Source organism: Ovis aries, chromosome 14, assembly GCF_016772045.2.
Source record: "Ovis aries strain OAR_USU_Benz2616 breed Rambouillet chromosome 14, ARS-UI_Ramb_v3.0, whole genome shotgun sequence".
In the NCBI taxonomy this organism is placed as follows: Eukaryota; Metazoa; Chordata; class Mammalia; order Artiodactyla; family Bovidae; genus Ovis; species Ovis aries.
In genome coordinates, this window is record NC_056067.1 from 24,273,263 (window position 1) to 24,331,088 (window position 57,826).

At 45.8% G+C, this 57,826-nt stretch overlaps 1 protein-coding gene across 2 annotated transcripts; it reads left to right on the plus strand.

Moving 5' to 3' along the window:
• Positions 1 to 9,291: 9,291 nt before the first annotated feature.
• LOC114112057 (liver carboxylesterase-like) lies at positions 9,292 to 36,317 on the plus strand. 2 transcript variants are annotated; one of them, XM_042231656.1, is made up of 14 exons: positions 9,292 to 9,363; positions 11,603 to 11,807; positions 15,382 to 15,526; positions 17,838 to 17,971; positions 19,060 to 19,213; positions 20,915 to 21,019; positions 23,022 to 23,126; positions 25,463 to 25,501; positions 28,047 to 28,187; positions 30,000 to 30,080; positions 30,357 to 30,504; positions 34,534 to 34,665; positions 35,648 to 35,720; positions 35,984 to 36,317. In XM_042231656.1, exons 1-14 carry the CDS (start codon positions 9,312 to 9,314, stop codon positions 36,165 to 36,167), a joined length of 1,698 nt encoding a protein of 565 aa, XP_042087590.1. In that variant the 5' UTR covers positions 9,292 to 9,311; the 3' UTR covers positions 36,168 to 36,317. The 2 variants fall into 2 exon arrangements, with proteins under 2 accessions (XP_042087590.1, XP_042087591.1); XM_042231657.1 differs by lacking the exon at positions 11,603 to 11,807.
• The last annotated feature ends 21,509 nt before the right edge of the window (positions 36,318 to 57,826 follow it).

The following is a 57,826-nucleotide window of genomic DNA, read 5'->3' on the forward strand; positions in this document are numbered from 1 at the left end:
GCTGGTTGCTCAGCTCTCTCTAATGTCAGTATTGGTCTGGCCTGGAGAAAAGCAGGCTTGTAAATGACATTGTGAAAGCATATGAGCATAAGGGAGGTACTGCCGCCTCTTACTGTGCTGGCCTGGCTACAAGTCATAAATGAAACTATAAAGTCTCTCTTTCTCTCTCTGTATGTTTGTATGTCTAAATATGTGTGCTGTAGATGTGTGTGTATTTTCTACCTTGAGCTGGTGTTTCTAAAATTGACTTGTAAAACGGGCTTTATTTAATTACTTTAAGAAAAATTAAGTGCTTATATAGGTCAAACTCTCAGAAATATAGTAGAATCTAGCCCAAATGTTTTTCAAGTTCATATGATCTAAAATAATCTTTAGTAAATCAAAGCTAGTTTAAGTTTGTTGGGTACGTTAGCAAACATCTTGTGCCACGTTGAAACTTTTACTATAAAAATTATGTTTCTAAAAAATATATTAAATGTAGTTTTACATTTTAAAATAAGTTGAATGAGTTTTCCTATCAAAAGTGTGTGCTCAGTTGTCCAGTTGTGTCCGAGTCTGTGCGACCCCATGGACTGTAGTCTGCCAGGCTCCTCTGTCCATTGGATTCTCAGACAGGAATACTGGAGTGGGCTGCCGTTTCCTTCTCCAGGGCATCTTCCTAACCCAGGGATCGAACCCACGGCTCCTACTGCCTCTCCTACATTTCAGGTGGATTCTTTACCCCTGAGCCACTGGGGACCTTTCCCAATATCAAAAGTAAGCTGGTACAAATTAAAAGTTGGTTTTTTCACTGTTAAAGGGGAAAAGTTTTATTGAACTATTGGTCTGATAGCAAAAGGTTTTTCTTTACCTTTTAAAATGATCTGCCTAGACAACAAACATCTGGAGACTTGTTAAAACAGTCACTTGTATTGTATGTTGTCTTTGATTATGTAAGTAAAACTAGTCCTCTCAGTAGTAAATGAGGAGAGTTTTGCTCAGAATATATAACCTCCCATATTTGCTTGAGAAGTCTTTGTCACTTTGGTTTAGTAGATAACTGAGTATTGTTTCACAGTGACCTGTGATTCTATTTGACTCTTTTTAAACCTTTTGTTATTTTTCACAAACATCCCCCAAATCAGATTCTCAGTGAAATCTTTTGACCTAAACTAACTTTGGGATCTTTTGAAGGGTTCCTGGAACACCTTCAAAAACTTATTCTCTCTCATATGAAAATGTATCAATTAGATTTATTTGATATATTAAGTTACATGGGAAGCATTGTCAGAAAAGAAGGAACACTAAGCTTTTTTATGTTGTATTTATGTCAGTATGTATTATGTGTTCTAAAAATTGCATGAAACTCCTAAAAATCTGAAATGCTTTAGTAATTCCAGTTATTATCTTAAAATGTTGTGCGTTTCCCAGAAATAACAAGATTCCCATATCAATCACATTGTAATGAAATCTAATGAGATCTTTAACCACGGTTATTTTAAGTCTCTTGTAGTTTACAGATAGTTCTTGTTTTACCTGGATGCTTTTGCAAAAGTATTCCAACAAAATGTTTCATCTTCAGAAAAATTCATAAATGAGATTCTCACAAGTGCTCTAGAATACCGATTCTAATAACTTTCGATCATACCACCAAACTGGGTAAGAATTTTCAGAACTCTAAGGAAAAATTAAATTCGTAAAATTGCTAACAAAACATCAACAAGAATTAATTATGTAGGACTAAATGAATTGATAAAGATCATTATAATTTTTGATGACTTTTTGTTTGAAATGTTGCTGGTTCGCTTATGTTTTGTTCTTCCAGATTTAAGGAAACCTGTTTTCTTTCTCTTGAAGTGATTGACAAGTTAATCAATTATACCTTTGCGAACAAAGATGAAATATTTACTTTTTCTCCCTACCGAACCCCTTCAAAATTCAGAAACTAGAGTATTCTCTTCATGGCAATATAGTTTATTTGAGTAAGTTCAATAAGAATCTGTTCTCCTTAGAACACAATAATATTGGACATGTTACCAAAGCTTTGACTAGTATTTGTCATACTCAGTTTCTCAGTCATGTCCAACTCTTTGCGACCCCATGGACTGTAGCCCACCAGGCTCCTCTGGCCATGAAATTTTCCAAGCAAGAAAACTGGAGTGGGTTGCTGTTTCCTTCTCCAGGGGAACTTCTTGACCCAGCCATTGAACCTGAGAATGTCATATTTAAAAGAGTTGTATAAAGGCTCAGATATGACCAGACGACTTTAAGGAGCTATTGAAAAAGTCGACCTGTTACCTTGCTTACAGGTTTCCCAGCAACCTTACCAGGTGAGTAAGGAAAATAACTTCCTGGAAGTCTCAGGAACCTCAAAAAGAAAGGAATTTACCCAAACAATAGATCCTGCAGGCTTCCCAGGAGACACAGTTATAAAGAATCTGCCTGCAATGCAGGAGATGCAGGCTTGATCCCTGGGTCAGGAAGATCCCCTAAGGAGGAAATGGCAATGAACATCAACAACATAGCTGATTCACTTTGCTGTACAGCTAGAGCTAACACATTGCAAAAATCAACTATATGGCAACAGAAATTTATTTTTAAAAAAACTTAATACTTTAAACATGAAACCTTTCTTTTTCTTCTCTTTCCTCCCTCTACTCTGGCAATGGCCTGGAAAGATGATGCCATCATCCGTATTTCCAAGACCATTGCTAAAGGGAGTATGTTTTCAGACTGCTGGATCTATCATTAAAAAAAAGTCTTGTCTGTCCATGATGCCAGGGTCACCCTGACCCATTTCTTTGTCTCTGTTAACAACCCCAAACTTGGGAAACCTTGTGTCTGGGCTGTCTGCAAAAAAAACTACATGTGGAAAGGGCAAAACTGCCTGGGTGGTCTGCAGACCCTTTCACTAGCCTCCAGGGCTGTCGCCTTCCCAGTCTTGAGCCAAAGACTCAAATGGGAATTACCAGGAGGCGTTCAGTGTTCAAGGCTTCCTTCCTTTGAAGGAATGTGTAAATGTAGGTGGTTAGGAGTAAATGTAAATGAGGCTATGATCAGAAACCTCTCTTTTACTGTTGAAAGTATTACAGAATCTGCTGCTAAAGAAATAGCTGCCCAGGAAAACTCCTTAGACTCTCTAGCCAAAGTTGTGTTTGGTAACAGGATAGCCCTTGATCTTATTTATTTATTTATTACTGAAGGGTACTTGCTTTGTAGAATTTTGTCGTTTACTGTCAAACCTCAACATGAATCAGCCATAGGTATACATCTATCCCCTCCCTTTTGAACTTCCTTCCCATCTCCCGCTCCATCCCACCCCTCTAGGTTGATACAGAACCCCTGTTTGAGTTTCCTGAGCCATAGGGCAAATTCCCCATTTTTTAAAATAGCGATCTATTTTACATATGGTAAAGTAAGTTTCCATGTTACTCTTACTCTCTCACCCTCTCACCCTCTCCCCGTGTCCATAAATCTATTCTCTATGTCTGTTTCTCCATTGCTACTCTATAAATATTCTTCAGTACCATTTTTCTAGATTCCGTATATATGCGTTAGAATATGATATTTATCTTTCTCTTTCTGACTTACCTCACTCTGTATAATAGGTTCTAGGTTCATCCACCTCATTAGAACTGACTCAAATGCATTCCTTTTTATGACTGAGTAATATTCCATTGTGTATATGTACCACAATTCTTTATCCATTCATCTGTTGATGGACATCTAGGTTGCTTCCATGTTCTAGCTATTGTAAATAGTGCTGCAGTGAACAATGGGATACATGTGTCTTTTTCCCCTGATGATCTGTTAACTGAGCAAGGAGATATCTGTGCTTTGACCAATACCACCTGCTGCACTTGGATTAGCATTTCTGGGGAAGTAACTTAGTTACACATGATCAATTACGTAAGACCACTGAGCAAGCCACTTGGCTTAAAAAGCTGACTCCTTCAGTGATTCTTGCTTGGACAGATTTGACTTTGGTTTAGGTCTTGGGAACCATGGCTCTACTGTGTGTTGTGTGGGTGTGCGTGCGCACACATGCACACACTCGGTCACTTACTTATGTCTGATTCTTTGTGACTCCATAGACTGTAGCCTGCTGGGCTCCTCTGTCCATGGGATTTCCCAGGTAAGAATACTAGAGTGGGTTGCCATTTCCTCCTCCAGGAGATTTTCCCCATCCAGGATCGGATCTGCTTCTCTGCATCTCCTGCACTGAGTGCACTCCAAACACTGAGAGTTATTGTGCTTCTTGCAATCATAATCATTTCCATGAGTGCACTGTATTCTCTCAAAAGCTTTAAATACATGTTTCCAGCTGCTAACGACCAAGCAATGATCTCCCTAAGACAGGAATGTTGGAAAAGAAGGAAAGAGAATAACCAGATAAGTATCATAAACTTGAAGCCATGACTTATGACTGTCATGGGGATTAAACAAAAAAAAAAAAATATGTTGAGCCCTGGACACCACACAAAGGACCCACAGAAGCTGTGACCTGTAGCCAAGAGTGGTGCTTAGATCTTGCCTAGATGCCTTAGATCTTGATCACATCTCTCAGTTAAACTAAGTGTTTGATCAAAAGAGGGGAATTGTTAAAAACAAAACCAAAACAGGCCTCAAATGCAATCACTTGTGCTAAGCCCTCATCAGCAGATGAAGATTTAGCACCTTACCTAATTGGAGTTTCAACCTTCCCCAGGAATGTAATCTTAACCAGTCAGTCTGGAATTTTCTGGCCAGCACCAGTGAGGTAATATGCCTCATAGACCCTTTTGTCCCCTCGAAGAAAGTGACACTGCCCAACGTCATCATTTTTCACTTGTTTATGGTTTCCTTGCCCATCCCTCTCTACCTTTCAGAACTTTCCTGCTTGCTAGATGGATTTCTGCTTTGTGTGTGAATCATTTGAAAAAGCAATTATATCTTCAAATTTATGAAGTGGAGCTTTGTTTTTTAACATAGGATCCTATACTTGATGGGATTTTTAAAATAACTACTTTCTTGAAATATAATTCAAGTACCATAAAATTCACATTTTTAAAGTGCACAATTTAGTGGGATTGTATATTCACAAAGTTGTTTAACCATCACCACTATCCAATCCCAGAAAATTGTCAGCACTCCTAAGAGAGACCTCATACCCATTAGGAGTCATTCCTTATTCCCCTGGTCCCCAGCCTGTACAAACCTCTAATGTACTTTGTTTCTGTGGATTTGCTTATTATGAACATCTCATAAATAAAATCATACAACATCTGGCCTCCTGTAGCTGGCTTTCTGCATTAGCATGATGTTTTTAAGGTTCATCCACATTGTAGCAAGTATCCATACTGTGTTCCTTTTTATGCCCAGATAATATTCCACTGTGTGGATAGGTTATATTATAGATCATAATCATTCTTGTCCATTCATCAGTTGATGGACATTTTGGTTGTTTCCACTTTCAACTCTTTTGACTAAAGCTGCTCAGTTCAGCTCAGTTGCTAAGTCATGTGAGACTCTTTGAGACCCCATGAATCGCAGCACGCCAGGCCTCCCTGTCCATCACCAACTCCTGGTGTTTACTCAGACCCATGTCCATCAAGTCAGTGATGCCATCCAGCCATCTCATCCTCTGTCGTCCCCTTCTCCTCTTGCTCCCAGTCCCTCCCAGCATCAGGATCTTTTCCAATGAGTCAGCTCTTCCCCTCAGGTGGCCAAAGTATTGGAGTTTCAGCCTCAGCATCAGTCCTTCCGATGAACACCCAGGACTGGTCGCCTTCAGAATGGACTGGTTGGATCTCCTTGCAGTCCAAGGGACTCTCCAGAGTCTTCTCCAACACCACAGCTCAAAAGCATCAATTCTTTGGCGCTCAGCTTTCTTCACAGTCCAACTCTCACATCCATACATGACCACAGGAAAAACCACAGCCTTGACTAGACGGACCTTTGTTGGCAAAGTAATGTCTCTGCTTTTGAATATGCTATCTAGGTTGGTCATAACGGTCCTTCCAAGGAGCAAGCGTCTTTTAATTTCATGGTTGCAATCACCATCTGCAGTGATTTTGGAGCCCAGAAAAATAAAGTCTGACACTATTTCCACTGTTTCTCAATCTATTTCCCATGAAGTGATGGGACCGGATGCCATGATCTTAGTTACTCTCCTCTTTCACTTCATCAAGAGGCTTTTTGGTTCCTCTTCACTTTCTGCATAAGGGTGGTGTCATCTGCATATCTGAGGTGATTGATATTTCTCCCGGCAATCATGATTCCAGCTTGTGCTTCTTCCAGTCCAGCGTTTCTCATGATGTGCTCTGCATATAAGTTAAATAAGCAGGGTGACAATATACAACCTTGACATACTCCTTTTCCTATTTGGAACCAGTCTGTTGTTCCATGTCCAGTTCTAACTGTTGCTTCCTGACCTGCATATAGGTTTCTCAAGAGGCAGGTCAGGTGGTCTGTATTCCCATCTCTTGAAGAATTTTCCACAGTTTATTGTGATCCACACAGTCAAAGGCTTTGGCATAGTCAATAAGGCAGAAATAGATGTTTTTCTGGAACTCTCTTGCTTTTTCCACGATCCACCGGATGTTGGCAATTTGATCTCTGGTTCTTCTGCCTTTTCTAAACTCAGCTTGAACATCTGGAAGTTCATGGTTCACGTATTGCTGAAGCCTGGCTTGGAGAATTTTGAGCCTTACTTTACTAGCGTGTGAGATGAGTGCAACTGTGCTCAAACACAAAAATGCTGCTATTCGTGTGCAAGTTTTTGTATAAACATATTATCAATTATCTTGGGTTATCTTGGGTACAAGCCTAGGAGTGAAATTGCTGTGAAATATGGTGACTCTAGGTTTAATTTTTATTTCTTTATTTTAATTTATTTATCTTGGGCTGCACTGGGTCTTCGTTGCTGTGCGAGGACTTTCTTTAGGTGCAGCAAATGGGGCTGCTCTTCGTTGCAGTGCACAGGCTTCTCAGTGCAGTGGCTTCTCCTGTTGCGGATCACGTGCTGGAGGGTGTGCAGGTTTCAGCAGCTGCAGCACACGAGCTCGGGAGTTGTGGTATGCGGGCTTAGTTGCTCCACGGCACATAGGCTCCTCCCAGACCAAGGATCAAGCCTGTGTCCCCTGCATTGGCAGGCTGATTCTTAACCACCAAACCACCAGGGAGTCCCTAAGTTTAATTTTTAATAAACTGCCAAGCTGTGTCCCAAAGCAACCCTAACTATTTTATAACGTATATTTTCCCCTTAACAATGGATCATGACTGTATTCTGTTGCCCATATGTAGAAGTGTGCATCACTAGTTTGAGTGAATGGATAGTATTGTTTTCGCCAGCTAAATATCAACCTCAGAGCATATTTGCAGAATTCTCTTTAGTTGGACATTTAATGATTCTATGAAACAGATTTTGAGCATCTTCTTTGCAACCCCATCAGGGAGATGACACTCTCCCAGGTATATCCAGAGCACTTTTTATATATAGCATATATCCCTATATATGGTGTTTTCACATTGCATGGCAAGCCACCCATAGCTTCCCCCATCTGTTTTATCTATGACATGGTGAACTCCTCTGGGCACTCGACCATGTCTTAAATGTAACTTTGTATCCATCCTTCCCAGCATAGAGCCAAGTATTTGATAGATGCTTGCAGAATGAATGAATAAAGGAAATAATGAATAGATGGAAAGATGGATGGTTAGCGTCAGGGACTATGAAGAGACAGTGTTCCTTTACCATAAGAACATTCTGTCCAAAGATCCCTGCCTGGAGACGTAGTGAGACCCAGACCCTGGAGGTGTGCAAAAGGAGGCTGAGTTAATTGTCAGGAACACTGTAAAGTTAATCCAGGTATCAAAAGGGAAACAGGATGAAATTTAAGATGCTTCCAAAGTGGAAAGCATGGAATTCTATGAAACAGAAACCTGGGGAAGCTAAGAGATTTGCCCTATGTTCTCCAACTGGACAGCTGCAGGGCTAGGAGTCACTCTGAAAGTTTTTGAGTTGTTCTGAGGACCACAGACCAAAGCGTCAGTTCAGTCAGTTCAGTCGCTCAGGCGTGTCTGACTCTCTGTGACCCCATGGACTGCAGCATGCCAAGCTTCCCTGTCCATCACCAACTCCCAGAGCTTATTCAAACTCCATCAGGTCGGTGATGCCATCCAACAATCTCATCCTCTGTCATCCCCTTCTCCTGCCCTCAATCTTTCCCAGCATCAGGGTCTTTTCCAATGAGTCAGTTCTTCTCATGAAGTGGCCAAAGTATTAGAGTTTCAGCTTCAGCATCAGTCCTTCCAATGAACGCCCAGGACTGATTTCCTTTAGGATTGATTGACTGGATCTCCTTGCAGTCCAACTGTCTCTCAAGAGTCTTCTCCAACACCACAGTTCAAAAGCATCAGTTCTTTGGCGCCCAGCTCTCTTTATAGCCCAATTCTCACATCCATACTTGACCACTGGAAAAACCATAGCTTTGACTAGACGGACCTTTGTTGGCAAAGTAATACCTCTGCTTTTTAATATTCTGTCTAGGTTGGTCATAGCTTTTCTTCCAAGGAGCAAGCATCTTTTAATTTCATGGCTGCAGTGATTTTGGAGCCCAAGAAAATAAAGTCTCTCACTGTTTCCATTGTTTCCCCATCTATTTGCCATGAAATGATGGGACCAGATGCCATGATCTTCGTTTTCTGAATGTTGAGCTTTAAGCCAACTTTTTCACTCTCCTCTTTCACTTCATCAAGAGGCTTTTTAGTTCCTCTTCACTTTCTGCCATAAGGATGGTGTCATCTGCATATCTGAGGTCATTGATGTTTCTCCCAGCAATCTTGATTCTAGCTTGTGCTTCATCCTGCCCAGCATTTCTCATGATGTTCTCTGCATAGAAGTTAAATAAGCAGTGACAATATACAGCCTTGAGGTACTCCTTTCCCCATTTGGAACCAGTCTTTTGTTCCACCAAAGTGTGCCCTTGTCTACAGACCTCTGCTTGCTTATGCCTGCTATGGGTAGCTCACCATGCACGAAGCTTAGAATCCAGCAAGGGAGAAACACTTGTGAAACTAGGGGTTGAACAAGTCAGTGGTCATCTGTAATCAGGAAGTTTAAGGCAAGCTGTTTTGACAAAAGTTATTCTAGGAGGGCGGGGCCTGGACCGGCTTGGCCGCGGAACCTTCAGCCCTTAATCTTAGGGAGCAGGGAGAGCTTTTCTGTTGTCTCCTCTTCAGACTCTCGGGCCGTGGGGGCGGGGCTGGGTGGGGGAGCTGGAGGGGGCGGGAACTGGGCGGACTTATAAGGCACAGAGACCCGAGGACGCAGAGCTTGCTGTCCTGCCACGATGACGCTCGTCGCTCTGGTCCTAACCTCCCTCGCCATTTCCACGGCTTGGGGTGAGTCGTCCTGAAATGCAAATAGCAGGCGGTCTTTGAGAATCTTTGTGGGGGACTAGGTGGAGGAGAGGCGTGGCCGGGTCCCGCTGCAGCAGCGCGCGCTGTCAGGACTCTGATAGATAGATAGATAGTGAAGTCGCTCAGCTGTGTCTGACTCTTTGCGACCCCATGAACAGTAGCCAACCAGGCTCCTCTGTCCATGGGGTTCTCCAGGCAAGAGCACTGGAATGGGTGGCCATTTCCTTCTCCAATGCATAAAAGTGAAAAGTGAAAGTGAAGTCGCTGAGTCGTGTCCAGACTCCATGGACTGCAGCCTAGCAGGCTCCTCTGTCCATGGAATTTTCCAGGCAAGAGTACTGGAGTGGATTGCCATTGCCTTCTCCAGAAGTGGGTTAACGGAGTATTAATGTGCACTCTGGAGTCAGTGTGTGGGTTCCCATCCAAGGCAGCATTCAGTAGCTGTGTATTCTTAGACAAGGGATGCTTCTTTTCTGTGTCTCAGTTTTGCACGTCTAAAATGGGGGTGAGAACTGTATCTCCATCATTGTGCTGTTGTAAGTGTGAAATGGATTGTTTCTAAAGAGTGTCTGGAATTGGAAAAAAGTGAAAACACAGTGATTCATAAGTAAAAGAGTTGTTATAACTTACAGTGTATTAGTAGACACTCTGAGATGTGGAAAGCCCATGGGTCAGGAGCCAACTGCCATCTAAGAGATGCTTTTCCCAGGGTCCCAGAGGAGGGGGCGTGGCATCACCCGGTGGGCTCAAAGGTGAAGTACCAGGTGTGTCAGGGGCAGAGGAAGAAGGGAGGAATCTGGGCAAGAACTTTATCTTGGTTGGTGGGGTGGCCTGGATACGGTGAGGGAACTAGCCAAACCCTGCCCCGCTCTAGGGCTTGGGGAGTGCCCACAACTGTTAGGAACTCTGCCCTGGTGTGATTAGGGCAGGCTGACAGTGGCCATTGTGCGGGCCTGATAAAGAAGATGGTTGGGGTTCAGCCTCTGGCAGGTGGAAGAGAAATTCCTGTCCCCAGGGATTGGCTAACTCTGGGAGGAGCAGTTCCCCCAGAATCAGCAGGGCTCCAGGTGTCAAAGCACCAGAATACACAGCATAGAAGACATGGTTAATACGAGGGTGCAGCAAGGGACCTCGGAATGCATCTGTACCATTTTATAGATGGAAAAACTGAGGCTCAGAGAGGGAAAGGTATGTATCCAAGGTCAGCTGGAAAATCATGCTCTGAATTCTATCCCTGTCTCCTGAGACCAGAGCCAGTGGTCTGACCGTCCAGTCTACACTGGGTTTAGTCCTCTTCCTGGTGCTGTGACACTGTGAGAGGCCTGGAACCGAGGGGAAGAGCCGAGTAAGAAGCACTCTAGAAGCTGACTATCCCCTTTCTGCAGGTTTATCTGGGGAGAGTCAGTCCATTTCCATCTTTAAAAAATCCATACTGGCGCCCTCCATTTCTTCAGTTACCTCTTTTGTAAAATGGACATATTAACGTTTCCCTAGCGAGGCTTTTGTCATTGGAATGTCCACGTGGCACAACGTACCCAATACACATCCTCACATGTACCTCAAGGGGTAACCGCTGCTGCCACCACTGTTGCCTATGCCTCACAGCGCGTCATCCACTTTTTCACCTTTGCCAGTTGGGCATCTGTCCACTTCACGTCTCTTGAGGCTATCATCAGATGTGTTTATAAGACCAGATCTGGGTTATTCTTCTCTGTTCTGGCCACATGCTTTGGGGGAGAGGTTGTCATTTTATCTGTATCTAAAGGGGAACAATTGGGAGGGTGAGAGGCTGGAAATCATTTCCTGTTAGGATGCTTAAACAAACTGTAGCTGTTGAGGACAGACTAGAGAGGACTTGAGAGATGAGTATGAACAGGGGTCAACACGAAGGCCACCTGCCTCATGAAGGTGCAGGATGTCCCCAAGCAGGGAGGACCAGGCCTGACGTGGCAACTGCAGGAGACGCATTTGAGCTCAGTGAGAAGGGACTGTCTGCTCCATGGGAATGGGACGGACAGCATGTGACCCCCCGTCTCTCTCTCTCTCATGACCCTGTGAGTTAGGAAGAACAGTTAGCTTCACTCTCTCACACATAAGAAGCAGAGGCTTGGAGAGTTGGGAGGACATTCAAGATCACGTGGCAAAGGTAACAAAGTCCACCCAGAATCCAGTTCAAACCTTCACCACTGATGTGTCTTCATCTCCTCTCAATGTCCACCAGGGCTGCCACCCTCACCACCTATAGTGGAGACTGCTCAGGGCAGAGTCCTGGGAAAATATGTCAGCTTAAAAGGATTTGCACAGCCTGTGGGCGTTTTCCTGGGAGTTCCTTTTGCCAAGCCTCCTCTTGGATCCTTGAGGTTTGCTCCGCCACAGCCTGCAGAACCATGGAGCTTCGTGAAGAATACCACCTCTCACCCTCCCATGTAAGCCGGGGTGTGGCTTTTGGCACCTTTCAGTGGGGATGTTAGTCTCAGAGGGATGCAGGAAGGAGCCAAGGAAATCTGAGGGGCTCGTACTTTATTCTGAATTCCCCAAGATCGTGTAAATCCTCACCAGCATTCCAGAATTCTCACAGTACTGTAGAGCCTTTTATTCAACCAATACTTCCGGAGCACCTCCTGTGTGTCAGGCGTGTTCTAGTCTCCTGGGACCCGTCAGTGACCCAAAGAAAGACCCACCCTCATGCAGCTTGCCTTTGTAGCAGGGAAAAACAGATCCTGAGCAATATGCAAGGTAAAGATTATATAATATGTAAGAATAGGCTAAGTGGTTTGGAATAAAACCAGGAGTTGAGCAGTGGTGTGGGCAGGTCAGAAGTAATGATTCTGTTTATTCTTCTGTCTTGATCTTCGATGCAGCTGGGGAGTGAGGTGGGCCAGGAGGTGTGTGGGTGGGGAGTCTTTGGGGTATCGCCAGTTCCTAACTCCCAGGTGTGGCTGCTGCCTAGTAAGGAGGAGAGCAATGTTCGGTGTGTCCTAGTCACAGTGTCCACGTTGGGCAAAGAAGTCAAAGTCATGCCCCAGAACACCTAGGACATCTACTTGCGTGGATCTCTGGGGATTTCCAGGATCTGCTTCTTGCCGCTAGTTTCCACCCTTAGGTGAGGTCCAGAACCACCTCATTAACACAGCAAATGATGCGTTTGTCACTTTCTTCACTTAGGAAATTCCTAGGGTTTTAGGAACTCCTTGCAGGAAATGGGAAGACCAAAGATATATTTCTTATTAGATCCCAGTATCATATCACACAATACATATACTTTACTGTTTTTTTAATAATTTAAAAAATTTTGTTTATTAAGTTATTATTGGCTGCGCTAGGTCTTTGTTGGTGCACGTGGGCTTTCCCTAGTTGCAAGGAACAGGGGCTACTCTCTAGTTGAGATGCGTGGGCTTCTCTTGTTGTGAAGCATGGGCTGTAGGGCTTGGTCTCAGTCGTGGCACACGGGATTCGCTGTCCCGCAGCATGTGAGAGCTTCCCAGATCAGGGATCAGACCGATGTCCCTGCATTGCAAAGCAGACTCTTAGCCATTGGGCCACCAGGGAAGCCCGATACAGATACTCTGGATGTCTGCTTTGCTCATTTGTATCATAAACATGGTTATATGTCATTGCATACCACAGCCTGACATTATATTACATTGGGTATTGAGTTATAGTTTATTTACCCAGTCTCTTATTTGGGACCATTAAGTTCTTCTTGATATTTTTGATAGTATAATTAGCACTGTGATGAATATCCTATAGCCAAACCCTTATGCACATTCACGGTAATTGGGGCTGAATTCCAAGAAATGACATTTCTGAGTAAGAGAGTATCATCTTTTGTTAAATTTCCTTTCAGAAATGTCCCAGCTACACTCTTTCCATTCATATATGGAAACTTTCATTCACCAGACCCTAGCCAATGCTTGAGATTATTAAAAATGTTTTGGCTATTGAGTAGGCAAAATAATAATAATTATTAGCATCATAATTATTTATATAATTTTAGAGTCTATTCTGCATTTATCTCAACACTAGTGATGTTGAACTCTCTTTCCCATTAATTTTTTATTGTATCCTTTTATGAATACTGTATCCCCTTGCCTTGGTGATCTGGGGACAGCTCCCCCAGGATGGAAATCAGGAGGGTCTCTAAGGGGCTCTGATAGTCACTTGACAGCTATGTCATCCAAGCACCTCAGGACTGGGGGCCACCATGCCTGCTTTCTGCAAATCTGGAAATGTGGCTTATAAAGTCCTCGGAAACATAAGCAGTGCTTAGTCTGACTCTTCATGACTGTGTGACCTTGGGCAGGTTCTATAACCTCTCTGTGCCTCAGTTTTCTCAACTGTGAAATGGGGATAATAATCGAACCCATATCATGGGTCTGATCTGAAGATTTTTTAAATAATTTTATTTATTTTATTGTGTATTTTTGGCTGTGCTGGGTCTTTGATGCTGTGCAGGCGTTATCTAGTTGCAGACGGCTGGAACTACTCTCCAGTTGCATTGCGCAGGCTTCTCATTGCAACGGTGTCTCTTGCCAAGCGCCGGCTCCAGGGTGCGCTGGCTTCAGCAGTTGAGGCTCCCAGGCTCTAGAGCACAGACTTAGTAGTTGTGGCTCACAAGCTGAGTTGCCCCGTGGCATGTGGGATCTTCCTGGATCAGGGATCGAACCTGTGTCTCCTGCACTGGCAGGCAGATTCTTTACCACTGAGCCACCAGGGAAGCCCCTGACCTGAATTTTTGTGGTTGTTCAGTCCATAAGTTATGTCTGAATCTTTGCAACCCCATGGACTGTAGCCCATCAGGCTCCTCTGTCCTCCACTATCTCCTGGACTCAAATTCATCTCCCTTGAGTCAGTGATGCTATCTAACCATCTCATCCTCTGCCACCCCCTTTTCCTCTTGCCTTCAATCTTTCCCAGCATCAAGATCTTTTCCAACAAGTTAACTCTTAGTATCACGTGGCCAAAGTATTGGAGTTTCAGCATCAGCAACAGTCATTCCAATGAATATTCAGGGTTGATTTCCTTTAGGATTGACTGGTTGGATCCCCTTGCAATCCAAGGGACTCTCAAGAGTCTTCTCCAGCGCCACAATTGAAAAGCATCAATTCCTTAGCCTTCAGCCTTCTTCATGGACCAATTCTCACATCTATACATGACTACTGGAAAAGCCATAGCTTTGACTGTACGGACCTTTGTGGGCAAAGTGATGTCTCTGCTTTTTCATATGCAGTCTAGGTTGGTCATAGCTTTCCTTACGAGGAGCAAGTGTCTTTTAAATATTAAGTATTGCCTGTTACCACTGTTGGATCTTTCAGATCCATTATTTGGGCAATGCATAACACTTGACAAGATGAGCTGACAGAATCTTAGCGTGTCAGTGCTGCAAGACCCATATAGAAATCATTCCCCTCACTTAGACATGGCAGACTGGGACCCAGAACGGAGAAGGAACTTGCCCACGGTCACCTGGCATGTAAGTGGCAGAGGCAGAACGAGAACCAAGCTCTCCTAATGTTGCCCCACAAATCTTTAGCCCTTGACCTGTTGCATGCCTTAAATGACTGCCAACAGAGTGGCTTCTCACCATTTTTGGAAGTCTCCCGTGAACTGGAACTCCTGCTTGACCTGTAGAGGAGCATGAGCACCCTGCACTCGCTATGCAGCAGAGAGACAACTGCAAGCAGAGAATGCAGGAAATGATCCACTTCCAGGCTCATAAGCAGCATCTTCTTGACACAATGCATTCCAAAGTCTCCTGATGGGGGAGGTGCCAGGCCTTCTCATTAGTCACTCTCCCCAGAGACCTTGCTGAGCCCTAGAGCCCCCTGTTCTGACCCCCCAGGTAGCCTCCTACTCATTCCAGTGTCTGGAATCTGGTAAGACAGCTCTGTTTACAGGCTTAATTCTCCCAGTCCAAGACCTGGCCTCACTACAGGAGACATCTCCTTGGTCAGCTCCGATTGAACATCAGGAGTTCTTCTCTTTCCTTGCTCCTCCCAGGTGCTCCCAAAACGCAATGTTAGGGGAAATGACCTCAGACCTCCTTAGCAACGGAATGGAGAGCGTTAAGCCGAAATTTTCTGAAGACTGTCTTTACCTAAACATATACACCCCTGCTGACTTGACGAAGAGAAGCAGGCTGCCGGTAAGCGGCGGGAACCACTGGGCAAGGCTGGGGTAGACTGGAAGGGATGAAGGCAGTGTTGGGTGGGGGCGTCGTGGGCCAAAGGTCTTCTGGGGCCCCAGGGCTTTCTTGTGCATCACAGCCAAACCTGACATCAGGGAGCGCAGGTGGCCCACACCTCTGTTTCCCCTCGGCCAGAGTGGGGCCCCTGGGGGAGATTGCTGCACATCTGTGATGCACATTTCATTTTTCCAGGGCCTCTCATGCTAACAGATGGACAAGAAGGATGACTCTTAATTGCTAGATTAGGAATCTGATACCCAGAGAGGGTAAAACGTCATTTCCATAAAGTTAGAGCTGGAAGGAACCTTGGAGATAAGCCAACAAATCAACCCTTCCTTTACAGACAGAGAAACTGAGGTCCAGTGAGGGGAAAGTGCGGTCACAGAGTCGGGTTGGCAGGACTGGAGCACGGGGCTCCTGGAACAGCCAGGAGCGCTCTGACACACACTGGCACGGAGCCTATGTGTGTCTTTCCTCAGCACACAGAGGCCTTCTCTGACAGCTTTCTGGGTTACAGCTTGCGGGGCAGAGCCTGGAGCAACAAGGTTGCCCTTTCCTTTGCCAACTATCAAGATTTTCTTGTAGTTTATTTCACTTCCTAATTTTCTTTGGCCCAGGCTAGTGATTCAGTGAGTCAGCATTTCCAGAATAAATGGAGCCCAGAGACAGGGCAGCCTTCCAGACTCAGGCTAGAGGATGGGGCTGGTCTGCTAGAAAAGGAGGGGTCAGCGGGGGTAGAGACTGGGTGGCCACGCATGCCTAGCCATCTCCCAGGAACACCCTTGGCATGGTGCCCAGATGTGGAGGAGGGCGTCTGAACTTGGGACTAGAAGCTTGAAGAGGTGGGGACATTGATCACTCAGGCATTCATTCATTTGCCTGTTACATACTTAGTGCTCCCCCACGTAGCTAGAAGTGGGGGTTAAGAGAAAAGAGGAACGTAAAACTATGACCACACAGCCCCAGCCTTTGAGGATGTGCACCGAGCTGGACTAGGTTCTTCAGCAAATCGCTGCTGACCAGCCCCTGGCTCAGCCTGGACTCAAGAGATGACTGCAAACTCAGTCCCTCCACCAGGAGGCAGTCAAGGATCGGAGGTGTTGGAGGAGCAGGGGCTCCAGGAACCTGAGGCTGGAGAACCTCTAGTGTGGACACAGGCTCTGGAACTGCAGAGTCTGGGTGTAAAGACTAGTTCTGCCTTTTACTGCCTGAGAGACCTGGCTCTGTTTCCTCAAATCAGGGATAATCAGACATGAGTTTTCAGTGATGAATATGAAGATTTATGGCAGTGTCTGGCACAGCACACGAGGCAACTTCTGATGCATTAGTTAGAGTTGAAGGGAAGGAATTCCTCCGGCCCCAACAGCCAACCTACCAGGGCACGGCCATTGGCTGCTGGGTGCTGGGTGGCTCAACATGTGGACTCTGCAGGCAGACTGCCTGGGTTCAAGTCCTGCCTCCACTGCCTGGTAGCTGCGTGACCTCAGGGTGGTTAAGTGCCCCCGTTTTCCTGTCCATGGAATGGGATAATAGGAGTCCCTCATTCATGGATGGGTTATTTTTAAATGCTTAAAATAATACTTGGTACATAGTTCATGTATGAGTTCTTCAAAATTTTTGATAATAAAATCATTATGATATTACTTTAGCTATTCTCACTTTCTTGCTATGTGAAATTAAATTTGGGGACATGCATTATGAATGGCCTCAATTCTTACCACAGTCCTTGGCACCTAGTAGGTTTTCAGATCATATTCATCAAAGGCTCAAGACTTCTTGGAGGAGGTGGTTTTTAGGCTGGGCTTTGGAGGATGGGTGAGATTTGGGGAGCAGAAGGAGGCAGCCGGAAGGTATATTAAGAAGAGGTGCCACCCAGGGCATAGGCTTCTTGACACGATCATCCATTCATGAGAAGCTGAATTCGCCACTCAGAAGGCAACTAAGAGGAAGCTGAAACAAGCTTCTAGCCAAGGGCCTCTGCACGCTGAGTGCACTGAGCTGGGCGAGGGGTCCAGGAGCGAGGGTGGCGAGAGTGCTGAGGAGGAGACGGTGCTCGAGCCTTGGCTGTTCCCGTGATGATGTTCTCAGCATGAGGAGCGCTGAGCGCAGGTGGCACTGGGGCAGGGGAGACAGGCAGGGGCAGCCAGGGTGCCCTGAGTGGGGTGCTGGCCTGGGCCGCAGCTGGAGAATGGGTAGGTGACCAAGCCTGCCTCTGAGGTCTTCCCCAGCTCTGCTTCCTGTCACCCTGTGGTTGCATCCCCCCCTCCAGGTGATGGTGTGGATCCACGGAGGAGCTCTGCTGGTGGGAGGAGCGTCAACCTATGAAGGGCTGGTCCTCTCTGCCCACGAAAATGTGGTGGTGGTGACCATCCAGTACCGCCTGGGCATCTGGGGCTTCTTCAGGTAAGACCCTGGACTCTCCTGGTGGCACACTGCCCCCCGGGTGGGGGTGCTAGGACCCCACTCTGGTCATGCAAGCCCTCTAGGGGCTCCTTGCTAGGCTCCCTGCTAAGACATCTGAGTGCCCCCCTAACTGGGCTCCACCTACCTTCTCGTTCCCCAGCCACCCTGGTGCACTTATTTCTGAGCTCTTACCCATAAAACACCCAATCTCCCTGAGACATTCCTATTATTCCTACCAAGCCCAACCCAGCTGTCATCTCATCTGAACTGCTTATCCCTTTCCACTCTGCTGCCTGGCGTGTTGCAGTATCTTCAAGATGATGGTCACCATGCGGCATGGCACTTAGAGGCTCACACATCTTTCCTCCTGGGGAAGTAAAGAGGGCTAGACTCCTGGGAGCTCCAGGAAGTCTCGTAGGTGAAGGAGCGGGTGCCTGGAACTGGGAGGCTGTAAGGAGCATCTGACTCCAGGGGACATCTACTGGGAGGAGCGTTGGGCCCACTCACCCCATTTCCTTCGTGTAGTTTGGCACATGCATGAGTGAAGGGTTGAGTCTCCTGCGTGGATTCTCTGGGGACAGGAACCGGGTTTCCAGGAGGCAGTTACTGAGCTTTTCCTGAATGTACTGGTGCCAGGAACCCTTACCCTGAGATGCTGGGGGGTGGGCCGGGGGAGGGGTGGTCACCTCCCTGAAAAGACCTGTGGGCTGGGGGAGGGTTGTCCCAGGGGAGTCGTGTCCCAGGATGTGTCCCCTTCACGGAGACCCCTCAGCTCTTCCCCCCACGGCCCGTGTCTGCTCCCAGGGACAGTGTAACTGCCCGTACTCGCCCCACTTCCTCTCCCTCGGCCTCTCTATCACCTGAGCCAGGGTTGCACCCCGACCGCAGCCAATGCTCAGTCAGTAGATGCAGGATGGCTCTGCAGAGCCCTGTAGCAGAGCAGGACAGCAGGAGAGTGAAGACCCCGTGTCAGGGCTGTGGAAGCCCAGTCCTTTCCAGAAGGCTCCCCTGGACCCCCAGCCCCATCTCTGGTCCCCAGGGCCCTGCCGGGACATCTCTGCTCCCAACCCCACCCTGTCCTCTCACAGCACAGGGGATGAGCACTGCCGGGGGAACTGGGGCCACTTGGATCAGGTGGCCGCGCTGCACTGGGTCCAGGAGAACATTGCCAACTTTGGCGGGGATCCAGGCTCTGTGACCATCTTTGGAGTGTCAGCAGGAGCGGAAAGTGTGTCTGTTCTTGTAAGTCTTCCTGGCCCTGATGTGGCTGCTGATGGGACCCCTTGCAGACCAGCCCATCTAGTCCTGGGACCTTTACTTCCAAAACCTGCATTCAAGGCTGACCTGACTCTGTGCAGCATCAGATGGTGGAGATTTAATGGCCAGACTCCCCTTGGCCCCCAGGAAGCTCAGGGCTCAGCTCAGCCTCCGGGGCCGTAGCTGCAGCCACAGCTGTGACAGACACTCTCTTCCTGTCCTGTGTCAGTTGAACTCATCCTCTCCTTCTTAATCATTTTAACGTTAGGAGTCGCCTCACTTCTCTTGAGATTAGGGGTGGGTGTAAATGATTAATCAGAGGAGCCAACTTGAGGTTGGTCTGAGTGTCCTTGTCTGACTTGAAGCCAGGCCTACAGTTCAGGAGACACGAGCACTAGGAACAGGTTGGAGGCCCCCTCTGAGGGCCCTGGTGGCTTGTCCATGCCCAGGAGGGAGGGCAGCAGCCTCTGGGGCTGAGGGATGGAGCTGGGCTGGGGAGAAGGAGAAGAAGAGGAGGGATGGGGGATGGGACAGGAACAAGGGACACAGACAGGACCTGGGAGTGTGGTGTGGGGAATGGGAATGGGGGAGACAGCGAGGGAAGCAAAGCCGGAAAGCCAGATTAGAGGGTGCTGGGAGCCGTGGGAAACACTCCAGCTCCCTCACGTTTGAGCACTATTAATATACTTTTAAAACGTGGGATCATAGTTGAATATTCAGAGAAAACATTTTTATATTTTATAAAATGGAGAAAAAAGAAAATCATAGATAACCCCCCCCAATAAAAGTTCATCCACAATCCCATTAGCCAGTGATTCTCCCCATGGACAGCTTCATTTTTCTAGTCTTCTTTCCATGCTCTTGTGCTGTGCTGTGCTTAGTCGCTCGGTTGTGTCCGACTCTTTGCAACCCCGTGCACTGTGGCCCACCAGGCTCCTCTGTCCATGGAATGCTCCAGGCAAGAATACTGGAGTGGTTGCCATGCCCTCCTCCAGGGGATCTTCCCAATCCAGGGACTGAACCCAGGTCTCTTGCCCTGCAGGCAGATTCTTTACCATTTGAGCCACCAGATCAGCCCTTTTTCCATGAATCCCCCTATCTATCATCTATCTGTATCTATGAATTTCTAAACAAAAAAGCCTCCTTTACATTATAGCATATATGTTTCCCTCACCGTTAATTATTATTCATGTTTTGTGTGTATAGTCATTAGTATTTCCTTGTAAGAAAGAAAAGTACCTTATTTACCCCATGTCATATATTAAAACCTTGTGTTATTTCCACTTTTTACCATTATAAATAACATGAACATCTTAGAGATTTTTGTTTGCCTCCAGATCATTTTCCTGAAAAGAAATCCTGAGTAATGGAAATGGGAAATCAGAACAGTGTGTTTAAATCGATGCTAGAAATTTCCAGCTGCCTTTCAGATACTTTGACTGTTGTGATCCGTGCATGCCTCACTCTGCACACCCGGTTCCCTCTAGTGGAGGTTTTCTTGGAGAAGCTGGACCCTCCGGTCAGTCTAGGGAACAAGGTCAGTCAGGTCAAGGAAGGACCTGTCATGTCCACTGAGCCCCACGGTCTCCATGGGAACAGCCCAGGACAGGGCTATGGATGAGTATAGCTCTTGAAGACCCCACTCCCTGTGAGCATAAACTCCCTTTCTTGCCACTCTCCTCCCAGGTTTTATCTCCTCTGGCCAAGAATCTTTTCCACCGGGCCATCTCAGAGAGTGGTGTGGCCATTTTTCCTGGCCTGGTCAAGAAGGACTCTAAGGCTGAAGCTAAGGTAGGTCTCACACTGGGCTGTCCCTACAGTCCAGTTCTGCTGGCCCATGCTCTGCTCTGCTGAAGTGGTGAGGGCCCTTTCTTATCACAGGGTCTGGCTGACATCCTCAAAGAGTCATAGAAGTGAGGGTGGCTGACCAGGAAGGGCGAGGACACACCCCGCCCCACCTCCCATTTCTCCTGCTGATCAAACTGGGGCAGAGAGCAGAAGCACTTGGCAAGGTCAGCCAGTGATGAGGGCAGAGCTGGGCTCGGGCTCGTGACTCTGGACTGTCGGCCCCAGTGCACTTTGCGCTGAACACGCGTCCCAAAGTGCGCCAGGTGTGGTGAGGGGCTCCACAGTGGGCAGTGGCCTGTCATCTGTGTTGCCTCCCTCAGTGTCTGAGTCTGCTGAACTCACTGGCCTCATGCGAGCCTGGAGTGGACTTTCCCTGGGGGCTGTGACTGGGGTCGGTCCCTGGAGCATTCATTCATTCCTTCACACAGCAAGTAGTTTTGATGTAGTCTGACATCTGGCAACCTCATGAAGCTTCTATTATAATTGAGGAGATAGAGTCATAATTATACAGCTGCAAAACCTGTAAAATGTCCACCGTGACTAGAGCAATAGAGAAGAGGCACCTGATGTCAGAAGAATCCAAAAGGAGCGCTTAGTCCAGTGTGTTGGGAGAAGTTATCAGGAAAGGCTCCTGGCAAAAACTAATGATCAGCGAGTTGAGATGAGAAGGATAAGCAGTAAATTACTTGGTAAGAAAAGAATATCCAGGAAGAGGGAACATCCTGAGCAAGTGTCCTGTGGCAGGAGGAGGTATCTCAAGTGAGAGAGTGAGGAAGGCTGATGTGGCCAGGGCAGAAAGTGCAAACAGGACCTGGAGAGAGCTGAGGATGGGGCCACTGGCAGGGCCATGCTACATAGGACCTAGTGGGGACTTTGCCTTTATTTGGAGAATGTTAGGAAGACAGGGAAGGGTGAGCAACACGAAGGCCCTGCTGAGGAGTGTGCCTTAGAGTCAGTGATGTGGAGCGTTTTGGCCGGGCTGGTTTGGTGGAGGGGTGGGGCCAGCAGCCACACTTAAAGGGAGGAATCTGAGACAGTGACGGAATCGAAGATTCTGATTCTTGCCCTCCCTCCCTCTCTCTCTCCCCACTCTGTCCACTTCTTACGGTCATTTCATTTATTTAGCAAACATCTCCTGAGCCCTGATTGCATGTCAGATACTGGACCCGTCTCCAGGCAGCCGTGCACACTCTCCAGTGCCCCACCATCCTGGCACCTGACTTCTCTGCTGTGTCTTCCCCCCAGCTTCACTTTGCCAGTCACTGGCCTGAGGCCACATGGCTGTTACTTGGATGAGCCAAGATTTGAAATTAGATAGTGGGATTGTGGATTCCACATTTTTAAGCTCCATTCCATGATACCTCTCTTCAGTTTCAAGGATACTGTGCCCATTTTAACAGACATAAAGTAACAGAGCAGAGGCTGTATCATTGGCATGCCTGGGACCCAGGACCCACACAAACTGGTCTGGAGCATTTTCTTTTTCTTTCTTCTTCTTCTTTTTCTTTCTTTCTCTCTCTTTTTTTTTAGTGTTTTAAACTTTAATTTTGTTACTATTTTTTTAAACCATGTATTTATTTCTGACTGTGCTGGGTGTTTGTTGCTGTGTGCAGGCTCTCTCTCGTTGTGGCGCACAGGCTTCTCACTGTGGCGGGTTCTCTTGTTCCGGAGCATGGGGTGTGGGGTGCAGGGGCTTCAGTGGTTGTGGTGCGGGGCTTTAGTTGCCCCGCAGCAGATGGAATCCTCCCAGACCAGGGATCAAACCCGGATCCCCTGCACTGGCAGGCGGACTCTTAACCCCTGGGCCACCAGGGAAGTCCTGGTCTGGGGTGTTTTCTGCTACCACGGGCTGCCTTTAGAAACTGAGGCTGGGACAGAAGACCTCAGTACTGATGGAGGGAGAGGCCTGGCTCTTGAATTCTGTTGTCGCCTGTGATCTCTACAGCGAATTGCTGCCTTTGCTGGGTGCAAGACCATCACCTCGGCTGTCCTTGTTCACTGCCTGCGCCAGAAGACGGAGGACGAGCTCTTGGAGGTAACACAGAAGATGGTAAGTGCATCCGTTCTCTTGGAAAAACAAGCCCCTGAACCTGGAAACCTGGCTCCAGGCTTCACCATTTCAGCTTCAGTCCTCTTGCCCTAGAAAAATTACCTGGGACAGTTTCTCACCTCCCAGGAGCAGTGTCAGCCTCTGGATCTGAATGGGGAACTGTTTGTCTTTATTATTATGGAATATCTCCAACTTTAGCAAAGTCAAAACAAGAATGTAATGAACAATTAATAATCCTCTAGATCTATCAAAACTTTTTTTTCTATGCTCATTTTTTAGATATATTTTTAAAAATTAAATATCATATATTTCAGAGGTAACTACCATCCTGAACTAAATTTCAGAAATATGAAAAACAAATATTTTTGGAAACATTATCACTTTTTATCTTCGTTAACATAGAAACCATTTCATTTTTAAGCCAATGGTGGGCCACTTTTCTAGATTTTTTAAGACTCTGCCTCACTTGTTATTCTAGGAAAACTATACATCAAGCCATTAATCTATCCAACCATCCATCCATTTACTCATCTGTCTTATCATTCCTCTATCCAGTCCACAAATCCACTTAAAACTTTTCATTCATCTATTATTAATTATCCATGCACCACAGCAATATTGTCACTCCATCATCCATCCCTCCAAATCAGTGATCCACCCATCACCCATCTCCATGTATCCACTTGTCCATCTGACTCACCAGTACTCCCCGTACTGACCACTTCATCCATCCACGTGTCTATGTGAAGTGTGTGTGTGTGGCGGGGAGGGGTGGTAACAGGGAGGGTGATGCAAAGGTGGATCGGACATATAATCCCTGCTCACAAGGAACTTTCCAGGGAGAAACACACCCACGTACTTTGTGGGCTCTGTGTGGTAGGAAGACAGAGAGGGGAAGTATTTGTTATACTAAGCAAGGATGCTTCACAGAGAAGGTGACCTGTGAGGCTTGATGGATGTCTGCGGCAGCGTGTCATCACAGAGAAGCCGCAGCAGGATGGACACCCAGAAATATAGCACCTGGGCCAATAGGAACTATCCTTTCTGTCGGGGAGGCTTTGAAAGAAAGCCCAGAGTAACCTGAGCACCTGGGCTCTCTGTCTGGACTCCGGAGGGTATTCCTGAACCCCCAGAGACAAGTCTCTGACACTGGACTCTGAGCCCTTTCCAGTGTGGCCTTGGCCTTGGGACTTAGATCCTGGCTTCTCAGGCTCACATGATGTGACCTATATGTTCAAAGAATGAAAACACAACTGCTTTCTAATGCCTGAAAGGATGTAAATCTATTTCAGCACCTCTCAATGTGGCCCAAGAGGTCCAGTTTATACAGGGAGAATTGGTAACTTTGGTAAAACCCGGAGCCTGTATAATCCTCCTGAGTTTTCTGAGATCATGTGGAAGTGTTTCCATGATTACCTTCTCACCCTAATACACACACATAGACACACACACACATGGACACACGCACCTGGATTGCAGGGCTACAACACATAATGGGGAGACCATTTTTGCTGACCTCATACATGCTGGTCAGGCCTGTTAGCTACAGTAAAACAATAAAGTCAGTACAATCCTGATAAACTTACAGCAAGGAGCATTTTCAGTGGGTTTGTATGAGTCAGGATTTTCTGATGCAAGGTGAGGAAGCTCATCTCACAGTGCTTTGAGGAGAGAGAGGAGTATGCTGGGACAGTATCCTTCGGTAACTCCCTGACAAGCCCAGGAGATGATGGCTCCAGGCGTGGCTGTATCTGGATGCACGTATGATGTGATTAAGACTCTGTCTCTATCCTTCAGCTTTTCCCTTCCTGTGTTGGCTTCACTCTTAGGCAGCTCTGGCCCCTAGGGAAGTTAAACAACAATGCTCTAGTCTCATATCGTATCTGCCCAGAAACCCCCTTTCCCAATAACTCCAGTAAAGGTTTTGGGTAAACTCTATTGAACTGACGTGGGCACATGTCCACCCCTGCAGTAGTCCCTGTATTCAGGGGTTTGGTGCACCTGAGGTCACATACAGATGCCTGGAATCATGGAGTGAGAGCGGGAACAGGGGGTCCCCCAACGGAAAATTGGGGTGCTGTTGCCTGGAAGAGGAAGAAGGGGAAATGGGTGGAGGGCAGGGCAGGCACCAGCAGCAGTGCCCTGCAACACCCCCTCGCCCACCCTCCACCGGCTCCCTGTGCTGGTGCCCGGGGCAGGGTGTCCTGCCCACTTCCTCTCAGCCCAGCCAGCGTGGCGCCAGGAGGGAGCGCTCGGTACCTTTTGGCACAGCTCACAGAGGTCAGCTTTCCTCCCAGGAAGCCTCCTCACCACAACCTCTGTCTTTGTCTTCACAGAACTTTTTCACTCTTGATTTCTTGGGAGACCCAACAAAGGTAAGGACCTTTGGTTTCTTAATTATGGGTTTGAAGTCTTGACACCTTTAAGCTCCAGTTACATATGAATGACAGGAATTCTCCCATGCGAAGCCATAGCAGCTCCTTGTGTTTACCCTGCTGACCCCGGAGAGAGATAGAGTACTGTCCGGGTGGCCCCAGGAGGAGACCAGTCATCAGACCAGAACCCAGTACCCCGACCCCCAGGCCAGTGCTCTCCATCATCAACTCTGTGTCCCTGTCCCCAGCCAGGCCCTGGTCTTGTTTACATCCCTAAAATGCCCTGTTGGGAGAAGGTGAACGGGAAACCTCCACTGTGGGGAGTGGAGATGCCTGGGTAAGGAGCTCTTGAGGAGCCTTCTCGAGGAGCCTGGATCGTCTCCTGGGGGTTTCAGGTTGACGGACTGTGCAAGTCGCACTGTTTGCAGGGATGTGGGGAAAGGTGCCATGAAATTCAGTCCTCAGGACACCACCCTCCTCCCAGCCCCGTGGGAAACTCCAACAGCTGCCTCCCATCTCCTTTGTCTCCTCCCACCTTCGAACGCTTCCCTTCACCAGGTTCTGATGGCATTACTTCTGTGGCATCTAAGTCCTGGCCTCTCTGCAGACTCCCTGGGGAGTCTCACCTTAAAAGGTGTAGAGAGGATCAAATGAGACTTAGTCACTCAACAAAGTCTTTTTCTTTAAAGTATAGTTGATTTGCAATGTTGGGCTGGTTTCTGGTATATAGTGAAATGACTCAGTTATACATATATATATATATACAATCTTTGTAATATTATTTTCCATTACGGTTTATTGCAGGATAACGAATATGGCTCCCCCTGTAGGGCCTTGTTGCTCATCTGTTTTACATACAGAAGCTTGTATCTGCTAACCCCAAACTCCTAATTCATCCCTGCTCGACCCCTTTTCCCCTTTGGTAACCATAGTCTGCTTTCTGTGAGTCTGTTTTGTTTTGTAGGTAAGTTCATTTGTGTCATATTTTAGATTCCACATGTAAGTGATATCATATGGCATTAGTCCTTCTCTTTCTGACTTACTTCACCTAGTATGGCACTCTCTGGGGCCATCCATGTTACTGCAAATGGCATTATTTCATCCTTTTTCATGGCTGAGTAATATTCCATCATATGCTCTTTGTCCATTTATCTGTCGCTGGACATTTAGATTGCTTTCATTTCTTGGCTACTGTAAATAGGGCTGTTGTGAACATTGAGATGCATGTGTCTTTTTGAATTCGAGTTTTCTCTGGATGTATGCCTGGGTTTGGGATTGCAGGGTCATATCATAATGATATTTTTAGCTTTTTAAGGAACCTCCATACCGTTCTCCATGGTGGCTGGACAAATTTACATTCCCAGTGTAGGAGGGTTCCCTTTTCTTCACAGAGATCAGACAAGGAGCTCCATTCTCTGTCTTTTGGTTTCATCTCTAAAACCAGTAACGTATCTTTTCGTGGTCCTAGTTAGTGCCAGCTTTTGCGTTCTTGAGTTTTGTGCCGTCAGTGTTGCTGTTTAAAACAATCCCCGACCACAGACAGAAGGGCTGTCTAGTGGGCCAAAGTGCAGGCAGCCCACAGTGTGTCTGACTTGTGAGAAATACGAGTATTAGACAAACGGCCTTCAGGCGTGGATGACAGTGCTGCTGGTCAAGAATTCAGTGTTAATGGATCGACAACGCAGAGCATCCGGAACAAGGGAAAGACTATTTGCCGATCAGCTCGGTGAGCTGGTTAGGAATATGCTAAAGTAACATCTGCGCCGTGCGACCATGCCATGGGAAACAAGCTATGTTTGTGACTTTATGAGATGAAGGCGGATTTTTTTAAAAACAGTGTAGTGGGCAGCACTGTTGAGGCTGATCGCCAAGGGATTTACAGCCGCGTCACCCAGGGAACCCCTGAGTCCTCGGTGGCTGTTGGTTTCTTCCCCAGCGCATTCTTTTATTGTTCGTTTATTTTCGGCTGTGCTGTGTCTTCATCCCTGCACGGGCTGTGCTCTAGTGGCAGCGTCGAGGTCTACTCTAGCTGTGGTGTGCAGGCTTCTCATTGCTGGGGCTTCTCTTGTTGCGGAGCACAGGCTCGAGGCACACGGCAGCAGCTGGGCTTAGTTGCCCCGAGGCCTGTGGAATCTTCCCAGACCAGGGATTAAACCCCATGTCCCCTGCATTGGCCGACAGTCTCTTAACTGGGGGACCACCAGGGAAGTCCGTCACAGTAACTTTTTCGAGCTTAAGTACCACAAATATTGAGAGCTGAATGAGACTGGAAACAGACATAGATATATATATATATATATATATATATGATTCAAATCTATGCGCATATTATATATTTTTATACCCAATTGACTGAAGAACTTTCCCCATCCCCCGCCCACTGCTGTGCCCTGGTCAGAGTTCTACCCTCTGGGGCCCACAGAGTTATCCCCCTTGGTTAGGACTCAGGTGTGTGAGAATGGCTGTGAGCTCCGGCTCGTGGAGACGGGGACGCGGGTATGAGCTGGAAGGGGAGGCACAGACAATACTCTGCCCTCTTCCCCAGACCTATCCTTTCCTGCCCACCGTGGTTGACGGAGTGGTGCTGCCAAAGATGCCAACAGAGATGCTGGCTGAAAAGAACTTCAACACCGTTCCCTACATCGTCGGAGTCAACAAGCAAGAGTTTGGCTGGATTATTCCACTGGTGAGAAAGCGCAGGCCTTGTAGACTTGGCTCCCAGCACATCACCCTCCCGTCTGTGGTCACAGACCTCTCTCTGGGACCAGGCCAGCTGTCCCCTTCATACAAGTTGATATGTCCGTGGAAACAATCTCCTATGGTCCACACTGTCATCTGGGTGGTGCAGTTCTGGGGACCCATGTCCCCACACACTCTGTGATTGTCCTCCCATCCATGAATCCCGAAATGTCGGTTCCAGGAGGGTGATAGAGATCATCATTGGGCAGATGAAAAACCCAAGGCCTGGGCAGGGCAAGGGGCTCAGGAGTTACGGAGAGTGGGGCCTGGAACCTGCAGCCTCTCGCCTCAGGCTTGCTGTTCTCATGCTTTCTCCATAAAGGACCCCTGCCTCACCCATGCTCCCACTTATCTCACTGGAAAGAGTGGGAGGAGCCTGCTTCCTCCTGAGTTAAAATTGACTTCTAAAAGTTAGGAAGGGCTTTCCCTTCTGACAGAGATAAACGAAGGCAGACACTAGGTGAAGTGGTAACAGATTTGATTCCGTTACATCCCTGCTAGAGGGAAATGATCCATTGTGATCTGAACCCAATCCCTGAAATGAAAGCCTGGAGCTTATTTAAGGAGTGGGTGGGAGTGAGGTGGGGTGGGGTGGATTATCCGTGTGACTGGACTACCTACTTGGATTTGTTAGCTGGCATTATCTGGAGAAGAAACAAACTTCTGTCTTTACAACAGGAGGCAGCGGTGTAAGTAGAATCAGGCCCCCACTGAAGTTAGGCCTTTACCATCTCACAGGGACTGGAGGAGAGAGCAAGAATTATCCCCTGGATGTTTGTTTTTCATAGAGATGGCTCTCAGGTCCTTGAGGAAACAGCTTTGGATGGTAGATTTACATGTAAAGGGACAAAGAAAAGATTTATAATAACAAGAATTCTTAAGTAACTGCTCTAAGAGGGAGTGTAGGGACCTACCTGCCTATCACTGTGCGCTGGCTGAAACAAACAGTAAAGTCTCCTGGCAGCCCAGAGCTCTTGAAGGGGGCCTGCAGTCATCCTGGGGACATGGCCTTAAGCCTCCTTTAGCTGTCCTGGAGTTTGGTCAAGTCTCTTAGGGCTGAGTTTTAATAGCGTTGTTATGTGCAGAGTTCTGTGGTTCTTCAGAATGACTTCCGAGGTTAGACCAAAGGACCAAAGTCATAATGGCAGGACTGGGGGCTTTCTCAGTTATCTGACTAGCAGATCTGCCTGTAAAGCCCCTGGGTCGGGAAGATCCCCTGGAGAAGTGAATGGCTACCCATACTCTGTATTCTTGCCTGGAGAATTCCACAAACAGAGGAGCCTGGTGGGCTACAGTCGATGGGGTCGCCAAGAGTCAGACATGACTGAGCTACTGACACTTTCACTCTTTTTTTTACAGTTATCCGACAGAGGTGGGGTATGTGTGGGGTCTGTGTCATCTGCCCCAGAGCCCTTCACTTCAACACTGGGCTGGCCGAAATCGTCCCTCTCTGTCTTGACCACTCAGGGGACTCCAATTGTTTGTGTGTGTGTGTGTGTGTGTGTGTGTGTGTGTGTGTCTAAACACACATACACACACGGACTAGGACAGCTTCCCTTAACAATTACGTTATCCTCTTTACCCTCCTTGGTCTCTGGATATGAAAGTCCATTTGAGTCCAAAACTCATCCAAAACCCATGCCCAACGAACGCATGACGAAGTGACCTTCAGCCTCCATTTAGTTTGGTCTGTTGGTCACTTTGGTTTCTCCTGCTATTTCCTGATGATTTCACAACTGCTTAACCTTTGTTTTAACAGTTCTTGGGCTTCCCACTCTCTGCAGGCAAGATGGACCAGGAGATGGCCACGTCACTCGTGTGGAAGTCCTACCCCATCCTTGTAAGACTCAAATCACGGAAACTGGCTGAGCACCAAAGATGAGCAGGGGCTTGTTCCCAATTGCAGAGCAGCTAATGGCAAAATGAAGACTGGGGCTAGGGGTGGGGGAGTTCAGCTCCTATTTTTCTGCCTTTCCACCTCAGCACCATGGGTAGACGGGAGTGGCGGCATGGGGCCTGAGAGGTTCACCATTAACGCAAGCCTTCCTCGCTGGCTGGGGAAGCCAGGGCTGTTCACTAGGGCTTGGCGGTCACTTTACCTTTTGATCTATTTCAGAACATCCCTGAGGAACTGGCTCCAGTGTTCACTGACAAGTATTTAGGAGGGACACAAGACCCTGCCCAAAAGGAAGACCTGCTCCTGGACTTGATTGGAGATGGGTTGTTTTGTGTGCCATCTGTGAACACGGCCCGTTACCACAGAGGTGAGTCTTCGTCATTGTACAGGAGAGGGACACTGACCCCACCCGCTTCACACTGTATTCTGTCTTAACCCTCCGCATAGAAAGATATAAGAAACTTCAAGATCCATTCCAGATAGCCGGGGGCGGGGCACGGTCCTATGTTGGTTTCCACCAGAAGCAGACTCTGAGAAAGGATCTAACTGCAGGCAGTGTATCTGGGGGTGACCCTAGGTAACCCTGGTAGAGGAGTGGAGAAGTGACAGGGATGGAGAAGGAAGTCAGTCTACCCTGTGCTGCCAAGCGAGTGTCCACCATGGACACCTGGAGCTGGGGAACCAGCAGAAGACGCAGCTCAGGGTTTTCCCCAGTCAGCGGCAAGAGAGCTGGGCTCTTTATCCTCCAGCTTTGATGAGTCATCAGTTGAAGGCTGTTCCCAAGGGCAGTTAATTCCCTGGTGCTTTGATCTGCTGTACATGTGGGCAGAGTGGTCTCTGGCTGCCGAAGACCTCAGGCAAAGAGCTCCAGATGCAGGAGCTGGAACTCTGGCCAGTGTGCCCAGAAGCAGGGGAGATGGGGAGACACCAACAGTCTCTGCCCAGGGGTCCCTCACCTGAATTACAGTAGTCTGTGGGGCCACAGGGCAAATATTGGCGGTTTTGTCTTAGAAGCCTTCCAAGGTCAGAGATAGCTTCAGACTAATTTGTTAACCTGTGGAGTGGAGATAGCATGAGGCCAAGTGTTGGATAAGGAATGTTGTCTGGGACCAAAAAAAAAACAAAGAACGGATTAGGGGGAGATATGGGGCAAGTGGTCTGGAGAATGTTGATATCTGCAGCTGTCCTTGTTCCATGCCAGTGTGTTCAGGGTCTATCACAGGACCTTTCAGCATATTCCAAGACTGTGTGTTAGGGGGCCCTAGGGGCATGGGGCCAAGGATGGAGGAGCTCACCTGGACAGGAGGTGTCCTTTTGGAGTGCCTTGCTGAGGTCCTCACAGGACCCTCCCTTTCCAGGAGCTATCTCTCATCTAGTCTGCAAGGCAGGACATGGTTCTCTGACCCAGATCACTCTTTCTAACCATGCTAGAAGGGTTTTAGAATTTGGGACTCTATAAGCATAATAAAAAGTAGCTACATCTGACCTACCAGGTCCCCCCAGTTCAATACAGTCATGGATAGGTTCTGGTTACCCTTCCTCCTCCCTAGGGTCTGGATGAAGCTCTTCAGCCAGGGGCAGCCTGGGGTCAGAACTGTTCTTTCACAAACGTGGTCTTGTCTCTCCGTACATGTGGTTTCCTCTGCTTCATTGTCTGTTGACCCAGTCGTCTGGGATGTGTCAGGACGTGTCAGACCCGCATCAGAGTCATTTTTGCTTGGAATTCCCAGACTTTATCAACATTATGCTTTGCTTTTTTAAACATTTTGTACTTGCCTTAAGTCTTTTTTTATACAGAAGAGAACTTATTCTGAATATAAAAATTAACATCTTATAGAACATTTTGAAAATACGGAAACACATGAAGAAACAAGAAATTTCTAGTTTCTAGTCAAAGCTAGCTCTGACCTTGGAAGCCTTCAAAGTTCATAGAAATATCTGCTATAAATTTTTGACATATTTTCTTCATGAATCTTCCCATGTCTTACATAGAATTTAAATGTTAATTTTATATTGTGTTTTTTTTCATGGAATCCTATATGGTAAGCATTTCCTCAATGTCAATGAAAACTCATAAAAAACATCCATTATCTCATGGAATAATACATTAAAATTTACTTTAGTATTCCTGTCCTATTGGATATTGAGGCAGGCTGACCATACTTTGATGCTGTAAAACATTATGCTCAGCCTTATGTGCATATATCTTTAACCAAATCTCTGATGATTTTTTTTTTAAGATTTGATTACTAAAGGTTTAATTACTAGGCTAGCTTGTAGGACAGTTTTAAAGTTCTTGATACATACTGTGAAATTGCTTCCAGTATATAAGAATGAGTATTTCCTAATTCTGTCTGTTAAGATACTCAGATTAAAAAATAAAAATAATGCTGCCAACTTCATAAGCCCCTCCTTACCAAATAAAGAAAAAACAACCTCACACTGTTTAAATTTGTGTATTTTTTATTGTTGGCTCTTTCCTTCCCTCTGCTTTTCTTATTGTTCCTAAATGTCATTATTCAAACCTGTGCCCTACTTATTCTTTTGAAGACTTGTGTTGTGGTTGTAGGAATTTAATAAATCTCAAAAGTTTAAGGCAGAAATGTTAAAAAGAAAAAAATAAACAAAGATATCTTTTGGGCAACATGCTCCCAAAAATAATTTCTCCCATTCATGAAAGTTCTTTCCCCTATGTTTGGATCATGAGTTCTTTCTAAAACTTTAAAATGGCAGAGCCAAGGTTAAAGCCCCTCCTTATGGCACTCTCTGCTTGACCTTGAAGTAAGGTAAAGTGAAGTGACTCAGTCGTGTCCGACTCTTGGCAACCGCATGGACTGTAGCCTACCAGGCTCCTGTGTCCATGGGGTTTTCCAGGCGAGAGTACTGGAGTGGGGTGCCATTTCCTTCTCCAGGGGATCTTCCCCACCCAGGGATTGAACCTGGGTCTTCAGCATTCCACACAGATACTTTACCATCTGAAGCACCAGGGAAGCCCCCAGCCTTGAAGCAACTGTTTAATAAGTGGCCTGTGGGACCACAGAGGATTGCTTCTTCCAAAAACCACCTCTTGCTAAACCAAAGTGCAAAGATGGGGGATGAGGGAGGCAATTAAATTGTTTCACATCCTCCTGCTGGGATGGCATATATTGTTAAACTACTTTGTAGGGAAATTTTAGTGATGTGAAGCAATCATTATGGTCATATGTAATAACACATAGTTATCAACAGTGTCATAGTTTCATATGCATAAGTGGAATAAGTTCTGAAATATCAACGGAGGTTTCTCTGAGCAGTGCAATTATAAGTGATCATTTTGTTCATTTTCCTTTTTTTTTTTTTTTTGGCATTTTCCAAATGTGATAGTATCCCCAAGGCAGGGAGGCAATGTTGTGATATCTCCCCACCAGTCTGCCCTGGGGCCTGACCCTTCCGCATGAGAGTCACTGGCTGTGGCATAACTATCAATGCAAGCACAGAAGTCCCCAGGTAGGGGACCCACGAGTTAGCCCTGAAGGAGCAAGTTGGTCGTCTCTCCTGAAGCATCAGCAGGAAAACTGACATCTTCTTGGGGCTTCAAGAGTGCGTGGAGAGAGAGGAGAGGAGAGGGAAGGAGAGAGGCCAGGAGAGAGGGTCTGTCCCCTTCCTCAGCCCCTTCTCCCTTCGGCCACTGCTGCACACTCCCTGGGCCAGGCAGGAAGCAAGGCACGTAAGAGGACGGACACAAAGGGTAGGAAATGCCAGACTGAGGTTTCCTGAGAGCGGGGAGCAAACTTTCCCCTTTCTGCATAGGTTTGTATTTAAATCTGCACTCTCAGGCTCACAACTTGAATTTATTTCACTCTTCTTGGAATACACGTGAAAATCAGTGGAAAGGTTCAAAAATGGACATAATGGAAGACACCTGTCAGGCTGCAGGTATTCTCAAAGGAAATGAAGACTAGCCTGTTAGCAATGAAATGCAATAAAGTGTGCGTGTATGGACGTCCTTGTGCATGGGTGATCAAAAGGGGCTTATGTGAACTGACCCAGTGCCCATATATTTATTTAGAATGGAGCTACTCAAGGTTTGAACATTCATTCATTCACTCTTCACTTACTCATTCAATAAATACCCAGCTCAAATCCTTTTCCACCTCTCCCAACTATGCACCCTTAAGCAAGTGATGAAAATTTTCCAAAATTTTTCATGTGCTCATAACCAGGGGCTTCCTGTAGGAACACACAAGGTTGGCACACAGTTGGCTCTCACAATGGGCAGCTGCTATTAATACTGTTGTTGTTCACTCAGGACTAGGCATGCCCCCAATTTCCTGATTGCTCACAGCCCCACGGAGACCTTGATACCATCAAGTGTGCGTCTGCTGAAATGAACCGTGTATGAATCCTTGTTTCCCAGATGCTGGAGTCCCGACCTACATGTACGAGTTTCAGTATCGCCCAAGCTTCTCACCAAAGGTGAAACCCAAGACAGTGATAGGGGACCACGGGGATGAAATCTTCTCTGTCTTCGGGATTCCAGTTCTGCAAGGTGATGGCCCTTTGGTGACTATAAACTTGGAGTTAGGAGATCTGGGTTCAAGTTTATTTGGTGACCTTGGGCAGGTTCCTCCTTCTCTGCAGGTCTTAGTTTCCTGAATTCACCATAACAGGGAGGAAGGACAAAGGTCCCGACCATTCTCTTGCTCTAATGAACCTGATGGAGAATGCGCATCCTCGTGCCCTAACCCATGGTCGCTCTAAGAATCCAGACCTGGGCATCAGCAAGACGGGAGCTGGGTCACCCGCAGGGCCCTGCTCAGGGCTAGAAGGCCCCCACTCACTCTGCCCTCACAAGAACACATCAGAATGTGCGTGAGGGTGAAGTTAGACTTGTTATTAACCTGGAATCAGGACTAACATGTGTGTCTGTGTATCCAATCATCTATCTGTCTAAAACTCATATCTTTTAATATCATAATATATCTAGATGTGTAATATTAAAAAAAAAAAGTCACAGATGTCTTCAATGCCTTAACCATTAGCAACTACTGACAAATTGTGTCTGACACATCGCAGAACTATTCGTTACACCCAATGCCTCTGGGCATTTCCTGGTTGGGTGGCTTTTGCGGGATCTTGCAGCTCGGTTATTTTCCAGATTCTGTGAAAATGTGTGTGGATCAAGAACACCGAGAAAAGACCCAAAGGAGAGTATCCTGGGAGTGGGGTTACTCTAGCAGCAGCCCTGGGGTGTGTCCCTGAAACACTGAAGGCGGAAAGGCAGTCGGGTGGGTGCAGAAGACAAGGCAGTCAGCTTATGGATCAACTGCAGCCCTTCACTGAGCCCAGCCTCAGTCGGTAACTGTCAAGCTTGAAGTCCACTTGTGTTTCCCAAGATCTCAGAATGCAGGCTTAGACTCAGTAGGTCTGGAGTAAGGCCCCCATTTCTGAACCTGTTAACAATTTCTCAAGTGCTGCTACTGCCCATGAACCACTCTTTGAGCAGCACTGGCTTTGTCTCCTCCCCACAGATGGTGCCTCAGAAGAAGAGATCAATCTCAGCAAGATGATGATGAAATTCTGGGCCAACTTTGCTCGGAATGGGTGAGCTGCTGGCAGACATGGAGTGAGGTTGGGCATGTCTGTTGGGTGGGGGGAGCTTCGAACGTGTGATGGTCAAACGCCCCGCCCTGTGACCTCTGAGATGAGAGCTCCCCGTGATAGATTGGCTGCCCAGGACATGGTCAGCCTCCTATCTCTGGAGGCATATGAGCCTTTGGCAGAAATGAAGCCGGGGTTCCCTGACAATCTAAGAGGTCTAAGACCATACAGCAGCTTTGGGGAATTTCTGTTTGATTTTGTTCTAGGAACCCCAATGGGAAGGGGCTTCCCCACTGGCCAGCATATGACCAGAAAGAAGGGTACCTTCAGATTGGTGTCAACACTCGGGCAGCCGAGAAGCTGAAAAGTGAGAAAGTGGCTTTCTGGAACGAGCTTCTGTCCCAGGAGGCAGCAAAGAAGGCCCCACAATCAAAACATGTTGAGCTGTAAACGGGGGTTTCTCTAGAAGGGTTTGTGTGCCAAAGAGGCGTCTTATTGTGGAGGCGGAGGAATTATCCAGTGGGAGTGGCAGAGGCCCGGGAGGTGGAGTTTCTGTTTCTGTGGCCTCAATTTGGAAATAAATGTTCTTTTGGAGACCAAGTCAATGTCTTTGTCTTGCGCTGAAATAAAGTCATCCTCCTCAGTGAGAGAGGGATGAAGACAGTGGGCACCATCGGCAGGAAGGAGCTCTGGCCATTCTGGCTTGACCTCTGGATGTGCAGAGTGGAGCGGGCTGGGCCCTGGGAGGTGCTGAGGGGGCTGCTGCATTGCTCCATGCCTCTGGGCCACCTACAACTCCAGTGAGAGGATGTGGGGGACCAGAGTGCCGTGTCCCCATCCTCCATGCGGAGCTGCCTGTAGAGATGGAGGCGACACAGACTGAGGATGTCCTAGAGTGGGAAAGAGGGGGACGGGGCATGGCAACATGTGGCATGGCTGCCTGGCCCTTACTGGCCCTCCCGCAGGTCTACACTGCTTTCTTCAGCTTACGTGTTATCCTTCCAGGCCCCTCCCTGGGGCCATCTCTTCCAGCAACTCATATGAACCCTCTCTGCGGCCTGGACCACATCAGGGCCAAGCAGTGACCACTTTGGAGTGAGTCCCTGAAGTGTCACCTGAAAACGGTCTCTCAGAATGCCTGGGGTGACTTCTGGCTTCTCCTGGGATGTAGAAGTCTCTAAGAAATTACAGCCACCCTTTCTGGAAGAAGAATCTGGATTATTCCCAGTTTCATGACTTTTTCTGATTCATTCAAAGAGGTTGCAGGGCAATTACCCTGAAGTCTGAAGGAAGACGGGCCCTGTGGAGGAGAGATGGGACATGAACCCTGGCGGACTGTCTGCTGACAGGTGGAAGATGGAGTCACTGTGTGTGTGAGTAGAGTGACTTAAAGTGAAAATCAAGCGTTAAAGGCCAATTGTGAGCGAGTATGGGAGTATACAATCCTCAGAAACCAAGGACCCACAGAGGTGTTTACTCATGGCAGGCCCTTCTCCCTGGACCTCTATCAGAGAGCTTTGAGAAATACTGGTAACAGGTAGTAAGATCAGAGAAAGCCTGTCCTAGGAGGGCAGGCTAGAAGCCCTGCTCAGACACTTCTTCTCCTAAGAAATGAAATCTCTTAACCGCTGGGAAAAGGCAGCCAACCCATCCCCTATGGGCCCTGGGGAAGACCTACTGAAGCTGAGGGAGAGGAAGATTTTAGGTTGAAAGCTGGATACATTTTTTTTTTAATCAGTAACATAATTTAGCTATAGTTATCCAGAATTTTAAGTACTCCCCTGTCCAATGTCATAGAACTCATCTTTTGAGTTTGCAAGTGAGGACTTTACAGGTCAAAAAGGGATGGACTTTTACTGGGTGTCTGCTGCCACCTAGTGGTCATTCATTGCAAGCTACGGGAAATTCCAATTTAGTCTTAACTAATTGGAAACTCTTGATGAAAGTGAAAGAGGAGAGTGAAAAAGTTGGCTTAAAGCTCAGCATTCAGAAAACAAAGATCATGGCATCTGGTCCCATCACTTCATGGAAAATAGATGGGGAAACAGTGGAAACAGTGTCAGACTTTATTTTGGCGGGCTCCAAAATCACTGCAGACGGTGACTGCAGCCATGAAATTAAAAGACGCATAGCCCTTGGAAGAAAAGTTGTGACCAACCCAGATAGCATATTGAAAAGCAGAGACATTACTTGCCAACAAAGGTCCGTCTAGTCAAGGCTATGGTTTTTCCAGTGGTCATGGATGGATGTGAGAGTTGGACTGAAGAAGTCTGAGCACCGAAGAATTGATGCTTTTGAACTGTGGTGTTGGAGAAGACTCTGGAGAGTCCCTTGGACTGCAAGGAGATCCAACCAGTCCATCTTAAAGGAGATCAGTCCTGGGTATTCATTGGAAGGACTGATGCTGAAGCTGAAACTCCAATACTTTGGCCACCTCATGCGAAGTGTTGACTCATTGGAAAAGACTCTGATGCTGAGAGGGATTGGGGGCAGGAGGAGAAGGGGATGACAGAGGATGAGATGGCTGGATGGCATCACCGACTCGATGGACGTGAGTCTGAGTGAACTTTGGGAGTTGGTGATGAACAGGGAGGCCTGAAGTGCTGCAATTTATGGGGTCACAAAGAGTCGGACACGATTGAGCGACTGAACTGAGTCAACCAACCAGCGGGTCAAAAAGTTGAGACCTTCAGACTTGCTTTGCTCAGATCCTAGAACGTGGTTGTAAGTTTACAGCTGACAAGCCCTTGAGTAAACAGTTTGGAGTTAGCATGAGCTGGTACATGTAGTGACCTCCCCTCCCCACCACCTTTTTTCCCCTAGGGTCTTAGTTTGAATTTTTAGGACCTTGACTTTGCCCCCAACTTCCCTGCTACTAAAAACCCTATTTGAAATGCATTTATAAATTTATAGTCAAGCATGGCTGAACTCATCCTGTGAAGATGTTTTTGAGAATTTTGTAGTACAATTGGAGATAATTATATGTATTTCAGTTCAGTTCAATTCAGTTCAGTCACTCAGTCGTGTCCGACTCTTTGCAACCCCATGAATCGCAGCACGCCAGGCCTCCCTGTCCATCACCAACCCCCGGAGTTCACTGAGACTCACGTCCATCGAGTCGGTGATGGACTGACCTGCATATAGGTTTCTCAAGAGGCAGGTCAGGTGGTCTGATATTCCCATCTCTTGAAGAATTTTCCACAGTTTATTGTGATCCACACAGTCGAAGGCTTTCACATAGTCAATAAAGCAGAAATAGATATTTTTCTGGAACTCTCTTGCTTTTTCGATGATTCAGCGGAAGTTGGCAATTTGATCTCTGGTTCCTCTGCCTTTTCTAAAACCAGCTGGAACATCTGGAAGTTCACAGTTCACATTATTGCTGAAGCCTGGCTTGGAGAATTTTGAGCATTACTTTACTAGCATGTTGGAAGAGTGCAATTGTGCGGTAGTTTGAGCACTCTTTGGCATTGCCTTTCTTTGGGATTGGCATCAAAACTGACCTTTTCCAGTCCTGTGGCCACTGCTGAGTTTTCCAAATTTGCTCGCATATTGAGTGCAGCACTTTCACAGCATCATCTTTCAGGATTTGAAACAGCTCAACTGAATTCCATCACCTCCACTAGCTTTGTTCATAGTGATGCTTCCTAAGGCCCACTTGACTTCACATTCCAGGATGTCTGGCTCTAGGTGAGTGATCACACCATCGTGATTATCTGGGTCAGGAAGATCTTTTTTGTACAGTTCTTCTGTGTATTCTTGCCACCTCTTCTTAATATCTTCTGCTTCTGCTAGGTCCATACCATTTCTGTCCTTTATCGAGCCCATCTTTGCATGAAATGTTCCGTTGGTATCTCCAATTTTCTTGAAGAGATCTCTAGTCTATCCCATTCTGTTGTTTTCCTCTATTTCTTTGCATTGATCATTGAAGAAGACTTTATTATGTCTTCTTGCTATTCTTTGGAACTTTCCTTTTCTCCTTTGCTTTTCACCTCTCCTCTTTTCACAGCTATTTGTAAGGCCTCTTTAGACAACCATTTTGCTTTTTTGCATTTCTTTTTCTTGGGGATGGTCTTGCTCCCTGTCTTCTGTACAATGTCATGAACCTCCGTCCATAGTTCATCAGGCACTCTGTTTATCAGATCTAATTAAAATAGCTAGATGTAACTTTATTATTAAAATAACAATAAATATTTAGGATTTACATAAACTTCATTGGTAAAGCAACAGCAGGATTTGGGAGAATTTGACTCCAATTTTGAAAGGAGTCCTATTGTAGGTAAAATGCCATGAAACAGCATTGCATGCTAAAGAGAAATCATTTATGAAATGAAGAGCCAATCAATGCACAAACTTCACTGTTATCTTTAAAAATTGCCACAGTCACCCCAACATTCAGCAGCAACACCCTGATCAGTCAGCAGCGATCAATATCAAGGTAAGACCATCTACCAGCAAAAAGACTATGACTTGCTGAAGGCTCAAATGATGGTTAGCACTGTTTGTTTAGCAAAAAATGTATTTTTAAATTAAGGTATGAGCATTGATTTTTTTTAAACATAATGCTATTGAATGCTTAATAGACTATTATGAAAGAAAGAAAGTGAAGTCACTTAGTCATGTCTGACTCTTTGCGACCCCATGGAGTGAAGCCTACCAGGCTTCTCCGTCCACAAGGTTTTCCAGGCAAGAATACTGCAGTGGGTTGCCATTTCCTTCTCCAGAGGATCTTCCCAACCCAGGGATCGAACCCAGGTCTCCCAAATTGTAGGCAGACTCTTCACCATCTGAGCCACTTGGGAAGTCCTAATAGACTGTTGTAGGGTGTAAATACAACTTTTATATGCGCTGGGAAGACAAAAAATTCAGAGATTACCCAACCCCTTACTTTCAGTTTGTGTGCCTCTTTAGATCTGCAGTGAAGGGTTAGCCGCTCAGTCGTGTCCAGCTCTTCGTAACCTCACGTGCTGGGGCTCGCCAGGCTCTTCTGTCCACGGGATTCCCCAGGCAAGAATACTGGAGCGGGTTGCCATTTTCTTCTTCAGGTTAGATCTGAAGTGACTCTCTTTTCTCTTCTTGTGTCTCTTGGATCCCTATAATGTGAATGGTATTCTGCTTGATGTGGTCCTATAGGTCCCTTAAGTTATCTTCACTTTTTAAAGTTCTTTTTTTCCTCTTTCCTGCTGTCTTTGAGTAAGCTCCACTGCCCCGTCTTCCAAGTCACTGATTCTTTTTAATGCTTCTTTCAGTCTGCTATTGAAGCCCTCCAGTATATTTTCTGGTTCAGTTCTTGTATTCTGCAGGCCTGTGATTTGTTTGGTACCTTCTCGTGTTTTCTCTTTGCCGAAATTCTGCTGTGTTCATCCTTTCCTCTCCCAAATTCAGTGAACATCCTCATGACCACTACTTTTAGACTTCTACTGGGTAAATTGCCTATTTGTATTTCATTAAGGTTTTTCTGGGGTTTTAATCTTGTTCTTTCATTTGGAAAATATTCCTCTATCTCCTCATTTTGTTTTGCTCTCTGTATTTGTTGCTATGTATTGCTATTAGGCAAAATAGCCATCTCGCCCAGTCTTGAAGTAACAGACTCAAGTAGGAGATAAAACAGCATTTAACCTGACGTAGCTTGGGTTGTCTTTTAGTCATTTGTGATTATCTAAGCAGCCTGATTTTGTGTGTGTGTGTGGTTTAGAGTTTTCTTTTAACTTTCTGTTTTATATTGGAATATAGTCAGTTAACAATGTTGTAATAGTCTCAGGCAGACAGCAAAGGGACTCAGCCACACACATCCATGTTTCCCTCCCCCTAACCGCTTTCCCGTCCAGGCTGTCACATAGCATTGAGCAGACTTCCCTGTGCTGTGCAATAGGTCCTTACTGGTATCCATTTTAAATACAGCAATGTGTACATGTCAATCCCAAGCTCCCTAACTATCCCTTCCCCACATCCTTCCTCCCTGACCACCGTAAGTTCATTCTCTAAGTCTGTGAGTCTGTTTCTAAGCAGCCTGTTTTTTTCTTGCTAGGTGCCAGTTTTTGAGAGTGTCAAGAACTTTCTGATTTTTCAGACCCCTGGGACCCAGAAATATAAAACTCTTTGCCACCAGAGTGAACCACTCAGAGGGTGTCCCCGTTATGGCTTGCGTGTGTCTGCTGGCTTTGGGGGAGGGTCACGGGAGCAATGCAAGGGCGGGGTCCTTGCCCAGCCAGGTTTGGCAAGACTGTAGGCGCCCACCCAACTGGCTTTGGTGGGACTGCAGAAGTGGTACAGGGGTGAGGCACTTGCTTGGTCAGCTTTGGTGGGGCCAAGGGAAAGTCTCAGATGCAGGACATTCCCCCCAGAGCTAGCAGGTCAGAGGCAGGGTGCAGAAAACGTGTCTGCCAAGCTTATGCTAGCAAGGTAGAAGGAGAAGCAACAAGGGTGCCCACCAGTGCCTGTGCCCCCAGAGAGCATCCCAACAGGTTCCTGCCCCTCCAGCAGATGCTTGAGGATTACCAAATACATCTTCTTCACAAATGGTCTAGGCATCTTTCAAGCGGATACTTTGGGCTAGATTCCAGGCAAGTGAGTTTGAGTATGATCTCTCTAAGAGAGAAATCTCCATTCCCTATAGGCCCATAGTTCTCCTGAACAGGAGCCCTGTTGGTTTTTAAAATCAGGCATCCTGGGAGCTGTCTCTCCAGTTCAGGTGCCAAGGGCTAGTGGGCACAGAGCCCTCGCTCCTCAGGGATAAGCAGTGTGTTTGTGAGATCCCTCCGGCTTGTGGGTCACCCTACTGGGGTGGGGTTTGGGGACACGATGACTGCCCAGCCAGCCCATCTTGATGTGGCCCTTTGCTGTAGAGGAGCTGATCTACTACCATTGGTTACCAGTGAGATATTTTCTTCTGTAAATTTCCTATCTCTAGCTGTGGTCTTTCATTCTTAGAGAAGTCCCTTTAGCATTTATTGTAAAGCTGGTTTTCTGGTATCGAACTCTTAGCTTTTGTGGTTTAATCTCTAAGTCATGTCTGACTCTTTGGTGACCCCATGGACTGTAGCCTGCCAGGCTCCTCTGTCCATGGGATTTCCCCAGCATGAATCCTGGAGTGGGTTGTCCTTTCCTGCTCCAGAGAAAATCCAATTTTCCCTCCCCAGGTGGATTCTTTACCACTGGGTCACCAGGGAAGCCTTCTTTTAGCTTTAACTCTTTATCTTATTTTCAAACCTGAATGATATCCTTGTTAGGTGGAGTATTCTTGATGGTAGGATTTTTCCTTTCATGACTTCAGATATATCATGCCACTGCCTCCTGACATGTACCGTTTCTGCTGAAGAGTCAGCTGATGCTTTATGAGAATTTCATTAGGCATAACTAGTTGGTCTAAGCTTGGTGCTTTTAATAGTCTCTCTTTAACTTTTGACATGTTGACATTTTGTCTCGGTGTGGACCTCTTGGGACACTCTGTCCTCCCTGGCTCTGGATTTCTGTTTCCTTTCCCATATTATGGAAGTTTTCAGCTATCATTTCTTCAAATAAAATTTCTGCCTCTTTCTCTCTCTCTTCTCTTTCCCTATCCTGCAAATGATAGTATACTTGATATTGTCCCAGTGAAGTGAACTTGCTCAGTCGTGTCCGACTCTTTGCGACCCCATGGACTGTAGCCTACCAGGCTCCTCCCTCCAAGGGATTCTCCCTCCATGGGATTTTCCAGGCAAGAGTACTGGAGTGGGTTGCCATTTCCTTCTCCAGGGGATCTTCCTGACCCAGGGATTGAACCCGGATCTCCTGCATTCCAGGCAAACGCTTAACCTCTGAGCCACCAGGGAAGCACAATTGTCCCAGAGGTCTTTTAAACTATTCTAATTTTTTTTATCCTTTTTCTTCCTTTTGCACTCTGGGGATCCCCGCTACTCTGTCCTGCAGTTCACTGATTTGTTCCTTCATATCACCTATTCAGCTGATGGTTCCTTCCAGCTTGTTTTTAATTTCAATTGTTGTATTCTTCAGCTCTATTTTCTTTTATGCTTTCTAACTCTCTGTTGTGCTTCTCACTGTGTCCATCCATTCTTCTTGAGTTTGTTGAGGCTCTTCGTATTCTTTACCGTGAACCCTTCATGGAGTAGATTGCTTATCTCCAGTTCTTCTGGGGTTTTATCTTATTCCTTCCTTGTAACATATTTTCCTTTTGCCTCCTTTTGCCTAGCTCTGTTTTTATTTTCTAGTATTAGACAGGTCAGCTACATTTCCCAGTCTTGGAGAAGTGGCCTCATGCAGCGGTTGTCCTGCAGGAGCCAGCAGCACACTCCCTCAGGACACCAAAACTAGAGGCTCTAGTGGTGCCGCCTGTGTGGATTGCCAGAGTGCTCCTATTTCGGCAGGGCAGACTACTGTGGGCCCACAGTAGGTGGGGCTGGTCCCTGGCCCAGGTGGCTGCCAGGGGATCCTGAATTGGGGGGAGGTCCCAGGGCTGGTTTCAGCCCATTCATGGCAGGGCCATGTGCCAGTATGGTTGGCTGCTGAGGTTGGGTGGTTTTACAGCTGGTGCTGGCCTGTTGGTGGGTGAGGCTGGTTCTGGGCCTGCTGATGGGCAGGCCTGTGTCCCAGAGTGGCTGACGGCTCAGCCTGAGGGGTTCTGGGACTTGTGCCCACTAGCTGGGGGACAGGGAAGAGTCAGTGTAACGGACTAGAGGAAGGGCTCCCAAGCGGCACTTGCGAGCCCTGGTGCCCTGGTGGTAGAATGGCGCCCTTAAGTGGCTGCCGCTGCAATATTTTTCCTTGGGGGGTGTCCCAAGATGTCTCCTGCCTCTTCAGGAGGCTCTCCAAGATCAGACCTAGGCTGCTTTCAAATGACTGCGTCCTTGCTGGATCTAAGAGCATGTGGTATTTTGTGTGCACCATTCCCAAGGCCTCCAGTTCCCCTGCATGCTGGCCTTCAAAGCCAGAGATCCTGGGGGCTGTTCTCCCTCTGGTAGGCTCCCCAGGGCGGGGGCCCTGATGCCGGCAGGACTCAGACTCCTCGCTCCTCGGGGAGAACCCCTTCAACTCTGCCTATCCTCCCGTGTGTGGGTCACCTGCGCAGGGGGCGTGGGTCCTCTCCATCCGTCCTCTTGTACTGTTGTTTCCTTCTTTGTATCTTAGTTGTGGAAAACCTTTCCTGCTAGTCTTCAGGTCGTTCTCATTGTTACCCTAGTTGGAGTGCCTGTTGGAGGAGGTGAGTTCAGGGTCTTTCCACTCCACCATGCTGGCCACTCCCTTAGAAAACCGTTTTCCTGAAAATAAGTTTCTCAGTGGGAAAAGCATACCACTGATGATCAGCTAGTGATATACGGATGGGACCACTTTGTCCACCACCATGACCCCTGGTAGGTGATCAGGCATTGTCTTCATCAAGGGTCACTGTTACTGCAGTCACTTCCTGGAACTTCAGGAGACTTTTCCTTTTGACACTCAGATCTCTGGACAGAAATAACACTATGTTGAGGCTTCCAGGGTCCTTCTGATGCCCTGTTGTGACCAGGTGATTGGATTCCCCAGATGCAGTCCAGTTCTAGGAATGGCAGAAGCAGGGCCCACGTGGGGAATTTTGGCCTGGGTGGATCTTGGAGGGGAGAGCTGCACTCTTGATGCACAGAAGTTGGGGATAGCTACACCCCCACTTTCACAGTTACCTGGCCCCTCTAAGCCAGAGGGCTGTCTATTGCCTCCATTCTGCATCCATCTGTTGGGGGCTCCCTCTTCCCCACACATCGACTCCCTCTCTCTGCTCTGAAAGTAGTAATCATTGTGCTATCACCTTTCAGCTTCTAAAATACTCTTGCCATCAACTCCTCTTCTGTTTTGTTTGGACACAGCTGCTTGTGCCTTAATAAATGTTATTTTGCTCTCCTTTTAGAAAAACTTGGAAGGGAGTGGAAATAAATGCATGGGTTTTTTAAATAGATTTTTTAAATATTTATTTATTTGGCTGTGTCGAGGCTTAGTCGTGTCGTGTGGGATCTTTTGCTACCGGCTATGGACTCTAGTTGTGGCAGGCAGGCTTAAGAGTGTTCAGGTTCAGTAGTTGTGGCCTGTGGGCTTAGTTGCTCTGAGGCATATGGGATCCTAGTTCCCCAACCAAGGATCGAACCTGCATCCCCTGCATGGCAAGGCAAATTCTTAACCACTGGACAACCAGGGAAGTCCCCATAAATGCAAGTTTTGATCCTTCTTCTTTAATAGCAAGTGCCAAACTGCTTTCTTAATAAACACTTAAAAACAATATTATATATGTTACTACATTTTTGACTGCTATGTAGCATCCCACAGTAGAAACACTTAATAAATTATTTAACCATTTACTTTGTTGGTCATAGATTATTTCGTACTTTTTACTACTATCAGTATCACTGAGGTGAACAATCTGATACAGACATCTTTGAGCACATTCAGAATTATTCCTCAGTAGAGATAGCTGCCGTCTGTGGGGTCGCACGGGGTCGCACAGAGTCAGACACGACTGAAGCAGCAGAGAATAGCTAGGGCAACCCGGATATCCTTTGTGAGTATTTGGATGTGTTCAACTGCTTCACTCGTGTTCGACTCTTTGCAACCCCGTGGACTGTAGCCCACCATGCTCCTCTCTGTCCATGGGATTCTCCAGGCAAGAGCACTGGAGTGTATTGCCATTTCCTTTTCCGGGGGGATAGATTTTGCCAAAGTGCCCCAAGAAATGCTGTATTAATTTATCTCCTACATCAGTTGTGAAACTTCCTGTTTTTCTTGCCAATACTCGGCACAACCACTAAAACTGTCGTGAGGTGATTCCTTGCCAATTGGATAGGTGCAGTTTGATATGTATAGTTTTAATTTGCACATCTTGATGTTCATTCTTATTGACTTGGGAGTGACATTTTGTATATATGTGTAGCTTGAAGGGTACTTGAAACCTGGGTGACATGTTGGGGAAACCGTGGACTGATTCAACCTCCGCCCACACCGCACACTTGTGCCCAGTCCCCAGTGTGCTCCTGACCTGCTTCCTAGAAGGACAAGGAAGCGCAGAACAAGACAGTGGTTCAGGGCAATCTCAGTGGGTTACAACTTCCCATGGCTCCTGTGACCTTTCAGAGTGAGAGCCAAGAGCTCACGACAATCGGTCCTGGGATTTCACAAAACTTGCTGGCATCTAGCGATTTGGAGATTCTTCTGTCATTATTCTTGCTGAGGTCTGTGGGAGCCCCTAAGGAAAAACTTTCACCTGCTGAGAACTTAGCCATCTTTGGGAAGGAGAGCTCACCTTCTACCATCTCAGTGAGTGTTTGGGAGGTTCCTTTTCAGGGTGACCCTCTTGGCCACTCCAATGGCTTACAGGCTTCTGCCAGATTCTACTTTCAGAAACACCCTTGTTATCTTGTCATCCCCATCATCTGGGGTGAAACCCAGCTCTCCTTAACTTGGTACTTTTCAGAGTAAAAAAAAACTTGGTCTCTGTCCTCTATTCACCTTTCAGCCCCTGCTGCCCACCCCCAGGAAGCCTCCAAATCCACCTTGCACTGGGGCTAATGTCCTTTCTTCTCTCTTCTCCAAATCCTGCTCACCTCTTAATGCCCAGTATGATCAGAAGTCATGGACAGATTTGGACATTCATATATATATATGGATGAATATATATCTATGAACTTGCAGGGGGCGCAAGTTCAGTCCCTGGATGGAGAAGTTCCGCTGGAGGAGGGCATGGCTACCCACTCCAATACCCTTGCCTGGAAAATTTCATGGAGAGGGGAGCCTGGAGGGCTGCAGTCCACGGGGTTGAAGAAAGTCAGACATGTGATCCTGAGCACACACACAGGATCTCATGATAATAATAATACAGATGGTATACTGATACGGCAGAAAAGCATGATGTTATTACGAGAACAGCTGAGGTTCCAGAAACACTACATATATCTAGGCTGCAGTGGAAAATGTCATATAATTCTAGATTCATAGAATGTCGATTCAGAGAGAGGTGCGTGAGAGATCACCTTGCCAACAGGCACTCCTGTCTCTCACCACTCGCTTTCCAGAGCAGATCCCGAATGCCCTCCAGTGGGGTTCCCAGGCTTCTGACTTCCCTGTGCTGCATTCTGAATCATGGAGGCTTTGTCTGATTAATCCCATGATTAGCCGAACAAAGGCCAGTAAAGGATCCGTACGATACAAGCTCATACTTGTCCAGCGCCTCTTTTAGTATGTGCTCTCTGTATATCTTTTGAATAAATTGGAAGAGATGGAAAGGTTTTGTCTTCTCTCCTAAGACCTGCCCAGCTGCTTAGGAGTAAAGGTCAGTTCCCAGGCTTTTCTTTCCAGATCATCTAGTTTCACATGGAAACCATAGGGAGTTACCCAGAGGAAAGGTGATCATCCCAATCAACCACCACTGACACCTAGGAGCTGTGTTGCTCGTGGCGACTGTGATGCCACAAGATTACACACGTTAAGCGAAACTGAGGTTTGGCTTCAGGTTTGATAGGCTTCAGCCTTACCCGTTTCTGCTGAGTCATCATGAGCCAGGTATGGGCATCCACAACTGTGGCCATTCAGAGCAAGGTCTGGGAGTGGCTGCCTCTCTTTTTGAAATTGTGGGTGTCACAAGTAGGTATGTGATTGAACCATGAGATGAGGAGAATAATTCATCCCCTCTTTTTATATTTTGTTAAGACAGCATCCCACAGTCTTCCTGGGCTAACAGCTAGGGTTGTGTTCCCAGAATGGAAAAGCCAAATGGCCAGGGCAAAAGGCTGGATGGTTATTCCTTGACAGGCATATACATTTATGAGTTTCAGCGTGAGTGTAAGTTTGTGTGTGTGTGTGTGTGTGGTATGGTAAGTGATTAGAAACAGCCTTGTTTTTGCTTAGGTAGACCACTTGGATTGTTCCACGTGATAAGAAATAGAGATTCCCTTTTTAGGGTGCTCATATGACCCCGGATTCTTTCTCAGATAAATGTAAGGGAAGAAGTCAAGCTTCATAAGAAGCAATCTTCTCTGAAGGCTGATCCCAATTTTGTTACAAAGTCCTCATCTGTAACACAGGGCTTCCCCTCACTGGCCTGCCATTGTGGCCAGAATGAGTGCAAATGAGCATCCTTTCTAGAATTTGGGTCTCCAGAAGCTTCATTTCAGCTATAACCTATTCCCTTAGCCAAGAACCCATGAGCCTTTTGGGGATTATCTTGTGTCTTATAGCTGCTGGTTGCTCAGCTCTCTCTAATGTCAGTATTGGTCTGGCCTGGACAAAAGCAAGCTTGCTAAATAACATTGTGAAAGCATATGAGCATAAGGGAGGTACTGCCGCCTCTTACTGTGCTGGCCTGGCTACAAGTCATAAATGAAACTATAAAGTATCTCTTTCTCTCTCTGTTTGTTTGTATGTCTAAATATGTGTGCTGTAGATGTGTGTGTATTTTCTACCTTGAGCTGGTATTTCTAAAATTGACTTGTAAAACGGGCTTTATGTAATTACTTTAAGAAAAATTAAGTGCTTATATAGGTCAAACTCTCAGAAATATAGTAGAATCTAGCCCAGATGTTTCTCACGTTCATATGATCTAAAATAATCTTTAGTAAATCAAAGCTAGTTTAAGTTTGTTGGGTATGTTAGTAAACATCATGTGCCACATTGAAACTTTTACTATAAAAATTATGTTTCTAAAAAATATATTAAATGTAGTTTTACATTTTAAAATAAGTTGAATGAGTTTTCCTATCAAAAGTGTGTGCTCAGTTGTCCAGTTGTGTCCGAGTCTGTGCGACCCCATGGACTGTAGTCTGCCAGGCTCCTCTGTCCATTGAATTCTCAGACAGGAATACTAGAGTGGGCTGCTGTTTCCTTCTTCAGGGCATCTTCCTAACCCAGGGATCGAACCCACGGCTCCTACTGCCTCTCCTACATTTCAGGTGGATTCTTTACCCCTGAGCCACTGGGGACCTTTCCCAATATCAAAAGTAAACTGGTACAAATTAAAAGTTGGCTTTTTCACTGTTAAAGGGAAAAAGTTTTATTGAACTATTGGTCTGATAGCAAAAGGTTTTTCTTTACCTTTTAAAATGATCTGCCTAGAAAACAAACATCTGGAGACTTGTTAAAACAGTCACTTGTATTGTATGTTGTCTTTGATTATGTAAGTAAAACTAGTCCTCTCAGTCGTAAATGAGGCGAGTTTTGCTCAGAATATATAACCTCCCATATTTGCTTGAGAAGTCTTTGTCACTTTGGTTTAGTAGATAACTAAGTATTGTTTCACAGTGACCTGTGATTCTATTTGACTCTTTTTAAACCTTTTGGTATTTTTTACAAACATCCCCAAAATCAGATTCTCAGTGAAATCTTTTGACCTAAACTAACTTTGGGATCTTTTGAAGGGTTCCTGGAACACCTTCAAAAATTTATTCTCTCTCATATGAAAATGTATCAATTAGATTTATTTGATATATTAAGTTACATGGGAAGCATTGTCAGAAAAGAAGTAACACTAAGCTTTTTAATGTTGTATTTATGTCAGTATGTATTATGTGTTCTAAAAATTGCATGAAACTCCTAAAAATCCGAAATGCTTTAGTAATTCCAGTTATTATCTTAAAATGTTGTGTGTTTCCCAGAAATAACAAGATTCCCATATCAATCACATAGTAATGAAATCTAATGAGATCTTTAACCATGGTTATTTTAAGTCTTCTGTAGTTTACAGATAGTTCTTGTTTTACCTGGATGCTTTTGCAAAAGTATTCCAACAAAATATTTCATCTTCAGAAAAATTCATAAATGAGATTCTCACAAGTGCTCTAGATACCGATTGTAATAACTTTCGACCATACCAAAAAACTGGGTAAGAATTTTCAGAACTCTAAGGAAAAATTAAATTCATAAAATTGCTAACAAAAGATCAACAAGAATTAATTATGTAGGACTAAATGAATTGATAAAGATCATTATAATTTTTGATGACTTTTTGTTTGAAATGTTGCTGGTTCCCTTATGTTTTGTTCTTCCAGATTTAAGGAAACCTGTCTTCTTTCTCTTGAAGTGATTGACAAGTTAATCAATTTTACCTTTGCGAACAAAGATGAAATATTTACTTTTTCTCCCTACCAAACCCCTTCAGAATTCAGAAACTAGAGTATTCTCTTCATGGCAATATAGTTTATTTGAGTAAGTTCAATAAGAATCTGTTCTCCTTAGAACACAATAATATTGGACATGTTACCAAAGCTTTGACTAGTATTTGTCATACTCAGTTTCTCAGTCATGTCCAACTCTTTGCGACCCCATGGACTGTAGCCCACAAGGCTCCTCTGGCCATGAAATTTTCCAAGCAAGAAAACTGGAGTGGGTTGCTGTTTCCTTCTCCAGGGGAACTTCTTGACCCAGCCATTGAACCTGAGAATGTCATATTTAAAAGAGTTGTATAAAGGCTCAGATATGACCAGACGACTTTAAGGAGCTATTGAAAAAGTTGACCTGTTACCTTGCTTACAGGTTTCCCAGCAACCTTACCAGGTGAGTAAGGAAAATAACTTCCTGGAAGTCTCAGGAACCTCAAAATAAAGGAATTTACCCAAACAATAGATCCTGTAGGCTTCCCAGGAGACACAGTTATAAAGAATCTGCCTGCAATGCAGGAGATGCAGGCTTGATCCCTGGGTCAGGAAGATCCCCTAAGGAGGAAATGCAATGAACAACAACATAGTGATTCACTTTGCTGTACAGCTAGAGCTAACACATGGCAAAAATCAACTATATGGCAACAGAAATTAATTTAAAAAAACTTAATACTTTAAACATGAAAGCATTCTTTCTTCTCTTTCCTCCGTCTACTCTGGCAATGGCCTGGAAAGATGATGCCATCATCCGTATTTCCAAGACCATTGCTAAAGGGAGTACGTTTTCAGACTGCTGGATCTATCATTTAAAAAAAACTCTTGTCTGTCCATGATGCCAGGGTCACCCTGACCCATTTCTTTGTCTCTGTTAACAACCCCAAACTTGGGAAACCTTGTGTCCGGGCTGTCTGCAAAAAAAACTACATGAGGAAAGGGCAAAACTGCCTGGGTGGTCTGCAGACCCTTTCACTAGCCTCCAGGGCTGTCGCCTTCCCAGTCTTGAGCCAAAGACTCAAATGGGAATTACCAGGAGGCATTCAGTGTTCAAGGCTTCCTTCCTTTGAAGGAATGTGTAAATGTAGATGGTTAGGAGTAAATGTAAATGAGGCTATGATCAGAAACCTCTCTTTTACTGTTGAAAGTATTACAGAATCTGCTGCTAAAGAAATAGCTACCCAGGAAAACTCCTTAGACTCTCTAGCCAAAGTTGTGTTTGGTAACAGGATAGCCCTTGATCGTTTTTATTTATTTATTTATTACTGAAGGATAATTGCTTTACAGAATTTTGTTGTTTACTGTCAAACCTCAACATGAATCAGCCATAGCTATACATATATCCCCTCCCTTTTGAACTTCCTTCCCATCTCCCGCTCCATCCTCTAGGCTGATACAGAACTCCTGTTTGAGTTTCCTGAGCCATAGGGCAAATTCCCCATTTTTTAAAATAGCGATCTATTTTACATATGGTAATGTAAGTTTCCGTGTTACTCTTACTCTCTCAGCCTCTCACCCTCTCCCCGTGTCCATAAATCTATTCTCTATGTCTGTTTCTCCATTGCTACTCTGTAAATATTCTTCAGTACCATTTTTCTAGATTCCATATATATGCGTTAGAATATGATATTTATCTTTCTCTTTCTGACTTACCTCACTCTGTATAATAGGTTCTAGGTTCATCCACCTCATTAGAACTGACTCAAATGCATTCCTTTTTATGACTGAGTAATATTCCATTGTGTATATGTACCACAATTCTTTATCCATTCATCTGTTGATGGACATCTAGGTTGCTTCCATGTTCTAGCTATTGTACATAGTACTGCAGTGAACAATGGGATACATGTGTCTTTTTCCCCTGATGATCTGTTAACTGAGCAAGGAGATATCTGTGCTTTGACCAATACCACCTGCTGCACTTGGATTAGCATTTCTGGGGAAGTAACTTAGTTACACATGATCAATTACGTAAGACCACTGAGCAAGCCACTTGGCTTAAAAAGCTGACTCCTTCAGTGATTCTTGCTTGGACAGATTTGACTTTGGTTTAGGTCTTGGGAACCATGGCTCTACTGTGTGTTGTGTGGGTGTGCGTGCGCACACATGCACACACTCGGTCACTTAGTTATGTCTGATTCTTTGTGACTCCATAGACTGTAGCCTGCTGGGCTCCTCTGTCCATGGGATTTCCCAGGTAAGAATACTAGAGTGGGTTGCCATTTCCTCCTCCAGGAGATTTTCCCCACCCAGGGATCGGATCTGCTTCTCTGCGTCTCCTGCACTGAGTGCACTCCAAACACTGAGAGTTATTGTGCTTCTTGCAATCATAATCGTTTCCATGAGTGCATTGTATTCTCTCAAAAGCTTTAAATACATGTTCCCAGCTGCTAACGACCAAGCAATGATCTCCCTAAGACAGGAATGTTGGAAAAGAAGGAAAGAGAATAACCAGATAAGTATCATGAACTTGAAGCCATGACCTATGACTGTCATGGGGATTAAACAAAAAAAATTGTTGAGCTCTGGACACCACACAAAGGACCCACAGAAGTTGTGACCTGTAGCCAAGAGTGGTGCTTAGATCTTGCCTAGATGCCTTAGATCTTGATCACATCTCTCAGTTAAACTAAGTGTTTGATCAAAAGAGGGGAATTGTTAAAAACAAAACCAAAACAGGCCTCAAATGCAATCACTTGTGCTAAGCCCTCATCAGCAGATCAAGATTTAGCACCTTACCTAATTGGAGTTTCAACCTTCCCCAGGAATGTAATCTTAACCAGTCAGTCTGGAATTTTCTGGCCAGCACCAGTGAGGTAATATGCCTCATAGACCCTTTTGTCCCCTCGAAGAAAGTGACACTGCCCAACGTCATCATTTTTCATTTGTTTATGGTTTCCTTGTCCATCCCTCTCTACCTTTCAGAACTTTCCTGCTTGCTAGATGGATTTCTGCTTTGTGTGTGAATCATTTGAAAAGGCAATTACATCTTCAAATTTATGAAGTGGAGCTTTGTTTTTTAACATAGGATCCTATACTTGATGGGATTTTTAAAATAACGACTTTCTTGAAATATAATTCAAGTACCATAAAATTCACATTTTTAAAGTGCACAATTTAGTGGGATTGTATATTCACAAAGTTGTTTAACCATCACCACTATCCAATCCCAGAAAATTGTCAGCACTCCTAAGAGAGACCTCATACACATTAGGAGTCATTCCTTATTTCCCAACATCTAATCTACTTTGTTTCTGTGGATTTGCTTATTATGAACATCTCATAAATAAAATCATACAACATCTGGCCTCCTGTAGCTGGCTTTCTGCATTAGCATGATGTTTTTAAGGTTCGTCCACATTGTAGCAAGTATCCATACTGTGTTCCTTTTTATGCCCAGATAATATTCCACTGTGTGGATAGATTATATTATAGATCATAATCATTCTTGTCCATTCATCAGTTGATGGACATTTTGGTTGTTTCCACTTTCAACTCTTTTGACTAAAGCTGCTCAGTTCAGTTCAGTTGCTCAGTCGTGTCCGACTCTTTGAGAGCCCATGAATCGCAGCACACCAGCCTCCCTGTCCATCACCAACTCCTGGAGTTTACACAGACCCATGTCCATCAAGTCAGTGATGCCATCCAGCCATCTCATCCTCTGTCGTCCCCTTCTCCTCTTGCTCCAGTCCCTCCCAGCATCAGGATCTTTTCCAATGAGTCAACTCTTCTCAGCAGGTGGCCAAAGTATTGGAGTTTCAGCCTCAGCATCAGTCCTTCCGATGAACGCCCAGGACTGGTCTCCTTTAGGATGGACTGGTTGGATCTCCTTGCAGTCCAAGGGACTCTCCAGAGTCTTCTCCAACACCACGTTTCAAAAGCATCAATTCTTTGGCGCTCAGCTTTCTTCACAGTCCAACTCTCACAGCCATACGTGACCACTGGAAAAACCACAGCCTTGACTAGACGGACCTTTGTTGGCAAAGTAATGTTTCTGCTTTTGAATATGCTATCTAGGTTGGTCATAAGTTTCCTTCCAAGGAGCAAGCGTCTTTTAATTTCATGGCTGCAATCACCATCTACAGTGATTTTGGAGCCCAGAAAAATAAAGTCTGACACTATTTCCACTGTTTCTCAATCTATTTCCCATGAAGTGATGGGACCAGATGCCATGATCTTAGTTACTCTCCTTTTTCACTTTCATCAAGAGGCTTTTAGCTCCTCTTCACTTTCTTTCATAAGGGTGGTGTCATCTGCATATCTGAGGTGATTGATATTTCTCCCGGCAATCATGATTCCACTTTTGCTTCTTCCAGCCCAGTGTTTCTTATGATGTACTCTACATAGAAGTTCAATAAGCAGGGTGACAATATACAGCCTTGACATACTCCTTTTCCTATTTGGAACCAGTCTGTTGTTCCATGTCCAGTTCTAACTGTTGCTTCCTGACCTGCATATAGGTTTCTCAAGAGGCAGGTCAGGTGGCCTGGTATTCCCATCTCTTGAAGTATTTTCCACAGTTTATTGTGATCCACAGAGTCAAAGGCTTTGGCATAGTCAATAAAGCAGAAATAGATGTTTCTCTGGAACTCTCTTGCTTTTTCCATGATCCAGCGGATGTTGACAATTTGATCTCTGGTTCCTCTGCCTTTTCTAAAATCAGCTTGAACATCTGGAAGTTCACGGTTCACGTATTGCTGAAGCCTGGCTTGGAGAATTTTTAGCCTTACTTTACTAGCGTGTGAGATGAGTGCAACGGTGCTCAAACACAAAAACACTGCTATTCGTGTGCAAGTTTTTGTATAAACATATTATCAATTATCTTGGGTTATCCTGGGTACAAGCCTAGGAGTGAAATTGCTGTGAAATATGGTGACTCTAGGTTTAATTTTTATTTCTTTATTTTAATTTATGTATTTATTTATCTTGGGCTGCACTGGGTCTTCGTTGCTGTGCGAGGACTTTCTTTAGGTGCAGCAAATGGGGCTACGCTTCATTGCAGTGCACAGGCTTCTCAATGCAGTGGCTTCTCCTGTTGCGGATCACGGGCTGGAGGGCGTGCAGGTTTCAGCAGCTGCAGCACACGGGCTCGGGAGTTGTGGTGTGCGGGCTTAGTTGCTCCACGGCACGTAGGCTCTTCCCAGACCAAGGATCAAGCCTGTGTCCCCTGCATTGGCAGGCTGATTCTTAACCACCAAACCACCAGGGAGTCCCTAAGTGTAATTTTTAATAAACTGCCAAGCTGTGTCCCAAAGCAACCCTAACTATTTTATAACGTATATTTTCCCCTTAACAATGGATCATGACTGTATTCTGTTGTCCATATGTAGAAGTGTGCATCACTAGTTTGAGTGAATGGATAGTATTGTTTTCGCCAGCTAAATATCAACCTCAGAGCATATTTGCAGAATTCTCTTTAGTTGGACATTTAATGATTCTATGAAACAGATTTTGAGCATCTTCTTTGCAACCCCATCAGGGAGATGACACTCTCCCAGGTATATCCAGAGCACTTTTTATATATAGCATATATCCCTATATATGGTGTTTTCACATTGCATGGCAAGCCACCCATAGCTTCCCCCATCTGTTTTATCTATGACATGGTGAACTCCTCTGGGCACTAGACCATGTCTTAAATGTAACTTTGTATCCATCCTTCCCAGCATAGAGCCAAGTATTTGATAGATGCTTGCAGAATGAATGAATAAAGGGAATAATGAATAGATGGAAAGGTGGATGGTTAGAGTCAGGGACTATGAAGAGACAGTGTTCCTTTACCATAAGAACATTCTGTCCAAAGATCCCTGCCTGGAGACATAGTGAGACCCAGACTCTGGAGGTGTGCAAAAGGAGGCTGAGTTAATTGTCAAGAACACTGTAAAGTTAATCCAGGTATCAAAAGGGAAACAGGATGAAATTTAAGATGCTTCCAAAGTGGAAAGCATGGAATTCTATGAAACAGAAACCTGGGGAAGCTAAGAGATTTGCCCTATGTTCTCCAACTGGACAGCTGCAGGGCTAGGAGTCACTCTGAAAGTTTTTGAGTTGTTCTGAGGACCACAGACCAAAGCATCAGTTCAGTCAGTTCAGTCACTCAGGCGTGTCTGACTCTCTGTGACCCCATGGACTGCAGCATGCCAAGCTTCCCTGTCCATCACCAACTCCCAGAGCTTACTCAAACTCGTGTCCATCAGGTCGGTGATGCCATCCAACAATCTCATCCTCTGTCATCCCCTTCTCCTGCCCTCAATCTTTCCCAGCATCAGGGTCTTTTCCAATGAGTCAGTTCTTCTCATGAAGTGGCCAAAGTATTGGAGTTTCAGCTTCAGCATCAGTCCTTCCAATGAACGCCCAGGACTGATTTCCTTTAGGATTGATTGACTGGATCTCCTTGCAGTCCAACTGTCTCTCAACAGTCTTCTCCAACACCACAGTTCAAAAGCATCAGTTCTTCGGCGCCCAGCTCTCTTTATAGCCCAACTCTCACATCCATACGTGACCACTGGAAAACCATAGCTTTGACTAGACGGACCTTTGTTGGCAAAGTAATACCTCTGCTTTTTAATATTCTGTCTAGGTTGGTCATAGCTTTTCTTCCAAGGAGCAAGCATCTTTTAATTTCATGGCTGCAGTGATTTTGGAGCCCAAGAAAATAAAGTCTCTCACTGTTTCCATTGTTTCCCCATCTATTTGCCATGAAATGATGGGACCAGATGCCATGATCTTCGTTTTCTGAATGTTGAGTTTTAAGCCAACTTTTTCACTCTCCTCTTTCACTTCATCAAGAGGCTTTTTAGTTCCTCTTCACTTTCTGCCATAAGGATGGTGTCATCTGCATATCTGAGCTCATTGATGTTTCTCCCAGCAATCTTGATTCCAGCTTGTGCTTCATCCTGCCCAGCATTTCTCATGATGTTCTCTGCATAGAAGTTAAATAAGCAGTGACAATATACAGCCTTGAGGTACTCCTTTCCCCATTTGGAACCAGTCTTTTGTTCCACCAAAGTG

Coding starts and splice junctions, on each gene's coding strand:
- LOC114112057 (XM_042231656.1), top strand. CDS start 9,312: ATGACGCTCGTCGCTCTGGTCCTAACCTCCCTCGCCATTTCCACGGCT. Junction 30,081..30,356: donor GGAAGTCCTACCCCATCCTT/GTAAGACTCAAA, acceptor GATCTATTTCAG/AACATCCCTGAGGAACTGGC. Junction 35,721..35,983: donor GCCAACTTTGCTCGGAATGG/GTGAGCTGCTGG, acceptor ATTTTGTTCTAG/GAACCCCAATGGGAAGGGGC.